The 68,744-nt window shown below is 54.3% G+C and overlaps 3 protein-coding genes across 9 annotated transcripts; 1 reads left to right on the forward strand and 2 right to left on the reverse strand.

Moving 5' to 3' along the window:
- Window positions 1-616: 616 nt before the first annotated feature.
- On the forward strand, window positions 617-22,977 carry TSKS (testis specific serine kinase substrate). The gene is made up of 11 exons (XM_075537270.1): window positions 617-786; window positions 1,129-1,357; window positions 14,215-14,310; window positions 14,505-14,588; window positions 15,122-15,205; window positions 15,636-15,922; window positions 16,698-16,892; window positions 20,771-20,944; window positions 21,420-21,555; window positions 22,535-22,659; window positions 22,802-22,977. The coding sequence occupies exons 1-11, from the start codon at window positions 617-619 to the stop codon at window positions 22,953-22,955; spliced, it is 1,734 nt and encodes a 577-aa protein (XP_075393385.1). The 3' UTR covers window positions 22,956-22,977.
- Window positions 22,978-30,614: 7,637 nt separating this feature from the next.
- CPT1C (carnitine palmitoyltransferase 1C) lies at window positions 30,615-51,627 on the reverse strand. Of its 5 annotated transcripts, none has more exons than XM_075537008.1 (19): window positions 51,406-51,627; window positions 48,899-49,045; window positions 47,181-47,320; window positions 44,430-44,601; window positions 43,895-43,996; window positions 43,677-43,814; window positions 42,130-42,207; window positions 41,866-41,940; window positions 41,693-41,777; window positions 39,588-39,783; window positions 39,296-39,478; window positions 38,374-38,479; window positions 34,955-35,071; window positions 33,229-33,393; window positions 32,837-32,971; window positions 31,928-32,080; window positions 31,437-31,550; window positions 31,072-31,164; window positions 30,615-30,925 (listed from the first exon to the last, which is right to left on the reverse strand). In XM_075537008.1, exons 2-19 carry the CDS (start codon window positions 49,037-49,039, stop codon window positions 30,740-30,742), a joined length of 2,379 nt encoding a protein of 792 aa, XP_075393123.1. In that variant the 5' UTR covers window positions 49,040-49,045; window positions 51,406-51,627; the 3' UTR covers window positions 30,615-30,739. The 5 variants fall into 5 exon arrangements, with proteins under 5 accessions (XP_075393123.1, XP_075393122.1, XP_075393121.1 ...); XM_075537007.1 differs by having other exon boundaries at window positions 34,955-35,044; window positions 41,866-41,973; XM_075537006.1 differs by having other exon boundaries at window positions 41,866-41,973.
- A 1,118-nt stretch (window positions 51,628-52,745) lies between these two features.
- PRMT1 (protein arginine methyltransferase 1) lies at window positions 52,746-60,482 on the reverse strand. 3 transcript variants are annotated; one of them, XM_075536919.1, is made up of 11 exons: window positions 60,342-60,469; window positions 58,391-58,444; window positions 57,724-57,825; window positions 57,180-57,335; window positions 57,024-57,087; window positions 55,562-55,704; window positions 54,793-54,880; window positions 54,597-54,712; window positions 53,992-54,142; window positions 53,553-53,674; window positions 52,746-53,295 (listed from the first exon to the last, which is right to left on the reverse strand). In XM_075536919.1, the coding sequence occupies exons 1-11, from the start codon at window positions 60,375-60,377 to the stop codon at window positions 53,212-53,214; spliced, it is 1,116 nt and encodes a 371-aa protein (XP_075393034.1). In that variant the 5' UTR covers window positions 60,378-60,469; the 3' UTR covers window positions 52,746-53,211. The 3 variants fall into 3 exon arrangements, with proteins under 3 accessions (XP_075393034.1, XP_075393035.1, XP_075393036.1); XM_075536920.1 differs by lacking the exon at window positions 58,391-58,444 and having other exon boundaries at window positions 60,342-60,482; XM_075536921.1 differs by lacking the exons at window positions 58,391-58,444; window positions 60,342-60,469 and adding an exon at window positions 58,081-58,204.
- Between the last annotated feature and the right edge of the window lie 8,262 nt (window positions 60,483-68,744).

The raw sequence follows: 68,744 nt of genomic DNA on the forward strand, positions 1-68,744 counted from the left end.
CATGGGCATGGGGAACCCTGGTAGCATAGTGGTTAAGCACTGACTACCAGGTCAACAGTTCAAAACCACCAGCTGCTCCACAGGAGAAAGATGAAACTTTCTAGTCTGTAAGGAGCAACAGTGTCAGAAAACCACAGGGGCAGCTCTACCCTGTCCTCTAGGGTCGCTGTGAGTCCACATCGACTCAATGGCAATGAGTTTGTTGGTTGGTTGGTTTTGGGGAGCAGTGGAGACATAATCCCCAAGGGGGCCGAGTCACCCCATCACTATTCTTAGGAAGGTGGCTGGACCCCTCCTGCTGGTGGGCTGACCTGTTTTAAGTTCTGAGATAAAATGCTGAAACCTAGGTGCCTTCAGATGAGAGGGAGCCTTTCTTGGCGGGGGTACTGGACTCCTTGACCCCTCAAAAGTTCACTGAGGTTCCCCCTTGGGGAGGAGCAGCAGCTAGGGCCCCTCCCCATCCTGAGCCCACCCCCCCTCAGTGGGACGCAATGGTCCAGTCCTTTGTGAGGTAGGTTCAGGGGGGTCAGGGGCCTCCCAAGGCTTGTGGGCAGAGTAGACGGTGGGTCTCAGAGGACGCAGCACCACCCGGGGAGCAGGCCCCCCACCGCGCGCCATGGCGAGCGTGGTGGTCAAAACGATCTGGCAGTCCAAAGAGATCCACGAGGCCGGGGACCCCCCCGCAGGGGTCGAGAGCCGCTCCCAGCTGATCCCGGAGGCCCCTGGGGGGGTGATCAACCCGGCCAAGGGGATCGCGAAGAAAAAGAAGGCGGTGTCATTCCACGGGTGGGTTGTGGAACTGCTGTCGGGGGAGGGTCCCAGCGCCCAGAACTGTCTCCAGTGGGAGCTGGAGGTAGGGGAGGGGATGGCAGGGAGGGGGGGCAGTGGGAGATTTGGGGGGAAAGAAATCGGGCAGCAGGGATGGAGAAGCGAGAAGAAAGAAGGCGGCGAGGATCAGAAAAGAGAGTGGGCGGGGCGGCAGGCTAGGTGGCAGGGAAGCAGAGGAAGGTACATGGAGGGTGGAGGCTGGAGATGGAGGGCGCTGGTGGTGCAGGGGCAGAGGCCCGAAGGCCCGAAGGACCGTGCCCTGGGCTGCGTCCCAACCGCCTGCCGGTCTCTCCCGCCCAGGGTGGAGCCTCGGATGTCGCATGAGCCCATGCACTGGTGCCTGAACCTCAAACGGTCCTCAGCCTGCACTAACGTGTCCCTGCTCAACCTGGCCGCCATGGAGACCACGGACTCTTCCGGCACAGACTCCACCGCGGACGACAGCAGCGGCCCCCCAGCACTGCCTGGGCCTCCCGCCTCCCCCACCCTGCCCTGGGCTCAGGATGACCCAGACATCACGGAAATACTGGTGAGGGGACCCCCGGGCGGGCTGGGGATGCGAGGGTCTTCACACTGGTGGTAGGCAACAATGGAGGATGGGCGTGGGAGGGTGTCGAGTAAGAACGAGGAGGGTCTGGTCCACATTCAAGGCCATCCACCCTCCAATGGCCACCACGTATCCGAGGTGCATTGTGCCTGCCCTGGGCGCTTGTGTGGACTCCATTATGCCCAGTCTCCCAAGGGAAGCTGAGGTCACAGATGGGACCCCCCGCAGAGTACCCAGCCTGGTACAGAGGGTGGCCGACTGAGCCTGATACATCTTGATCCATGGCCATGAAGGGGACACTGGGGCTCCTGCAGAAGGACCCCCTCCAAGAGGAAGACTTCCTGGAGGAGGCCCTGTAGAACTGGGCTTTGAAGCATGATGGGGAGTTCTCTGGGCACACCTGGAAGGTCAAGAAATGCTAGGGGTGGGATAGGATTTCCTCATCAGAGCAGGCAGCTCTTCCGCCTGGTCCCTGAACTGCTCCTCTGTCAGGGTAAACCAGCCCCTGACCAATATCACGGGCTCGAAGGCGCAATTGTATGGCTATGATACATGAAGATGATAGTAAAGTCGTAGAGAATAAGAGAGATAGAAGAGAGAGTAAAAGAAAGGAGTGAGACACATTTCATGGTCGCATGCTCCCCTCAGCCCCTCTTGGTGGTCCACGTGGGGATGGGAGACAGAGGAGGAGAGAGGAAGGAGAGGGTAGGAAGGGAGCCCAGAGGAGAGGCGTCTTCATTGTGTTGGGGCTTTTATAAGTAGCCATTAGTCATGTATATTCAGGAGTTACATATGTCACAAGGTGGGTGGTAACCACAGGAAAGTCCCTGAGCTCACAGGTGAGGAAACCCAATACCTGCACTGGGGGAAGGCACCAGGGGGGAGGAGATCATCAGGGAAGGTCTGCCTCTCCAGGGAGACAGAATCAACCATGTGCTCACTTTAAGGCAGCAGAGCCCTTAGGGGAGAATCTGTGGGATTGACATTTAAAGCAGCATCATGGGCTTGGACTTTATCTCTAATTTAGCCTTCCAGATTGCCTCTGTTCTAAGTTAGGGAACATAGTCCTGGTCATATTTCCCTCCGTGTTAGTTTCCCACATCCTCGCTTCTCCCTCCCCTGACTCCAACCCCACAAGGTGTCCCCGGGGGCTGGCCCCTGAATGGGACGCAGAGAATCACTAACAAGAACCGGGAGCGCGTGAAGCTAACTAGGCCCGCTACCCCTTAGCGAGCACATCCTCAGCTTCCACGAGCTTCAGTCTTCTCAACTGTAAAACGGACAGGCAGCCTCACGTGTGTACTGCCAACAAGTATTCCCAGGCACTGGCCCCCAAAACCAAACCAAACCAAAGCAAGCTCACCTCAATTTCAACTCAGGTCGACCCTATAGGTAGAGTAGAGCTGCTGCTATGGGTTTATGAAGCTGTAACTCCTTTTATAAAAAAAATTAATAAACCTATTTATTGAGGGTTCTTACAGATAGCAGTCCATACATCCATGATATTAAGCAGATATGCACAAATATTGCCATCAACCATTTCAAAACATTCTCTTCTCTTTTTTTAAGGGAGTCATTTTATTTATTTAAATCATTTAAAAGAAACATTTTGAATAAGAAAAAAAATCATTTTGTTGGGGACTCCTACAGCTCTCATCACAATCCATACATCCATCCACGGTGTCAAGCACATTTGTACAGATGCTGCCGTCAGCATTTTCAAAACCTTTTCTTTCTACTCGAGCCCTTAAGATCAGCTCATTTTTAGCTTTCTTCTTGAGCTCCTTGATATCAGTTCCTCTTCTTTCCCCTCCCTCCCCCGCCCTGCCACTTCAAAGAACCCTCAGTGTATTATTCATTGTTATTTTTAAGAAGTCATTTTATTGGGGGCTCATACAACTCTTATCACCATCCATCCGTTGTCTCAAGCACATTGGTACATATGTTGCCATCATCGTTTTCAAAGCATTTTCTTTCTACCTGAGCCCTTGGAATCGGCTCCTCATTTTCCCCTCCCTCCCCCTCCCTAATGACCCTTGATACTTTAAATATTATTATTTTTCATGCCTTGCACTGTCCGATGTCTCTCCCCACCCCCTTGTCCGTTGTCCATCCCCCTTGGGAAGGGGTTATAGATGGGCATTGTTATTGATCCTGCTGTAACCCTTTATGGGAGTAGCAAGCCTCCTCTTGCTCCCGCAGAGGGGCTACTGGCTTCAAACTGCTGGCTTTGTAATTAGCAGTCCAATCCACAACCCATGACACCACAAGGGTTCCTTACAGCACTGGCCTGGGAACAGGCAATATGACCGTGAACCACAGAGAAATCGTCCCATGAACGACTGACGCCATTTATTTTTTTTTTCCAATTGATGCCTTCGGTTGGTATGACTGCTCCCCATTGTATCGACGAAAGAGAGTTGAGGACCGGAAACATTAAGTTACATACCTTAGGCTACACAGCGTGTCCGTGGGGGCAATTCACTGCGGGGGTGGGGTGGGAGACACCCTGCAGCAGAGGACTCTGTGGGAGCCCTGAAGATCAAGATCTCGGCCCCGCCTGCAGAGTGGGGGCCCTGCAGAGCGCAGACAGGGTCTTGAGGAGAATGCGTTCTCCAGACTGAAGACCAAGTAGGGTATCCTATTTATAGGGGACCTTGAGGGTAAATGGACGGGGGGGGGGGGTTTGGCATGAAAGGAGAGAGAGAGGAGGAGTCAGGGGGACGCAGATCCCATGGGCTGAAACCAGGAGGGTCTTGAAAGAGTGATGGTGAGTCGCAGTGAGTTCATAGGAAGACAAGGAGTAACTCGGGCTTCTGCCTCCGGCACTGGTTTTGAAATAGAGCAAGAGCCTGCAGGACGTGGGCTCACACGTAACCACGGTGCTGGGGCTGCTGCAGGACCAGGCTGCATTTCCTTCTGAGGTCTGGAGGGCCGACTTTGAATCGGAACCAACTGGACAGCACTAAATGACGTTGATTGCTTTCCCCTGCTTTGGTCCTGTGATCGAGGGCCCAGTCCCTGGAAGAGAACATCAGGCTTGGAAAAGTAAGCTCGCTCCCTCTCATGGTCCTGGAGGTGATGCCGACTCAGAGCGAGCGGACGGGACAGGGTAGAACTGCCCCCCCGCCCCCGCCCCGTGAGTGTGCCAGACGCCAAGGCTTTACGGGACTCGGGACTCGAAAGCCCCGTCATTTTCCTACAGACGGCTGGTGGTTTCAAACTTGCCACCCTTGAGGCTCTCCGCCCCACGCAGAACCACAGCATCGGAGGGCTCCCCTGAGGAAGCCGGAGGGTCAGCAGAAAAAGGAGGAAGCCCCTTCCCAAGATGGACTGACACCGCGATTGCAAAGAGGGGGCCACGCTTGTGAGGATGGGGCAGGACCGGGCAGAGCTGTGTTCTGTGGGGCATGGGGTCGCTATGGGCCAGAACGGACGCGACGGCACCTGACAACACTCGTTTCTTAGGCCCGCCATTAGGAAAGAAGAGGAGCCCCCATGATGGCGTGGATGAGGCTTTTCTGAGCGAGGGTCTCAGGAACCCACAGGGGCCAGGTCTCCCCGCCCACTGTCCTCCAAGGTCGCCGTGAGTCAGAATCGACGTGAGGGCAGTGATTTTTTGAGTTTTCCCTCACAAAATACCCCACCTGGGTGGCTTCTATGAACAGACAGGCACGGGTCCGAGTTCCGGAGGCTAGCACGTCCAAACTTAAGCCATCAGCGAGTCCATCTTCTCTCTGCCGGAAGGTCCCGATCTCGCTCAGCTTCTGGCAAACCCCAGGTGTTGGTGGTAAGAAGCAGTTCCAAGGGGCCCTGTCTTCCTCCTTTATAAAGACACCGCCCCTGGGCGAGGTGGAGGGACACGGGCCTGCCACCCTGGGCTCAGGCATAGGGACCGTTGTGAGGATGGGGCAGGGACGGCCAGTGTGTCCTGCTCTTGGGCACTGACAGGGTCACTACGGGTCGGAACCTAACAGCCACCGCCACCGCCACCAATTGGATCAGGGACCACTTTACCTCATTGGAGCGGATGACTATCTTTTCAAAAAAATTATTCATCACTTTATGGGGCGCTCTTGCAGATATTACAACCCATCATTCAATTAGCTCACGCATAATGGAACGATTGCTGCCACCACCCGTCTCAAGACATTCTCTTGATCTCTTTGATATCAGCCCCCCTTAATCCCTTCTCTCCCTCCATCTGTCTACTTCCCCGGAACCCCTATTATTCTTGGGATCTTGGCATTGACCTCCATGGGCTTCACAGAGCCTCACTAACCTCAGCTAACACACTCATGACCTTGAGGTTGTTGGCCGGCGTCTTCCTTGGCTTTCCTGGGTGTGCTTTGGGCGAAACAAAGCTGCCACCTTTGCCAAAGTCGATGGTCCTGTGTTGCTCCCAGTTCAAACCAACCACTGGCCTTTTCGTTGGCAGCCTTGCCCTTCACCCACGGTGTCTCCAGGCCTCCTCCCTACGGTCAGCAGAGACACGAACTGGGACCCCACCAACGTATGCCCTGCAATGGCTGGGTTCAAGGTCTGGAAAGGTCGGCGGTTCGAACCCACCAGCCTTTCTAAGAACCTCCCAGAAAGATTCAAACCAAACTACACCCACCAAAATGACGGGCTTGGACACTGTAGGGGTAGGGACAGTTCTACTCTGTCCTTATAGGGTTGATATAAATTCAAGGGCAGTGAGTTTATTTTGAAACATGATTACAGTCATGGGGAACGGGGGGGGTTAGGGTTTTGGGGGGACACGATTGACACCCCTGCCCCCCCAACCTCTCCCTCCCTGTCTCTTGAGCACCTGGTGGGTGCCAAGCACAATGCTACGTTCCTCTTCTCATTTTCTTGGAAAGCCTGTGTCCTGGGAAGTGGCAGAGACCCAGTGCCAACGCTACACGGACAAACAAAAGCCTAACCACATTGGGCTAGGGTGGCAAGGGAACTTGATGCTAAAGCAAAGATTTTTTTTTCTTCTTCTATGTCGGCTTATGGGGACACGTGGAAGTGGGACTAGGGTAGGAGGGCAGGATCCAGCCAGGTGGGAGAGAAAGAAGGTAGGGTAGGGAGGGTGGGGGTGGCGGCACCCCAGCAAGCTCCGCCCCACAGGGCAACCCCGCCCAGCGCCCTTCCACGTGTCACTCCTGCCCCACGTGCTGGAATTCACCTCCCACTGGAGCTATTTCTGTTTGCTTGGATCGTGGTGCCCCAGAAAGCGCCCCGGGCAGCGGGGAGCAAGGCCTGACTCAGGCAGCTCGGTTTTTCTGGGGTGCGGGGGAGGAGGAACCGCCTCAGGCGGCTTCAGGTTCCTTCTCCTTGGCAAGGAAAAGGCACAAGCCTTCGGGGCATGGGCAGGAGGTGGAAGGAGGTGGGCCACAGGGCTAGCCACTGGCTTGGCACCCACAATGTGTAAAAGGAGACCTGGAGGCAGGCAGAGAGGGACAGAGACCCAGAGATGGGGGCACTCAAAAAAAGGGGGACAGACCCAGCGAGGGGTATAGAAACCCAGAGACAGAGTGATACAGACACCCAACGTGAGGGGACAGGAGACTCAGACAGAGAGAAGGAGACAGACATTCCAAGAGAGATGGGGACAGACAGAGAGAGGGGAAGAGAAAGGAAGGCAGAGGGACGGAGGCCTGGTGGTGATGGAAATGAGAGGTGACAGTTCCCTGATAACAGAAGGGAGAGAGGTGGAGGGGCATGTCTGTGGCTGCCTTGAAACTCTGACTGGTTTGAGGTCAAATTAGGCAACAGAGGTCAGCGAAAGTAGCCTCCCTGCCTGTCCACAGAGCCAGACAATGATGGATCATGGACAGGGTTCATCTTCAGACCCCCACCTGGGGTTCTTCCTGCTGCCTGCGAATTTCTGTGAGGGTCCCCGTTGCTAAAGCTCCTCTGGGTGGACCATGTCCCGTTATTTTTGAAGAGTCTAACACTCATCCCTGGCTCGTGAGAGAAACACCTATTGAAATCCTTGATATCTATCTTTCTTTGAAAGACGGGAGAGGAGACGAGTCCTTGGGCATGTCCTATTACACTCAGCCACAACTGAGACCCGGACTCGTTCAGAATGCCATGGGTTTGAAGCAAGGCGGGAATCTCAGGAGCGTTGGCGGCCATCAAATGGAGGTGGAAGTCTGAGGTACACAGAGAGAAAGGTTCTAGGCAGCCAACCCCGTGGACCAGCATCCTCAGGCTCTGTTGTGATAGATTCCAGATTTGGGGTGCTGTGGATGCACCTGCTAGGAGTTGCACTTGGACTTGGGCCTGTCTCCCCTTTGTGCTTCAGCCCGGGTGTTCACGTTGATCCTGCTCTTGGTTCTAGAGCAGTGGTTCCCCACCTTCCTCCTGCCGCGACCCTTTCTTACAGTTCCACATGTGGTGGTGACCCCCCCCCAATCATAAAATTATTTTCGTTGCTACTTTGTCACTGTCATTTTGCTACTGTGATGAATCCTCATGGAACATCCAGTGAAATATTTACTTCCAGTGCCAAACCAATGAAATGTTGCCTTGAAGCATGGAGTAGCATGGGTCACTGTCTTAAAATAACAACAGTAAACTACACTGCTACATTTTTGCAACATTATGTGTAAAAAGCCAAGGTCAGGGGGAAGGTTGAGAAAGCTTCTCACTCACCAGATCAGAAATTCTCGGGCAGTCTTTGCAAAAACACAACGAAGATCATCTTGCACAGCAAGTCTGCTTCTGTATTTAGACTTGATAAACCAACAAGCTGGAAGACCCTGTTTCACAAAGATATATTGTTGGAAACGGAAGAAGACTCCACACAGTCTCAGACAGAGCAGGACAGGACTGCAAACACTTGATCCAGAATTTTGTAACTGGCCTTGTAGAGAAATCCGTTCTCACTGTATTGCTGTTAATGAGTTCAACGAACTCCGCTTGTGCTGCCTCAGGAACATCTTCAACGTTGTGAATGGGCTCCTGGCAAGGGCAGATGGGGTGTCAGGTAGATTTGGAAAGTACGATGAAATTTCATCTCTAAGTGCAATAAGCTAGTGTTCTTTCACAGAAAGCACCATGGTCATCCCTGTCTGGTTCAGTGCCATGTTCCCCAAAGAAAGCAGATAAAGTAGGCAACATATAAAGTTTATTTTCCGATGGCCTTAAGTGACCCCTGTGAAAGGGTCGTTCGACGCCCCCAAAGGGGTCACGACCCACAGGTTGAGAACCATTGCTCTAGAGTTTCTACGGCCAAGAGAGCTACTTTGCCTATTGGGTTGTTTTGTGTCTCTTTCTTAATTGCCGAGTTATGACAGCTCCTTACAACTTCTGGATGCGGTTGTGGTTATGTCCTGTCGAATCGGTTCTGACGCTTAGCAACCCTATGTACAATAGCACGAAACACCGCCCGGTCCTGCACCATCCTCCCAATTCTTAGGTTTGAGCCCACTGTTGCAGCCGCTGTGTCCCTCCATCTCATTGAGGGTGTGTCCTCTTTGTCACCGCCCCTCTACGTTACTGTGGGAGTCACATACTCTGGCGTCAACTTGAGACTACTAAGAGAAGGGGTGGCATGTAGCCTGTCAACCAGGTCGCAGATGGTGACCTCATTTGGAGGCACTACGGAGATACATGGCTCACTGGCGGTGGGACACAGACTCTCTTTCTGTAAGACACTCCTGCTGACAAGCCCCATGGAGCTATGTGGATGGAGCCAGAGCCCTGGAGCATCAGGAGCCACATGGAGAAGACCCACGCCAGCGTCATCGCATATATTGCATCAATCTGAAGAGGAATTTGTAAATTGCTATAGGATGTATGGGCTACTATCGGGCTTATGGACTTGAACTGGACTGGGCTGGGATGTTTTCTTAATATACAATTACTCTTGGATAGAAAGTTCTCTATGACACACAGCTGAACGCGTCTGGATTTGTTCCTCTAGTCAACCTGGACAACACATTTACCAAACATGATGTCCTTCTCCAGGGACTGGTCTCTCTTGATAACATGTCCAAAGTAGGAGAGATGAAATCTCACCATTCTTGAGTCTCAGGAGCATTGAGACTGTCCTTCTTCCAAGACAATCTGTTCGTTTTTTGGCAGTCCATGATACTTTGAATATTCTTGGACTCCGCCATAATTCAAATGCATCCATGTTTCTCCAGTCTTCCTTAGTCAGTGTCCAGTTTCACGTACATATGAGGTGATTGGAAACACCAGGGCTTGAGGTGCACCCGCCTCAAAGTAGCATCTTTGCTTTTCAACGCTTTAAAGAGGGCTTGTGCAGCCAATTCACCCAATAGGATTGTGATAGTCTGGGTTGACTAGAGAAACAAATTCATAGACACTCATGTGTTGATAAGAAAAAGCTTTATAGCAAAGAGAAACTGTATATTAAGAAAACATCCCAGCCCAATCCTGTTGAAGCCCATAAGTCCGACTTTAGTCTATATGTCCGATACCAGTGTATAAATTCCTCTTCAGACTCATGCACCACATGCAATGACGCCGAATGCAGGAAGATCACAGGGCAGTGGGTGGACAGTCTTGTGCATCCAGTTGTGGTGTAAGCATCTCAGCGCTGGCAGGGATCTCCACGTGGCTCCTCCAGCTCCAGGTCTCTATCAGCTCAGTTCCATGTGACTTGTCGACAGGAATGTCTTGCAGGGCATGAGTGAGTCTCTGGCCTCCAGGGAGCTATTTATCTCCCTAGTAACTCCAAATGAGGTCATCAAGCTGCAACGTGATCGACAGGCTAAACTCCACCCTTTTGCTCTTAAGTCTCAAGGTGACAACAGATTATGCAAGTACCACAAGGATAGATGCTTTTTAATGATTTTCTTGCATTCCTTGGGGGTCTTTTCATTTTCTTGTACTGTTGTTTGCCCAAAAGTTTAAACAATTTTGATGAAATCTTATTCCCACCTCTTTCCACCCACCCTGACTTTGGACACTTTTGCTTTGGTTCATATTGAAGAGAAACTGTCAGCAACAGCAGCAAAGTGATCATGATTTTTAAGCCCATTCTGCCAATTTTTGCTTATTAATTGGAGAGTAGAATCCATCTACATGTATGTAACACAGTTCCTGATAAGGTATAATTTGACGTCTATCGTTTGGCTATTTGTCTTATATGGTTTTGTTGGTGTTGTTATTATTCAGTTTGTCCATTACTGTCTCCTCTTTCTCCTCCTCCTTCTTCATTGCTGTCTTTTGTGTTAAACGTTTTACATCTTCCTAATGTCCCCATTTAATTCACTTATCCTTTCCTTCACTGTACATATGTGAGTGATTTTCTGACTGGTTGCTCTGAGGACTGACAATGCATCTGATCAAAATCCCTTGCATGAAATAATCCACTTTCATCTAGCTCCCCTTCAGATTCTGCTTTGTCTTTATCTTTGGACAGTTTATGATGAATCAAGGTAACGGATCTTTCTGGGTTTATCCTACTTGGCATTTGTGGTACCTCTCGGATGTGTTGCTTTCAGAAAGATGGATTTGGGGAGGTTTGCAACCACTCTTTCTTCCAATAGTCTTTGTCTTCTTACACCTCCTTCTCCTCTGGAATCCCATGATGTGCATGTTGGTATGCTCAATGGTGTCCACGAGTCTTCAGACAGCGTCCATTTTCCAGTATGTGTTTCTTTAATTTCTCAACGTGCTCTACTACTGGCTCCTTTCAGTGCATCTCTCCTCAAGTTCACCGTTCTTCTAGGGAGCTTGCCCCTCTAGGGAACTTATTATTAAACTGGGGGTGCATTTCACAAAGTCCTGTCTGGCTCCTTCCCATAGTTTCTCATGTTGATGTTCGCCATTTGCTGAGACCATCCTCCTACTTTTCCTCCGTTCTTGTGCTTGATTTCCCTTATCTCTAGGGATAGATTTTAAAATAGCCGAGTGAACGTCTTTCCCTAGTTAGTCCAAGTCTAGGGCTTCCTCAGGGGAAATGTGATCCATTCACCCACCCCTCCCCCCATTGTCTGGGCCATACTTCCTTATTTCTTGTGTTCCTCAATGTTTCGTTTGTGACCACAAAAGATGAGCATCTCAAATCAGACCTAAAATGTCCTCTTTTTCATAAAATCCTTCCAGTGTAGGTGCTGGAAATTGATCATGTGTGGTCCAAGGTGTTGGGCATTCAACCTCCTCCTCTCTAGTTGGGAGGAAGACGGCCCTTTCTGCTCCCGCAAAAGAGTTAGTCTTAGAAACCCACAGGGGCAGTTCTGTCCTGTTTGACAGGGTTCCCATGAATCGGAATAGGCTCAGTGGCAGTGAGTTGGTCCATCTAGTTGCGTTCACTAGCTTGTGGTCCAAGATGGCCATGCTGGAGTTAAGCCACCAATTCTGAGTTCCAGACACTGGGGAAGCCAAAGGGGGGAAGGGCCACTCTTTATAGTTTTATTTTTCAAGACCACGCTTGGAAATTGCCAGCGTCTTTTCTTTCTTCCTTCCTTCCTTCCTTCCTTCCTTCCTTCCTTCCTTCCTTCCTTCCTTCCTTCCTCTCTCTCTCTCTCTCTCTCTCTCTCTCTCTCTCTCTCTCTCTCTCTCTCTCTCTCTCTCTCTCTCTCTCTCATCTCTCTCTCTCTCTTTCTTTCTTTTTCTTCCTACATCTTTTCTACTCGCCTTCCTTTGACCAGGACTTAGTCACGTGGCCTACGCCTAGCTGCAAGGGAGTCTGGGAAATGTAGTCCGTGGTTGCACCATCCTGTACCACTCTTCCATAACAATGTAAGAGGGGGAAAGGGGTCCAGGGGGAACAAGTAGCCATGTCCATCGCATGCACTATCTCCTGAGGCCAGATTAGCAGGAGCCACAGTAGTGATGATCGGAGGCCATGTAGTGTCATGGTTGAGAACAATGACTCTGGGTCTAAGTTCTGGCAAAGATAGGAGTCCTCTGGGTTTCCACAGTGTGCATCTCTTCCTGTCTTTCAGAACATGTATACTAGTATGTATTAAGTTTAATTTGGTGTCCACGATCTAGCCATACTAAGAAATGGGCATTTGGGTGTTTCGATAAGATACTATAACTATTAGAAAGACATACCCTCTCCTGTCTTGGAGTAGAGGGACATCTGTCTCCTCCCATCACCACCCCCCAAAAAAATCTGACATCACTACCTAATGTGCTGCATATTTGGGAGCGCAAGGGACTTCCACTTTCTGAACTTCATGTACCTCACCCACAAAAATGGAAACATAATTAATTTTATATTATGTTTATTAAATAAATAATAAGTGCTTCTCGGACAAATACCACGCCTGGGTGGCTTTAACAAACAAATCGCTTCATCGTTTATGAAGCTAGAAGTCCAAGTTCATGGCATCAACTTCAGGGGAAGGCTGTTTCTCATTGTCAGGTCTGGAGAAAGGGGCTTGACATCCGTTTTCCTCTGGGTCTACGACAGCGGTTCTCAACCTGTGGGTCGCGTCCCCTTTAGGGGTCAAGCGACCCTTTCACAGGGGTTTCCCATTCCTAACAATAGCAATTTACAGTTATGAGGTCAAAATGAAAGTAATTTTATGGTTGGGAGGTCACCATAACAGGAGGAACTGGATTAAAGGGTTGCGGCATTAGGAAGGTTGAGAACCACTGGTCTAGGAGTTTCTCAGCACAGTGGCCCACACTCAAAGAAGTGCTCTGCTCCCACCTCTTCTTTCTCAGTGGTAGTGGGTCCCGTTAACTCTGCTTGCTTGTTGAATCTCTCTCACACCTCAAAAGAAATGGACTCAGAGCACAATCTAAATCTATAAATGGCATCATGCCTCATTGACACACTTGCCCCTGCTGCTGCCTCAGTCACGTTACAGAAGTGATGATTTACAACAGAGAGGATGATTACATCAGATCACAAAATGGAAGACTCACAGCCCACGTTGATGCATGTCTGGGGAGGGCACGATTCATGACACTTTTAACTGCAAGCAGTGAGCTTGGCTCAGAGTGAATGCTCATATCTGGAAAGCCGGTTCTCTCCCGTGCCTGAAGGGAAAGAGCATGTGTTTTCAGGTTTGGCATTAGATCCGTGTGCAGACCACCGTGGAGACCTTCCCTTTGACTCCTAAGTGTCTGAGCACTCCTCTCCTCCATGGAATGCCACAGAATTGATTTTGACTCAGAGAGACCTCGTGTGTAGAACTGCCCGAGAGGGGTAATTTTTACTAGGCTCTAACCCAGTGGTTAACCTTCCTCATGCCGCCACCCTTTAATACAGTTCCTCATGTTGTGGTGACCCCCAACCATGACATTCTTTTCGTTGCTACTTCGTTACTGTCATGTTGCTACTGCTATGAATCGGGTGACTCTGTGAAAGGGTCTTTAAGTCCCCCCCCCAAGGGGTCGCAACCCACAGGTTGAGAACGGCTGCTCCACTCTTTTCTTTCTTCCAAACTGGAACAGTTTTATTTACACATAACTGGCAAATCATACAATTTGATCGTTTAAGCCTATTAAAAAGTTGTGCATTAGTTATAATCCTATAGAAGCACACAGCCTGGTCTTCTGCCGAGCCATTGGGTGGACTCAAACTGCCAGCCTTTCCATTTAGCAGCTGAGTTCTTAGCTGTCAGGCGACCAGGACTCCTATCCCCTCTGCCCCATTAGATTCTCCTTTGCCTCAGTGCTCACCACGCAGAAATTGGGTGCATCCCCTGGCTTCACAGAAGGGAAACACCAAGAGCCAAAGAAGCACAACTCTTGCCCAAATGCACACAGCCTTTCTTGGGCAATGCGCAAAGTGTAAACCCAGCCTCCCAGGTCTGGATTTTGTTTTGTTTTTAATCTCAGAGTTGGGGCAAGCCCCAACTACACACACAGAGATAGACCAACGCACCCTCTCTCCCATCCTTCCCCAGAGCGGAGTCAACAATGGTTTGGTCCGAGCCAAGGACTCCATCACCAGCTTAAAGGAGAAGACCACCCGGGTGAACCAGCACGTGCAGTCGCTGCAGGTGTGAAGCCCCTCCTCCCCGGCACTCCGCCCCCTCTTAGAACCTGCCTCCGACCAGGTGCACCCACACCCGAGTTGGGGAGATGGAGGCTGCAGAAGGGCAGCTATCCCTCACCCCAGGCCGAGTTCCTCTGCCCCTTGGAGCACCCCTTTGTGGCCTGGTCTAACCCCCCTTGCACCCCCACGCCGTTCCAGAGCGAGTGCTCCGTGCTGAGTGAGAATTTAGAGAGAAGGCGGCAAGAGGCAGAAGAACTAGAAGGTTACTGCAGTCAGCTCAAGGTGGGCCGCTGAGAGGCAGGAATGGGGGGGGGGGGGTCGGGGAACAGAGTGGGGTGGTAGGAACAGCCTGTGTGTGAGGGGTGTGCTGTGGAAGGGCAGATTGGGTGGGCATGGGAGAGGTGGGAACAAGAACAGGGCTACCTGTAAGGGGGGGCTAAGGGAAAAAACGAAGGAAGGGTTCCAGGCCAGCAAGGAGAAGGCAGAGCTTGGGGAGGAAGTGGGTGTGGTGTGTGCTTAGGGGTGGGGCCGATAGGGTGGAAGTGGGTGTGGCTTGTCATAGGGTGGAGCCAATGGGGAGTGGGCGTGGCCTTGTTTAAGGGCGGTGCTCATGGGGGAGGAAGTGGGTGTGGCTTGTATTCGGGTGGGGCCAGCAGGGAGTGGGCGTGGCCTTGTTTAAGGGTGGAGCCCATGGGGGAGGAAGTGGGTGTGGCTTGTGCTTAGGGGTGGAGCCCATAGGGAAGGAAGGAAACTAGGGGTCTGGAGGCAGAACTGGAATGGAAAGGCAGGGCCCCCACCCTGGTGTCCTGACGCAGGAAAACTGCCGGAAGGTGACCCGGTCAGTGGAAGACGCTGAAATCAAAACCAACGTCCTGAAACAGAACTCCGCTTTGCTGGAGGTAAAAGGGAGGTGGGGGTTTGATCCCAGGACTGGGGAGGGGGATGGGGTCAGAGGCCTGAAGGATTTGAGGGAGACTTCTGGTGGGACCTTCCACATGGGAAGTTGCATGTTTACAACCACAGTGAGAATCCATGAGGAAGGATTCAAGCTAGGTTTCCAATGGACCGCTCCCAACAAAGCTGGGAAACGCTTCGATTCTGGTTTCCAAGGGAGAAGCTGGGGCCGGAGGTCCAGTGGGAAAGCCGCCCCTGCCCACTTGCCTCAGTTGCCCTCCTACACGGGAGGGACTAGGGTTTGCCAGCTTGGAGGACTGAGGTGGGGGGTGGAGACATGGAGGCAAGTAACTTCCCCGCCTTAGGGACTGACGGCCGATTTGGGGGTGGCGGGGGGTGCTGGGCGCTGTGACTGGGTCCTCTCCCCACGCCCAGGAGAAGCTGCGCTATCTCCAACAGCAGCTCCAAGACGAGACGCCGCGCAGGCAGGAGGCCGAGCTGCAGGAGTTAGAGCAGAAGCTGGAGGCCGGCCTCTCCCGGCACGGCCTGGGCCCGGGCGCTGTGCCCCAGGGCTGCTCAGGCCCCCCGGGGAGCCCCGACGAGCCCCCTCGGTCCCGCAGCGTGACCCCTGGCGGATGGGGAGTGGGGCCCAGGGCGGGAGAATGCCCCCTCTCCAGCGAGCTGGAGCTGCAGAAAGTGTCCACGGGCCTCGAGGAATTAAGGTGGGTGGAGCCCGGGGGTGGGTGGAGCCTCAGGGAGCTGTGGTGGGCGGGGCTCAAGAGGTGGGTCTGAGTGGGTGGGGCCCAAGTATGCAGATCGGTTTGGAGAGGGGGTGCTACAAGGTCTTGAGGTGCTGGAGCCCAATGAGCCTGTAGAAGAGTCAGGAGTGAGGTCCAGGGGCGGAGCTTATAGAAGGTGAGGGGGGCGGGGCCGGGAGAGAAGGTGTGAAACCTCAAAGATCTAAAATGATGGGATTCAGTGACTGAAGGGCGGACCCCTGGGGAGTGAAGGGCGTTTTCTCAGAGAGGGTGCCCAGGCGTGGAAGAATTGATCTTTGAATGAGGTCAAAGGATGGTGAAACTGAGGTGGGCGGGGCTTACGGAGAGGGCAAGTCCTAGAGGTGTTAAAGGTGAGCGAGATAAATTGGGGGCAGAGTACTCCTGGGGGGGCGGCGTGCCGGTACCTGGAGGGGCTGGGCTGGAACAGGAAAGGATTGATCAGCCTAGCCGAGCGGAAAAAGAGACCAGTTCTGGAAGACGCGGGCACAGTTTAGGAAACTGGATCCGAACTCGGAGCGACCCTATGTGGAAGCACATACCCTCACCTTGACGTCTGAGCCGCTCGCCGTGTGGTCAGGTTCAATGCTTACCTCGCAGGGCTCATTCTGAGAGCTCAGGGACTAGAGAATTTGGGGCCCGGGTGGGTAAGGAACTGCGGGCGTGGTTTTGCCCGGGGCATGTCCAAACTTACCCCGCTTCTCCCCCACGTGTCCTGCAGGAGGGATGTGTCCTCGCTGACAGCCCGGTGGCATCAGGAGGAGGGCGCTGTGCAGGAGGCTCTGCGGCTGCTCGGCGGCCTCGGTGGGAGGCTGGACGGCTTCTTGGGCCAATGGGAGAGGGCACAGCGGGAGCAGGCGCAGACAGCACGAGGGCTGCAGGAGCTGCGGGGCAGGGCCGAGGAGCTGTGCACCTTGTAAGGAGGGGGACAGACGGGGGAGGACCAGAAGGGAGACTGGAAGTCTACGGTGGGGGCGGGGACCCTGGAGGACCAAGGTGGACCCTGGAGGGGAATGGGTGGTGTACTACTGATGGAGGAGAGGTCAATCAGAAGGGGTGTCTATATGTAATAGGAGAGAGGACCTGGGAAAATTAGCCTTGTTGGTGGGTGCTATCAATTCACTTCTGACCCATAGCGACCCTGTGCACGACAGAAGGAAACACTGCCCGGTCCTCACCATGGTTCCTGTGCCTGAGCCCATCATTGCGGCCACAGTGTCCGTCCAGCTCCTTGAGAGCCTTCTTTTCACACTGACCCTCGACTTTTCCAAACGCGATGCCCTTCTCTCTCGACAACACATCCAACGTCTGAGACGAGGTCTTGCGATCCTTGCTTCTAAGGAGGCCTCTGCCTTCCTTCTTCCCAGACAGATGGGCGCGTCCTTTAGCAGTCTACGGTGCTTTGAATATTCCTCTCCAACATCACGATGGAAATGCATCGATTCTTCGTCAGTCTTCTTTATTCCGTGCCCACACCATTGAAAACACCATAGCTGGGGTCCGACTCACCTTCGTCCTCAAAAGTAACGCCTCTGCTTTTCAACACTCTAAAGAGGTCGCGTGCAGCAGATTGACCTCGGGCAACTCACCTTTTGATTTCTTCTTTTTTGATTTTTATATCCTTTTGATTTAAAAAATCATTTTATTGGGAGCTCATCCAGCTCTTATCACAATCCATCCATCCATCCACTGTGTCAAGCACATTGGTACATTTGTTGCCCTCATCATTCTCAAAACATTTGCTTTCTACTTGAGCCCTTGGGATCAGCTCCTCCTTCCCCCGCCCCTCCTTTTGATTTCTTGACTGCTCATGGAAGCGGTCTGAGCAAGATCTGAGCAAGACAAACCCCTTCACCACGTCGACCGTTTCTCCATTTATCTTGAACTTACCTGTTGGTCCAGTGAGAGGATCTGGGTTTTCTTGACATGGAGTTTGTGTAACGCATACGTAAGGCTGCAGTCATTGACCTTCATCAGCAAGTGCTTCAAGTCCTCCCCCTCCTTTTCGGCAAGTAAAGATGGGTCATCTGCATATCGCGGGTGGTTAATAAGCCTTCCTCCGATCCTGATGCCACACTCTTCTTCGTGTACTCCGGCTTCTCGCGTGATATGCTCAGCTCACAGACTGAATAAGGATGGGTGAGAGGAGCCCACCTCGACACACACACGCACCTTTCCTGATTTTAAACCACGCAGTGCGCCTCTGTTCTGTTTGCACAACTGCCTCTTGGTCCACGTGTAAGTTCTGCACGGGCACAACGACGTGTTCTGGGATTCCCATCCTACTCAAGGTTATCCATCGCTTGCTATGATCCACACGGTCCAGTGCCTTGGGACAGTCACTAAAGCACAGGTCACCATCTTTCTGGTCTTCTCTGCTTTCGGCCAAGATCCATCTGACCTCAGCAATGCTATCCCGCGTTCCATGTTGTTAGTCCGGGCACATTAGAGAAACAAATCCACAGGAACTCATATGTATAAGAGAGAGTTTTATAGAAAGGGTAAGTGTACATTCAGAAAGCATCCCAACCCAGTGCTGCCCAAGCCCATAGGTCCCGACATTAGCCCATATGTCCAACACCGATCTACAAAGTCCTCCTCCATCTCACAAAACACACGCAATGATGCTGACTGCAGGAGGAAAACCGAATCAGTGAGCATGTAAGCATCTCAGCGCTGGCAGGGGTCTCCACGCGGCTGCTTCAGCACCCAGGGCTGCATCGGGGTAGATCCATGTGGCTTCTCGGGAATGTCCTGCAGGAAATGAGCCTTGCCAGCAGAAGCAGGGAACTGGCTAAGGCAGCTGCACCCTGGTCCGACCATCAGAGAGCAAGAGACCTGAGAACTAGAAAGGCTAGGCTCACCAATCCATTTATCCCTCCGCCCTTCAATTAACCCCACATGTGTTCATGGACCAGGTTGGCACAATAAACATAACTCGCTCACATGTCCTCTTTGGAGTCCAGCCTCAGCCTCTGGCAGCTTCCTGTCAAGGGACTCTCAATGTCACTGTATGGCTGCAGCTGCTGGTGGATGGACTGAAGTAACATTTTACTTGCGTGTGATAGCAATGATTATCGTTCTAGAATTAGAACATTCTCTTGCATCGTCATCTTTTGTTTTATTTTATCTTTTTAATTTAATTTTTTAAAAACATTTTGCTGGGGGCTCGTACAGCTCTGATCACAATCCATCCATTGAGTCAAGCACCTGTGCACATTTGTTGCCATCATCCTTCTCAAACCCTTTGCTTTCAACTTGGGGGTCATCTTTCTTTGGAATGGAATGGATACAAAACTGGATTCTAGTCTAGTCAGTCCAAGCAGCTGTCTGTTTCCTGGCAGAGACCAGTGAGAGCTTCCAGTTCTTCACCCCCTGGTTGAAACACTTCAGTAGGTGGAACCCTCCATTCCCAGAGCCTTCTTTTTGGTGAACACCTGCAGAGCAGCTCAAACTGCTTCCTTCTTTCGGCACCACTGGCTCTTGCTCACACGCTGTCAGCTCCTTCTTTTCTGTGACTCTGCGTCTTCTGTAGATGCTTCCGCCCGATGCTTTCAAGATCTCAACTTCTTTCTCTCCGTTTAAGGTCTGTTGAGCATGCCCCTTCCTTTGGGTTGTCTAACTACAGGTCTTTGCCCATTGTGGGCTAGCACGTGGCTCCGTACCCTCAAGCTGCCGTCCCACCTGGTCTCTCGGGCTCTTTGCCTCCCTCGTGTCTTCCAGGTGCGTGGGCCACTGGATAATGGAGAGCAAGCTGCAGAGTCTCTTCTGCCCTCCACTTGGATCTTTTCTTTCTTTCCTTTGTTAAATGATCGTTTGCTCTCTTCACGATCGATGGCCTTGCTGTCTTCCCACAGCTCCTCGGATCTTTCTTCATCAGCGTTCGGTGTGTCACATCTGCTCCTGAGCCCTATGGGAGGGAGCAGGATGCCTCACTGCCCGGCAGAGTGGCTGGTCCTCTCTAACGGCTAACCTTGAGGTTAGCAACCCAGGACGCCACGAGGACTCCAGCTCACTGCCTCAAGTCGATCCCAACTCCTAGCAACCCTATAGGACAGACAAGAGCTGCTCCTGTGGGTTTCTGACACGGAAACTCTTTCTGGGGGGAGAAAAGCCGCTGGTCCTTTTGCAGGGAGTAGCCCAACGCGGAACCATGGATGGGCGGGGCCAATCAGAAGCAGAAGGGGATGGCCAGAGAGGAGCCCAGTAGACCAATAGGGACTTAGGGATGGGGCTCATAACGGGTAGGTGGATCCTGACCCATAGCGATCCTAAGAAACTGCCCCTGTGGGTTTCTGAGACTGTTATATAAATATAATTATATATAATTTTATTATATAAAATATATAATATATAAATATATCATTTTACTAGGGGCTCGTTCAACTCTTATCACCATCCATCCATCCATCCATTGGGTCAAGGACACCTGTACATAGGTTGCCCTCATCATTCTCAAAACATTTTTCTTTCTACTTGAGCCCTTGGGATCAGCTCCTCATTTTTCCCCTCCCTCTCTCATGAACCCTTGATAATTTATCAATTATTATTATTTTTCCATGTCTTGCACTGTCCGATGTCTCCCTTTACTCGCTCTATCTGTTGTCCATCCCCCTGGGAGGGGCTTATAGGTAGGTGAGACGGTAACCCTTTCACGGGTGTCGAAAGCCAAGTGTTTCTCCTCTGGAAAGGCTGGTAGGTCCCAGCTGCTGAGCCTGTGATTAGCGCCCCACCTGAAACCACCAGGGCTCCTTGGACGGGGTCTTTGAATGACTTTGCCCTCCCATACCTCAGGGTGGAGCGGTCCGCCGTGTCCGTGGCATCCCTGAGGAGTGAACTGGAGGGGCTGGGCCCCGTGAAGCCGATTCTGGAGGAACTGGGGAGGCAGCTGCAGAGCTCGCGGCGAGGGTTGGACTTCTCCCTGAGCCTGGATCGGCCCCCGCAAGGCACCTGCGCCCGCTGTGCCAGGTAAGAAGGCAGGGTCCGGCTCTCGGGTCATTCTGGGAATCCCATCCCGCTGCAGGGTGGGAGCACGTTCCTCCCTTCCCACGGTGGCTCGTGGCACTCAGAGCAGACGCGGTGCTTTTTGGAGCAGCTAGCCTTTCCCGTGTGTGGTGGGGAGGTGGGGGAGGGAGGCAGATTGTGGTGTCCTGGGGCAGCCGTGAGTTAGGGTGCTTGGTTCAGTACAGCAAGGGGAGCATTCCCAGCACGCCTTGGCATAGGGAATCACTAGGAAATAAGACTGTCTGGTCGCCTTGGGGAACTGACGGAGTGGGAAGCCCCAGGTCCTTGCGGGAATGGCTGACCCGCGGTGGGAAGATTGAGCCCATCGGATGCGTGGATCTCCGAGGGGCCTGGGTGGAGGCTGGGCAGTGAGAACGGAGCATCTTGGGAATGGGGTTGGTTCTGAGCCGCTGCTAACCTGTGCCCACCCCTTCCCCAGCCAGGGGCAGCAGCTGTCCACAGAGTCCCTGCAGCAGCTGCTGGAACGAGCCCTTACTCCACTAATGGAGGAGGTGAAGCAGAGGGGCCTGGCTCCCGCTTGCCCCAGTTGTCAGCGGCTACACAAGAAGATTCTGGTACCAGGGACCGTGGGTCACCGGGCCCTATGCTGTTCTTCTGCAGGCAGAGGGGATGGGGAGGCCCGGGGCACAAGGGAACTGGGAGGATGTGAATGAGAGGAAAGGCTTCTCATTGTGGACAGGCCCTGCATGGAAGCACTGTCTCTAGTGCATGATGGGACATGCAGTTGGGCAGGGTGTCACAGCCGGGCATTATAGAAGCTGGCAGTGATGGACTCCAGGCCAATGTCTGCTGGGAGAACAGAAGCGGGTGCCTTGTGGGACCCAGGAGACAGACCGTAGCTGAAAGCATCCATGGAAGATGGGCCCCATTTCCTGTAGACTTGAAGAGGGTCAAGTGCATTCCATGGGCTCTTGGGCGTCAGCCAGGGGACCCAGTGGCTCTGGGACCTAATGGCTTGGACAGTGGAATCCCAGCCCCTGACGGGACATCACACACTGGCTCAAGCTCAGCTACAGATGGGATGGGAGGCCTATTGCACTGTGGAATGTGGAGATGAAGGCATATGACAGGATATGAGAGGGTAGTGGGTGAGCCATGGACGTGTGATGGGGCTTCGGCCTTCCTATGAAATATTTTCCCAGAGGGCAGGCAGCGTGACAGAAGGGGGGCCCCAGACCAGCGGGAGACAGTTCTCATGACAGAGACGCTGGTCTCATACAGAAGGTCACCACGTGACAGGCTGGCTGAGCCCGGATACCTGTCCAATCGAAAGGTGGCTCATGGGCCCTGCTACACGTGGGCCTTAGGGGACAATATGACCAAAACACAGATCAGTGTGCCACGGGGCAGAGAAAGCCAGTGCACTGTGGGCCACAGGGGTCCGTCTCAGACAGGAGGCCTGGCGGGGACAAAATACTTGGGAGAGGAACACGGGCCCCAAGGGACCCTGCCCCCTGCCCTCCGCGATCCAGCTCCCCCTCCACCCTCAGCCCAGTCCGGCAAGCCCAGCTGCGCCCACGCTCCTCTCCCCAGGAGCTGGAGCGCCAGGCCTTGGCCAAACATGTCAGGGCAGAGGCCCTGAGCTCCACCCTTCGGCTGGCCCAAGACGAAGCGCTACGGGCCAAGAACTTGCTGCTGACGGACAAGATGAAGCCGGAGTGAGGAAGGAGGCTGAGGGCATGGGAGGAGGGTGAGGTCCCTGGGGAAAGGGTCCGGGGCCACCCGCCTCCCTTCCACTCCCAACCCCCAGACCCCCAGCCTCCCGGGCAGGCACCAACTCCCAGCCCCCTGTCCTTCCAGGGAGAAGGTGGCCGCTCTGGATTACCTGCACCTGAAGATGTGCTCCTTCCATGACCAACTCAGCAACCTGCCGCTGGAGGGGTCCACGGGGGCGATGGGAGGAAGTAGTGGGGGAACACCCCCAAAACGAGGGGGCTCAGCCCCTGAACAATAAATGTGCCCCCCCCCTATGCTGGCATGGACTCTGTCCTTTCTGGCAGCAAATGATAGCCAGCAAGCGATGTGAATTGAACCCACCCCAAGTGCCAGTCTAGGTGCACACGCCCCACAGGTCAACCCTTGACATCATGGTTAAGCGTTTGGCCTGCTAACCTAAGGGTTGGCGGTTCTAACCTGCCCAATGGCTCTCTGGGAGAGAGGCCTGCCAATCTGCTCCTCCAGAGGCCACAGCCCGTGACTGTGGGAAGCAGGGGTGGAGAGTGTCTACGGATGAATCCTGTGGTCTCCTCTATTAAGGAGGCTGGCAGGCTGGGTCTCTGGGGTGGAGGGAGGCCTTCACCCTTGTGAGTTGGAGGTGAGTCCCAATCACATTCTCATCATTGATCTTGCTCCCCATCAAACCCTCCCATCATAGTCTTACTTTACCCCTGACAAGCACAGGGCTGATTGCTATCTGGCCGGAAACTTAAACCATAAGAGCAGACACGTGCTATGGTGAGGGCTGGTACCCCATTCCATGGTGAGGGCTGGTACCCCACATGTGACACTCCATAGAGGACAGTTCTGCCCTGTCGCATGGGGCCACCATGAATTGAAACTGACTTGATAACACCTAACAGGACCACCACGTCGCCTGGATTTCCAGAGAGGTCTTCAGCAGTGGTATAGTTCTTGGCAAGAAAGAGGTAGAAATGAGGTGCAGTTTGGGGCTGCCAGGCATATATTCTTGAAGCGGGATTATGACCAGATATTTGCAAATTGGCCAAAGGAATGTTGCAAGTTTTCTCGGGAATTTCAGTTTGGAATATTACTCAGAAACACAGCACCACCCCCACTCGACGTAAGTAAACAACAGAACTGTATGTGAATGGACTAATTGGACGGTGTGAGATATGGCACATGAATGAATAATTAATGTTCCTGGGGAGTAGGGAGGGGATAAAGGGGAGCTGATATCAAGTTAGCGCAAGAAGAAAGAAAATGTTTTGAAATGGATTGTGGTAGCAATTGTATAATCCTGCGGAGGTGCTTGACCTGTGGAATGTGGTGATATCTGTAAGAGCTCCCAAGAAAATGATTAAAAAACAAACAAACAAAACACATCGCACCTTAGGATGCCGGGCATGCATCATTTCCCGTAAGTGGTGAAGATCAGGAATCTGGGAGCGTCTTAGCGGGGTGGTTCCGGCCCAGGGCGCCCATGAATTTGAAGCCAAGATGTAGGCCGTGGCTTCATCCAGAGGCCTGATCGAGGTTGAAGGAGGCCTCCAAGCTAGTTGACTGGAGTGGCTGTTGGCTGGGAGCCTCCGTTCCTCCATTTTCCTCGGCAGGGGACTTCCTACGGTTGGTTGTGACGTGGGAGTTGGCTCGGTCAGAAGAAGGAGTCTAATAAATTATAAGCAAGAAGCCAAGCCAGACGGCCTTTTATGATCTCTCCATAAAATGTTCCAAGACTTTAATCCTCCCAAACGTTACATATCATTTATTCTCCCTCCCTCTAGTCATTAGATGTGAGTCACTGGGTCACCCTGGGAGGTAGTGTAAAGGATTTTTGAACATTTTTTACAGATGATGCCCAATGCAGAGACAAGCAGGCGTTGGTAGCTAACAAGAGGGTGGGGGAAGCAGGGTGGAAGGGACTGCTGAAGGGGCACTGAGCTTCTGTTTGGGGGGTGATGATGCATTGGAAGTAGACGGTCGTGTTGGTTGCACAATGTACGACATTAAGGCCACAGAATTGCGTCTCCCCAATAGGACGGGTACACACGAAAGAGGGTGGGACGGCCAAGGTTTTATTATCTACTTTTTATTAATCATTTTATTAGGAGGCTCTGGCAACACTTATAAGCAATCCATCATTCCGTTGTATTAAGCACACTGGTACCTATGTTGCCATCAATATTCTCAAAACATTTTCTTTCTACTTGAGCCCTTGCTATCAGCTCCCACCCAAGGGAATCCTTGATCAATGATATATTATTATTTTTTCAATGATATATTATTATTTCATATCCTACATGGTCTGTTGTCTCCCTTCACCCACATTTCTATGATTCATCCCCCTAGGGGTAGACTAGGGGTTAGTCTGGGTAGACTAGAGAAACAAATCCATGGACACACATATGTGTATAAGAAAGAGGTTTATATACAAGAGCAAGTAACCTTGAGAAAACATCCCAGCCCAGTCCAGATCAAGTCCATAAGTCCGATATTAGCCCATTTGTCCGATACCTATCTATAAAGTCCTCTTTAGACTCAGGAAACACATGCAATGAAGCCAAATGCAGGACGATCACAAGCCAGTGGGTAGAAAGTCTTTGGGTCCAGTGGCGTTGTAAGCATCTCAGAGCTGGCAGGGGTCTCTCTGTGGCTTCTCTGGCTTTTGAGGTCTGGTTGCATCCCTGTTGCTTGTCTTCTGCAATGTCCCCCAGGGAGCAGCAGAGAGAGAGAGAGAGGTGTCTTCTACCTCCAGGGAGGAAGTACCAGATTTCCCAGAATCCTCAGGAGAAGGCCATGCCCACACAGAAGTCTCATTGGCTATCTCCAGATTGACAGCCTAGACTCCACCCCTACAAGCTTCATCCTTCCATGGACACCAGATTAGGGGACTACCCCAGGGTGTAATACTTTTTAACTATTTTGGTGTAGAAGGTAATTGACAGCTGGGGCCAGGGGATAGGTTCTTCTTTCCTTGTTGGCTGCCCTCAAGTTGATCCAGCTTCGTGGAACTCCATGTGTGGAACGTAGAACTGGACTGCAGAGGGTTTGGAAGCACTGGCGTTCCAGAAGAAACTTACCCAGACCAGCCTTCCGAGGGGCTTCTGGGTGGGCACCAAGTAGTCACCCCTGGCTAGTGGTCAAGCGTTTAACCCTTGGCGTCACCCAAGGTACCATGTCTATCACCAAAAGATGATCAACTGCAGTTGGTGAATGATCGGATGCCCCGTTGGGAAAATGGGACAACTGAGGCTCAGAGAGGAGATATCACCGTCCTGAGGTCACATGGGTAGGAATGAGGAGTCAGATACCAGCTGTGATAGGTAGGCTTATTGTGCCAACCTGGCCAATAGGAATGTGGGATTAATTAATCAGGTCACAGTTTGATTGGAGGGCAAAGAGATAAATGGCTCTGCAAGGCCCACCCCCTTCTCTCTCGCTCTCTGGTGATCAGAGCGTGCTGGAGCTTGCGTGCATGCTGCTGTTGTTGCTAATTCTCTGCCTCAACCTGTGAGCTACACTATCTGTGGGCCAGGCCAACACGTGGATCATGTTGCTAGAGCTTGAGGCACCTTCGAGACCTGCTTCTCCACGCCGCTGGTGAGTACATAGCTTGAACCTGAGGCTGGTGGATCCTGTCGCCTTGCATTTCTTGCTTAGATTTCCCATCCAGGCCTGCTTTGCTAAGCTCCCAAGCTACTGACTGTTGGTGACCCACCCTGTTGCTTGCTGCCTGAAGGCAGACTCTGCTTGCCTTGCCCCAGGGAGGACTCCGCTGTCTGCTTCCTTGACCTTGGACTCAGCAACTCCAGTCTATAAACTGTTCCATGGAAGTGAATTGAACTGAACCGTCTGTGCTGCTGTGTGGACTAATTAGCTGTTATGTTCCTTCTTGCTGTATAAACTTTATATATATACAATCATAAGTGTCCTGGTTTCATTTCTCTAGAGAACCCTGCTTGACACACAAGCTCCCATCCCCAACGCCATGACCCTAAGCATTGCACTCCCAGTCTGTCTGAGCCACACCAGGATGCCTCAGGAGTCCCCATGCTGAAAACCTGCTAGACCCAGGAGACAGTGCGAGCTGTAACACCAGAGATGTCGAGAGACAACAGAGACATTGTTGTAATTTTACCCAGATTGATGAACAGGGGATTCCCATAAAAGTGTGGGCACCAGGGGTGGGAGATGGTTGGATGACTATGGAAGGTCTTTGTGTCTCGGGAATGGATTTGAACATGAAATAGAGTGAGGGATCTAGAATTGAATCTGGGGTTGTTTAGCATATTATCTATCTCAGTGTTAAAAACAAACAAACCAAAAGTTAGCTTAAAACAAAAGGTATTCGTTTTTTTGTTGTTTTGCTTTTTTAATCACACAATTTCTAGAGTCTGGAATCCAGGAGTAGTGCAGTTGGATGGTCTTGGCTCAGAATTCCATGAGTTTGCAGTCAGTCTATCAGCCAGGCCACAGTTATCTGAAGGCTTGACCGGGGCTGGTGGTATCTACGTCCAAGATGTCTTCCTGACATGAGCACCAGATTTCCCCAGAGCAAGGGGTTGAGAGAGAGAGCAAGATGAAAGCCACCCTGTCTTCTAGGACCTAGTCACTTTCCCCCTGTTCTAACATGTTTAAAAGTCTTGAAATGCAGCCTATTGCCAAGGGGAGGGAAAATGAACTTCACCTTATGGGGCAGGTGTATCAAAGCACTTGTAGACTCTTAACTGCTGTGCCGTTGGTGGTTTGGGCTGGGTGAAGGAGGTTGGGCTTGGGCTGCAGTGAATTACTGAATGCGGCCCTTAGATTCAGTTGATTCCAACTCATAACGACCCCATAGAACACAGTCTAACCACCACAGGATTTGAGACTGTCAATCTTGACAGAAGCCAACTGTGTCATTTCCCACCTGAGAAGTGGCTGGTGGGTTTGAACCACTGGCCTTGTGAGCAGCCCAACACAACCCAGAGTGCCCCCAGGGTGTGTCTTCTTAGTTATCGCCTGTGTAAATCCCACCTAATGACCCCGTGAGGTATACAAATGAGGCCCGAGGGGATTGGATAGCTTGCTACTTACACCTGTCCCCCCATGCTGTTGGGGTGGAACCATGCAAATAAGCTGTGTGACACCCTAAAGAGGGGGCTTGGTCAGTCTTGCTATTCCACTAAGCTTTGAATGAGCCCACCTAGAGGGACCTTGGGACCACCAAAAAGAGATGAAAGTGAAGTGCCTTTGCACCTGAGGGCCCTGTGCTGAGAACCTCCTAGACCCAGGAGCCAAGAGAGTTGTGACACCAGAGGCGGTGAGAGCTATCGAGAGCCACAGTAGGGAAATAGCAGCAGCAGAACCCGGAGATGGCGCAGGGGGCTTCCCGGCCCACAGGGTGATCTAGACAGTTGAGTGCCTTTGGGCAAGAGACGTGGTGGAGGGAGGTACGGCTGGGAACTCATGGACAGGACTAAAGAGCTTTGTTATAGCTATGCCAGGCCAAGAGGCTCAAGGACCCAAAGGCCCAAGAGAGACCTGCCTGGGGGCATTGCAGAGAAGCTGCCAGGATGCAAGAACTGCCCCCACCCCCGAGTCATTTCCGAGCCTGCCTTGTAACCTGTGACTTCCCTGACAAACCCCATCACCGTGAGCATGGCCCGTGGGCTCTGTGTGGGCTACTCCGAAGAATAACAGAACCCAACAGAAGAGTAGAGTGCTGTGGGAGGTGGGATGGCTCGTGGGAGGCTTGGTTAAAGGAAACAAAGTGTGGAGAGAGGCTTAGGCTGATGCTGACGGTGATTCTCCAGCCCCCTCGTGAAGTTAGAGGTCAGATGCTCCCGCCACGCCATTTCCACAAACTGGTGGACATTGAGCTCATGAGGATTTGGGTTTTCATGGTTGGATTGGCGTCATTACACTCAACTGGGTGGAAGTCATGGACTGTGGAGGGTTGGTATGGCAGTGACATCATCATCTGTCAACTTGAGTGATGGGGTGGAGTCTAGCCTGTCAATCAGGTCATAGCCAATGAGACCTCTGTGTGGGCATGGCCTTCTCCAGAGGATTCCGGGAACTCTTGTCTTCCTCCCCGGAGGTGGGACACACGCTCTGCTTGACATTCCTGTTGACAAGCCACCTGGAGACACACTGATGGAGCCAGAGCCCTGAGGCTGGAAGAGACACGGGGAGACCTGTGCTAGTGTTGAGATGCTTCCAGTGCCACTGGATCCACAAGATCTTCTACCCACTGCTGGCCTGTGATCGTCCTGCATTCAGTACTATTGCACGTGCCACATGAGTCTGAAGAGGAATTTATGGACTAGTAGCAGACATGTGGGCTAATATCGGACTTGATCTGGACTGGGCTGGTATGTTTTCTCAATATACAATCGCTCTTTTACAGAAAGCTCTTTCTTAAACACTTATGAGTGTCTATGAATTTGTTTCTCTAGTCAACCTGGACTAACACCATTGGAGTCCTGGAATTCGGGAATCATAGCATCAGTGGGTTCTATGTTTGGGATTTAGGAGTGGTTAGGAGGTGACGATGGTGTGTATTAGTGGTGGGCTGGGGGATCTAGGGTTGGGCAGGTGTGTGGTTGGGGAGTGTGATGTCAGAGGAAATCAGCCTACAACAACCAAAGAGCCAGTAAGCATAAATGTACAGCGATCATACATAAAGATTATAGTGAAGTCATAGAGGATAGGAAAAATAGGAGAGAGAGTAAAATAAAGGAGTCAGACACATTGTATGGTAGGATGCTCACCTCAGCTCCTCTTGATGGACCACGTGGAACTGGGAGAAGCGAGAGAGAAGAGACTCTCTACTATCTTGGGACATTTATAGGTCGCCTTAAGACGTGTATTCAGTAGTTACATGTGTCACAAGGTGGGTGGTGACTACATTAAGGTCCTTGAGCACATAGGTGAAGAAACCTAATTCTGCATTGGGGGGAGGTTTGAGGGGGGTCTGGGTCTCATGGAAGGAAGAGACAGGAACAGGAGGTCTGTTTCTGTAGGGACATAGAATCCACCATGTGCTCACTTTAAGGAATGATATTTAAAACAGGGTCATGTACTTGGACTTTCTAACTTACCAAAGCAGAGGCTTTCCTATGGTGGAATACTAGCTTTTCCCGATTCCCTCTGTGATGAGTTAGGGAATAGGGTCCTTGGCGTATTTCCCTCATTGTTCGTTTCCCATGGTGTGGTGCTTGAAGGTCTTTAAGGGTCACGTAAAGATGGAACTGTGATGCAGATAAGAAGCCTGCATGGTGTAACAATTCAGCACTCACTGGCTAACTGAAAAGTTGGTTAAACCGCTGAGAGGTTGGTGGTTCGTACCCAACCCCAAGGACCCATGGGAGAAAGCCTAAGTCATCGATGGGTCATCGGACTCCGTAAGGACTCCCACCTGCAGACATCTGGGAAGTTCTACTCGGCCACACGAGGTCACGATGGCTCCCCAAATCAGCTCGACAGCAGCTAACACCCAACAGGGTGGTGACTGGTGGGTTGGAAGGTTTCACATTGGTTGTATGGTTCTACCCGAAGTGGAGTTGTTTGGTGGACACGGGGTGTACCATCCTAGTAATTGTCATTGCTGGGATCATTAGAAGTTGGTGGAGTCAATAGAAGTTGGGCTCGTCAAACATCCAGCACTGAGGCAAAGGTTGAAGTGACTAGGATTAGGGCTGGGTAATCAGGACCCAAGTGAATTCACTTGCGGGTTTGACAGCAGCTGTTGGATGTTTCCATTTGGAGATGGGTCGGGGACGGACCACTGGTCAAGGGCAGCGGGGATTGAGCTTGTGGAGTTGTTTGGTTGGGCATGGTCTTGGCCGGGTTGCGTTTGGTGTCACTGGAGTTGGGGAATTCCGCCAACCGGATGGCCCCCTCACTGCCCCCAGCCCGAGGTCGCAGCAAACATCACACACACCCAGCTCCCACGTCTTTAATGGGCCAGCGGTGGGGATTTCCAAGTAGGCCGCCCTGGTCCTGCACCAGTCCACCTGTAGACCCTCACCCCCCAGGAGGGGTTCTTCAGGGAGGCCAGCTCCCAGGTGGGAGGGCTCAGAGATCCGTGGGCTTGGTGGGGGCCCTGGAGCTCTGCGTCTGGCTAGAGAGGGCTCCAGTCTCGGGCCCTGAGTCTTTCTCCCCTAGCCCTCTGCGTCGGCCCCCGAGTCCCTGGCCAGCCTGGAACAGGGAGGCCACATCCAACAACGCATTCTCAATGTGCTGCCCCAGCCGGTGGGAGTCCTGGAAAAAGAAACGGATCAGGCCTGGGTGGGATACCGGGAGAGGGAGCCCCATGGGCTGGGAAGCCAGAGAGTAGGTGTGGGGGGGACCCTGACTCCTGGGTCTGAGGGAGGGAGGCGGGGAGCTTATGCCCAAGTTCATCTCACCGTTTTTGAGCTTGATTTTTTGCTGGAGATGTGGAAGGTGATCGCGTCGGCCCCCATGAAGATGTAAGAGACCCCGTAGCCATGGTCGTCAGCCTACAGTGGGCAAGGGGGAAGGAGCCAAAAGACCCCTCAGCCGCCACCCCACTGCTTGGACCCAGGGGGTATCAACCCAGCCCCTTCCTCTCTCAGACCCAGGAATTGAGGCCCCCAGACCCCTCCTCCATCAGACCTAGGACTCCCCAGCTTCTCTCAGACCCCAAAGTCAAGTTCCCCCAACACCCCACTTCCTCAGAGCCAGGAATCCAGACCCCCAGTCCCCTCCTCCCTCCGACCCATGACGGTTCTGGGGTCCCAACTCTACTCACAGGCCCAAATCCGCCCCCGGAGGAAACATAGTCTGGGTAATTGTGTGTGTCAAACAGGTGCCTTTGCTGAACAGGGATCTGGCTGGTGGCCAGATGCCACTGCTCCGAGTGAACCTGAGGGACAGTGTCACAGGTGCATAAAGGAGAAGTGGTCCGGCAGGTAGGCCCTCAACTGACACAACTCCACACCGGGCCGCCTAGCCTTAGCTGAGCTTCTCCAAGGCAGTTCTCTCTAAATCTGCCCCATTCTGCCCTTCTCCCCTAAGCCTGCCTGACCACATCCCCTTTTTTCCATAGCCACGCCCACCTCTGCTTCAACCTGCCCCACCACATCCCTGGCCCGTTCCTCCTTTGCCCCACCCCTTTCTCGCCAAGCCACGCCCCAGGTCCCTCCCTAACCACGCCCATTCATCTGACCACGCCTCTCCCCTTTCCATTGACCCAAAACCCCACCTCTCTCCAGGGACTCCTCCCTTTCCTGAAATCCTCACCTGGGCCAGAAATGGCGACTGCAGGTGGAGGAACCGGGACACAATGTAGAGGGCGAAGAGGTGCCGGTCGACGCCCTGCCCGCTCATCGCCGCCTTCAGCAGGGCCTGGTGCTTGTCCACGGCCAGGCGGAACAGGGCGAGGCGCTGCGGGCCCTGGGGTCCACCGGGAGGGCACGGGTCATGGGGAGACCGACAGGGGCCCGTTGGGGCCTGTCTCACACCTGACCTCAACCCAGCCGCCTGCCACACCCTTGGGAAGGCTGTCAAGGCCCGTTGGGCAGAGGGGGGAAACTGAGGCTCAGAGAAGAGAGTCACACGGTCAGACAGACGTGGGGATGAGGCCCCAAGTCTGCGTGACCACAGAGCCGGAGGTTCTTACACTGAGTCCACCATATCTTGCAGGTAGGGTGGGGGGACCTGAGGCACTGGGCCAAAGGAGGTCGCCCAGAAGGTTAGTGATCAAGGAACGTTGCATTGTGGGAGAGACTTCGACTTCTGTCCCCCCCCCACGACCACCCCCAGCCCCCGCCATCGGAAGCCGGTTGCAATGGAATCGACCAGACTCCCATCAACCCCTTGGGCGCTGGAGCAGAACTGCGCTCCACTGGGTTCTCAGCGGCTGGTTTGCTGGAAGATCGCCAGGCCTTTCTTCCGAGGCACCTCTAGGCGACCTCCAACTTCGTGAGCGGCTGAGTGTGCTAACCTATTTCCCCATCCTGGGATTCCCTGCCCTATGCCACCCGCATGGACCCCGGATCACCCGGCTAGTGAGCAATCTCCCTGAGGTTCATCCCCCACCCCACCCTGCCCCCTCCCCTGGGCGTCGCGGGCCTTGAGCTCAGCAAGGGACCCCTGAATGTGTGGGTGCATCATGGCAAAGGGCGGACGCCCGCATGAGCCCACACCCACCGTCTTCCCGCCGTCCTCCATGGCTCTCACAAAGTCGCAGGCCTCCCTGGTGCACGGCCTCACGGTCTCCGTCCGGCCTTCCAGGAACAAGCGGGTCATGACCGACTCGTAGGTCAGGCAGAATCGACCCCTGTCCTGGGGAACGAGGAGGAGAGAAGAAGCATGTCAGGGAGACTCCAGGAGTCTTCACCGACAGACACATGGACACCCCATGGGCACCCCTTCTCCTGGGAACTCAGGTCTGCCCCACCAGGGAGTGGAGGGTGGGGAAGAGAGAGGATCCAGTCAGAAACCTCGTGGAAATGACATCCTGGGGAGCTGAGCAAGGCGAGCCTTGGGGGTTCAGGGTGGGGGCTGAGGATCCCAAGAGGGGACCAGGGCGCCGCACTGACCCGGAAGTGGGCCAGTTGCAGGGCCATCTGGAGGAAGCTGTCCGGGGACAGATGGCAACGTTTGATGAAGCTTTTGCCGAAACGGGAGAATGGGAGGACGTGGCAATCGATGTTTGCAGATAAGGCCCGGGCTCCTCTCAGGGCTAGAGAGACGGATGGATGGATCTGCCAGGGGAGAAGGGAGAAAGGGATGGTGCGTTCGGAGGATTAGGGAACGGGGGTGGAAGTGGAGGCTGGCATGGAGGGGAGGGTTACGGCGAGATTCGGATGTGGACACCTTAGGAGATGGGATGGGAGGGCTTGGCCAAAGGTGGGAGCGGTGATAAGGGATGACAATGGGATCCGAATGGGATGGGGCTGGGCTATAGCTCAAGTGAGACTGGGTATGGGTGGGAAGATGGGATGGAGATTGGCTAGAAATGGGGCTAGGAAAAAAATATATATATATATATAAATTATTGAGATAGTTTATTGTGCCAGCCTGGCCAATAAACACAAGTGGGATTAATTGAAGGGCGGAGAGATAAATGGCTCGCTCTTTAATGATTGGCCTTGCTTGTGCTGTGCCTCAGTTTAGAGGGCACACGACCTGTGGGACGCCTGGCCTGTGGCCTGTGTCACTGTAAGTTGAGGTCCTTTTAAGACCACACGATTGGAATTTACATCTCCGGAGCTGAGGACTGACAGTTGGTGACCTGGCTGATGGTTGGTGACCTGCCTTGCTGTTTGCTGCCGGTGCTGGGACAGCCCAGCTCTCTCTCTCTACAGAGGACGACCGGATGGCCCTCAAGACTTGAAGGACTGCCAGTGTCTCACAACTCTCTCACGGGAGTGAGTCGCACTGAGCTATTGGTACTGCTGTATAATTTAACTGTTCATTTCTTGTATTATCTATCTATCTATCTATCTATCTATCTATCTGTTTATAACTTAACTGTTCATTTCTTGTATTATGTATCTATTTATCTGTATATAATTTAACAGTTCATTTCTTGTGTTATGTATCTATCTTTATAAATATATATATATATAACTATCAGCAATCTGGTTTTATCTCTCTAGAGAACCCTGTCTAACACAATTATCAAGGGTTCATGAGGGAGGGAGGAAAATGAGCCAATACCAAGGGCTCAAGTAGAAAGAAAACTTTTGGAAAAAAAAAGTTTTAAAAATGATGATGGCCAGTGGTGCAACTGGTTAGCGCACGGTACTTATACGAAAATGATGATGGCAACATATGTACGAATGTGCTCGACACAATGGATGTATGGATTGTGATAAGAGCTGTCAGAGCCCCCAATAAAATGATTTTTTTTAAAAAAGAAGAAATTGGACGAGGGATGGAACAGAGGATATGCTTTGGCACAGAGATGAAGGGGCATTTAGGGGTTGGCTGAGGTTGGCATTGCAGATGGGACAGAATCTGGGCTTGATTGTGTTGGGGACAGGACTTGGGATGGAGAGGAGTTTGGGGTGTGGATGGAGTTGGGAGTTGGGAGAGGGCTGGGGGTGGGTTGGGAGCAGAGTTTAGGATGAGACTAAAGGTGAGGGTCAGGGTTGGGGGATGGCACTGGGTGTGAGGATGAAGTTGGATCGGGGTTGGATCTGGGCTGGAAGGGAGATGGGTTTGGGGTTCATTAAAATTGGAGATGGGGGTAGGGATGAGTTTGAAGTAGGGCTAAGAGTCCATGAGACATGGAAGGGAGGCCTAGAGCCCTGGCCTCACCTCGTCTGGAAGGTCCCAGTACAGCCGCTGGGGCTGGGGCAGGGTGGGGTCCGGATGTCCCTTGCAGTGGCCATCGGCTGAGTAGCCCAACTGAAAGCATTCGGTGGCCAGAGTGAACTGTGCACAGATGGACGCAATCAGAGTCCCTCCCTCCCTCTGGCCCTGAGGACATCTGGCTAGGGCTGTTTTTCTGAAGGGAGTGGACACGAGAATCCCAAAGCCCTGGTATTCACAACACGGGCTCTCTGCTTCAGGGCCACACCGCACGCAAGCCTCACACACCACTGGTGTCCACTTACCCAGGGACATCACCAGGTTCCCTGCCCCTCTAACTGGTAGAGAAAGACCCACCCCTCCCGGGGATTCCCTGCTCCCATAGCCCCTAGAAGCCAACCACGGGGAGCCACCCCGTCCATTCTGATGGGCTGGCACCTGGGCCCTCCTACAGGGTCACTCTGAGTCAGCACCAACCAGATGCCCCCGGGAGGTGGCAAGGAACCCTGTTGATGGTGAAATTTTTGGAAAATCCACCCCAATCCTTGTCAGCACTCTATTCCCCTCACTCACTTCATCCTCACTACATCCCTAGGGAAGGAAACAGCGTAATGAACTCACAGGGGGAGGAAACAGACCCACGACCATGACAGCGGGATTCACTACCCGAGGGTGCTGGGAGAAGTCACCCGTGCGCACACACAAAACAATAGAAAAAGAAGAGATTAAAAAAAAAAAAGTGTTGATGAGGCTGTGGAGACGCTCGCCACTGCTAGTCGGAATGCGAAGACTGGGCTGAAGGGCGCCTCAACTCAGTCAACAGAATTACCCCCGGATCCAGCCAAAGATTTGAACGCAGCACCACCAACGGGCACAATCAGAGCCCCTCCCTCCACCAAACTAGCCCCCAAAAGTGAGGACAACCCAAAGAAAGGCCCATCAACCGGCAAACAGAGCAACACCCTACGGGACAGCCCCACAAGGGACAACACCCATGCGGTGGTTTCGAACTGCTGACATCGCGGTTAGCAGTCCAATGCAGAATCACTGCGTCACCAGGGCTCCTCTGCTTAAAGAAGGCAGGGACTCCTCCTTTGTTGTTGGTGGTGGTGGTTCTCCAGTCGATGCCAATTCATCCTAAGCACACGTGCACCCGGTAGAAGCCCTGCATAGGCTGTGACCTTTCGGTGCCTCCGGCTGGGTTTGAACTGCCAACCTTTTAACTGGTAGCTGAGGCTAGAACCATGTGTGCTACACAGGGACTCCGTCCGAGTCACTGTTGAGACTGATGAGCAATCCTGGAGCTGACAGCACGAAGGGTCCCACCCCATGCCGAAGGTCGTTAATGGTACTAAAGGGTACACCCAACGTGGGAGGTGTTGTGATGTAACGTGGCTGCTGCGAGATGCCTTCCAGTTGGTTTCGACTCACGGCGGCGTCCCTGTGCACAACCGAACAAAACCGCCCAGTCCTGTGCCGTCCTTACAATGATGGCTGGGTCCATCCATCCTGTCGAGGGGGGTCTTCCTGCTCTTCTCTGCCCCTCCGCTTTCCCCAGACAGGGTGTCCTGCTCCAGGGATTGCTCTCTCCTGACAGCGTGTCCAAAGCCCAGGAGATGCAAGTCTCCTCATCCTGGCCTCTGAGGAGCATGCTGGCTGTACGCCCTCAACACAGGTCTGTCTGTTCTCTTGGCGATTCCCGGCGCGTTCCGGATTCATCGCCAGCACCACCATCCAAATGCACCGATTCTCCTTCTTCTCCGGACTTCCTAACTCTGGGTCTTAACTGTCAGGTTCATGTGAAAAGCGACTGAAAATGCCCTGGCTTGGCTCAGGGGCACCTTTGTCTTCCAAGTGATGTCTTGGGCATTCTCCAGCACTTTGAAGAAATCTTGAGCAGATTTACCCAGTGCAATGTGCCGTGTCGTGCCGTGTGATAGATACCTATGTACACACACACACATACACACACACACACACGCATTTTAAGCAGTTCCAAACTAAAGGAGGGCACTCGGCAGACTGGCACTTGCCCACATAGAAAGTTCGATGTAGAAGGAACAAGTAGAAAGCAATTGGAGAGAGAGCTAACACAGGGTGGAAAACCTAACGGATGCAATCCACCTGTGTCAGTCTGGGTGGCCCAGAGAAACAAATTCATGGAGACTCATACGTGAATGAATGGGAAAGAGCTTGATATACAAGAGCAGTTGAATATTGAGAAAACATCCCAGCCCAGTCCAGATCGAATCCACATGTCCAATATTAGCCCATATGTCCAATATCAGTTTATAAAGTCCTCTTCAGATTCACAAAACACATGCAGTGACTCCAAATGCAGGAAGATCATAAGCCAGTCAGTAGGAAGTCTTATGGATCCAGTGGCGTTGTAAGCATCTCAGCGCTGACAGGGGTCTCCACATGGCTGCTCCAGTTCCCAGGGCAGCGGGTCTGTCAGCATCGTGCCAAGTGTCTTGTCAGTAGAGGGTCTCTCAGGGAGTGAGCAGAGAGAGAGAAGTCTCTCCTGCCTCCAAGGAGGAAATACCGGAGTTCCCAGACTTCTCAGGAGATGGCCATGCCCACACGGAGGCCTCATTGGCTATATTTTGATTGACAGGCCAGACTCCACCCCTTCACTCATCATCCTCTCAAATTGACACCAGGTTATGTAACTACCACACCACCACACAGCAGTTTGTCTTGTTCCCCTGGCAACTTAATTTACTTATTAATCACCCCCCCCCAAGAGTAATAAAAATAAATAAAAAACAAACATAATAAAGCGTGAATCCCAGAGAGGGACCTATGGAGGAGTATCGGACTTACGGACTTGAGTTGAACTAGGCTGGGATGTTTCAGTGATATATAATTACTTCTTGATATAAAGTTATCTCTGACACATAAAAATACCCCAAAACAATCAAACATTAAAAAAAAATAAGTAACTTGTTGGGGTGACTAAGCAAACCACTTCCCTTCACTGAGCCCCAATTTTCCCCATTGTCAAAGGAAGGCTTTTAGCTCAGACCCTCTGCTAGTCTCCCTCCGGGCTGCCCTCCCTATTTTCCCTCTCCCTCTCCGCCTCCGATTCTTCTCCAATCTGGAGGCCCAAGAGAGGGAGGTCTGGGATAGAATAACAGGCATGTGGGTGCAGGGAGACAACTGACAGTGTAAGGCACAAAATAATAACAACCATATATAATTGACCAAGGATTCATGAGGGTGGAAGGGTGGGGGGCAAATAAAGAGCTGATACCAAGGGCTCAAGTAGAAAATGTTTTGTAAATGATAATGGCAACCTATGTACAAATAGGCTTGATTCAATTGATGTATGGAATGTTGTAAGAGCCCCCAATAAAGTTATTTTTTTTTAAAAAAGGAGAAAGAGAAAGGAAGGTCTTTGGGGATGGGGATGGGGTCCCTACCTCCCACATGTGTCCTGAGATGGGGCAGTCGGCCCAGGAATGCTCCACACTGAGACCCAGCTTCCCATTGGAGAAGACGATTAAGGTGAAGGATTTGTCAAACCAGCTGTGGGTGGGGGCAGAGGGGTGCACAGAAGGGTTACCAGGGAGTAGGGGTCTGATGGGCACAATCCAGGGCATTTTGGGGTGGTGAGACTGAGGTCATCTCTGAGGACCTGTAGCAGAACTGGCTGGGGGAGGGGGGCGGGTGTCTAGGGGGTGGTTCTAGGATATGTCTGAGATCTGTCTCAGATTTGGGGGCTGTTTGGAGTTTTGCTGAAGAAGGATCAAAGGTTGCTTTGGGTTCCTGGAGGATTCTGGGAAGTTCGGGGCTGGCTGCGGAAGTCCGGTGAGCACAGGGGGCCTGGTGGGCATGTAGGAAGTTACTGAAGGACCTCTAGGCCTGGGGTCAGTTTTGGGGTGACAGGGTCTAGAGCCCCGGGGTCCTAGATCTGGGGTTTGTGCTCTTCACATCTGGACAAGGCCCTCTTGTTGGGTCCAGGTCATGGGTCTAGAGGCCCTGGAGGGTGGTTCTCACAGCAGGGGTTCTTGGGTCTGGGCTATGGGTCTAGGATCCCAGATCTGGAGTTAGGTGGTCCTCACACTTGGGCTCCCTGGGCTTAGGGTCCCAGATCTAGGATCCCTCTGGGTCTGAGGCCCCAGGTGTGTTATCAGGAGTCAGGTGACTTCCACCTGGAGGCTCTGGGTTTCAGACAGGCCTGCGAGCTCAGGTGAAAGAAGGGTTGGCAGGGCAGAAAATCTAATTTTCTGGAGTCTGGCGCCCCCACGTGTCAAGTCCATGTATTACCTGTCCTAGATTTGAATCCCAGGCCCTGCTGATTCAAGTCCTGAGCCGGGTCCAGGTGGGGAGGCGGGGACTCACCGGTCATGACCCTGGCCAGCCAGCAGGGCGTGAGCGTAGGCGTCCAGCGAAGCGGCGGGGTCGTCCTTGGTGAGCCCTGTAGGCTCAGAGTCCAGGGACACAAAGAAAGCCGCCCCTTCTACCGCTTCCAGGGCCTCCGCCGCCCTTGTCTTCACCAACCTCCGCAGCTGGGCCCAGGTGCCCCTGCCAGGGGACCTGCCTGAGCCCAGCCTGACCATCGACCCCCATCCCCCATCCCATACTGCCCATCCACGCCTCCCCACCCCCCAGGCCTAAGGCTAAGCTCACTCACCTGGGCGCCGTGGTCAGGGCGGCCAGGTGCTCCTCATGCGGACAGGCAGGGGAGGGGTCGTCCAGGATCCGCTGGAACTGCTGCTCGAGGGCCCGCGAGGAGAGCAGACCACTTGGGGCGTGGGTCTCCACGCGGAAGAATCGGCCGCGGTGGAAGACGGCTACATGCCGGCTGTCACAGAGGTGGTGGATGTGGTCTGGGTGATGGGTGGGGGAGATCAGGAGATGCGGGCCCAAGCGTGGAGACAGGACACACAACACGAGTCAGGAGAGAAGTCTTACATGCGAGAACCGGTTAAGACCTGGACTGCTAACCACAAGGTGATGAGTTCAAATCCACCAGCCGCTCTTAGGGAGAAAGATGAGGCAGGCCGCTTGGGGCAGTTCTCCTCTGCCCTGTAGACTCGCTAGGAGTCCGAATCGGCCTCCCTGCCGTGGGTCATGTGTGTCATCTAATCCTCACTGCTCCATGTGCCCTCATCCGAGCCCGAGCCCGAGACCGAGCCAGCCAGCCTCATCTGTCTCCCTTGGAGCAGCTAATGGGTTTGAACCACCAACCATCCTTGTGGTGAGCAGCACAATACCAAACCCAACAACAACACCAGGTCCTCTGGTGGATCGTTACTTCTCTAGACACCCGCCCCTTTCTTAAAACACATAGTCTTAGGTAAAGGGACGAGGTCAGAGCGGAACAGTCATCCGCAGAGGCAGGAGAGGGGAAAGGAGACTCATTTTGCTCAGCAAGCATGGGGGTCCTGCTTAGGGGGCTGGGAAAGAAGGCAGTGTCATGGGTGGTCCCGGCAGTGGCGGCGGCATGACACAACTGATGGCATTGGTGCTGCCGAATTGCACAAGTGACAAATGGGGAATTGGCAAACACTGTCATGATGAATCCGTTTCCACCACCCTGAGACCAGAAGAGCTAGATGGTGCCCAGCTACCACCCAAGCGCTCTGAACGGGACCCCTCGCCACCCCATCAGAAGGCCCTGGAGGAAATATAGAACAGAACCTCGCCATCATAACAAAAATAAACACATAAACATGGATAGGCTCCCCCCAGCCCCCCAAGACTAGGCTTAGTTCCCCACCCTTCAGGTCTGTAACTGAAATGAGCCCTGTGGGAGAAACTCCACCACTGAAGTTTTTTTTAAAAAGGGCAGCCCTGATCCAAAGAGAAAGTTCAGAGAGCTAAGAACGGAGGGATGGAAACAGGAAACGCGGGAGGGAGCGGCTAAGTGACAGCACTTTGGGGGTGGGGGGGTTGGCATTGATGGAGATGAAGCAAAACGTGACGTGTTGAATGTTCTGGTCGTGACATCGTTTCATGTCAACTTGATCTATGAGAGGGCAGGGGTGGAGTCTAGCCTGTCAATTATCAGGTTACAGCCTGATGGCCCCTCCCTGTGGGCGTGGCCTTCTCATAAGGAGGGCCCTGGGAACCTCCCTAGCTCCTGCCTTCACTTTCTCGCAGGAGGATGCTGATTGCTGCCAGAACCACCGCCATGGGATCCATATGACTTTGCACCCACCAGCCTGTGACCTTCCTGCATTCTGCATCATTGTCTGTGGGTCCGTGAGTCTGAAATGGGACTTACTGGACTAGTATCGGACTTATGGACTTGATCTGGACTGGGCTGGGATGTTTGCTTGATAGATAATTACCTCTTGATATAAAGCATTCTCTTAACACATAGAGGAGGCTCACTCGATTTATTTCTCTAGCCCACCCGGCCTAACACAAATGTGATCCATTGGCCTGTTCTGTAAACCTCCACTTCAAATAAAGTCAGTTTGCTTTTTGTAACGGCGTGTTAACTCTTATTTTTACAGCGATAATACATATTTTTTAATGGGCCTTGGGTTGGTTCTGATTCCCGGCAAGCCCAAGTGTCAAAGAGTAGAACTGTGTTCCATGGTGTTTGCAAGGACTGATTTTTCAGACGATCACCAGGCCTTTCTTCCGTGGGGCCTCTGGATAGATTCGAGCTGCCAACCTGCTCCATTTGGGGGTAATGACTTAGCCAATGTCACACGGCTAGGAAGGATGTGTGTCATGATATCCCCCCTCCACGGGGATGCAGGGCCAGAGCGGGGAGGGGCTCACCTTTATGGACCCCTGGAACGCGAGTGGTGTTAAAGATCTTCTCATACTGGGCAGAGCACAGAGGCCGCGTCTCCATGAGCAAAGTCTGTGGGAGGCAGGGCCTGGTGAGCCGCCCCCAAAGTCCCCCCGCCCCGGCTCCACCCCCACCCACTGCACCCATTGCACCTGCTTACCGGAGGGAACTCCTGGCGCGACAGTCGGTGCTGGTACAGGAGCAGCGCGTGCACTGCGTTGCCCGCTCGAGCGGCCTGCAGCGGAGTGGGCGTGACGTACAGGAAGTCCTGGGGGGTGCGAGGAGGAGGGCAAGGGAGGACCATCTCCCATGCAGATCACCCACCATACACGCCAGACCCCTGACCTCAGGCCTGGGGCACTGACGCTGACTCTTAAACCCACTTTCCCGTCCCCCCATTCCAGCCCCGACTTCCAGGTCTCACCATCAAGTAGTAGTTGCTGTTCACCATCAGCGAGTTCCGGGCGCGCAGGTACACGAATTCCTCCCACCAGTCGCTCACCTGGGGTCGGGTTTGAGGGCGGGAAACAGGAGGCACAGGGCTGGGGGAGGCGCTCCACCTGGCGGTGGGAGAGGGGTAGTGCAACGGGCCAGCCCAAGAAGGACGCCCTGATGGGTCATTGGCCTGTGTGTGTGTGTGTGTGTGTGTGTTTTAAGCTTGAGCTAAACTCTAATTGCCCCTGTGGGTTTCCAAGTCTGTAACTCTTTATGGGATTGGAAAGCCTCACCTTCTTCTCCCAGAGGGGCTGGCGGATTCCAACTCCTGCCCTTGCGGTTAACAGCCCCACGCATTACTCACAACCTCTCCAGGGTTCCTGGGCTCCACACGGTGGGGGGGCGGGGCAGAATGTGGCAGAGCTGCTAAAGACAGCCGGGGACCTCCGAGTTCATCTGAAATCACAGTGGCCTCACAGAATTGCCCGCTAGGGTTGTCTAGCTGTGGCGGTGCCGTGGTTAAGGGCTCAGCTGCAAACCAGAAGGCTGGTGGTTCAAACCCACCAGCCTCTCTCCTTGGAGATGGACTAGTAATGGATGTCTGTGAAGATTGTGTCTCAGGCGCCTGCAGGGACGGTTCTGCCCTGTCCAACAAGGTCACTAGGAGTCAGCATGGACTCGAGGGCAGCGGGCAGTCTCTACAGGGAACAGACCGTGGGTCTTTGCCACAGAGTCGCTGGGTGGGTGAAATCCACCAGCTTCATGGTCAGCAGACTCACTGGGTGGATCTATTCAGAGGGAAGGAGCAACAGGACAGGACACTGGGTGGGGAGGGAGGAAGGGAGGGGTGGTGCTGGGGGGTACTCCAGGTGTAGGGAAGACTGAGCAGTTGTTAAAGGTGATGAGAGTAAGAATGTCCCCAAACCATACAGGTGAAGATTGTTCCTGTCATTATGTACTGGCCACCACGGAGGAGGTTAGGCACCCTACGAAACGTGCAGCTCGATCCCATTCGAGATTTAAAACGACACATTGCACTGTCTGTCCGGCTGCCTGGGGAGCCCTGGTGGCCTAGCGGGTTACAGGTTGGGCTGCTGATCGCAAGGTCAGCAGTTCGAGACCACCAGCTTCTCAGAGGGAGAAAGACGAGATTTTCCGCTGCTGGAAACGCACAGGGCAGCTCTACCCTGCCCTATGTGTCCTCCCTGTCAGTTGGAATTGACTGTCTGGCAGTGGATTGTTTTAATTTAAAAGATTATTTTATTGGGGGCTCTCACAGCTCTTATCACAATCCATCGGTCCATTGTATCAAGCATATTTGTACCTAGGTTGCCAGCTTCGTTTTCTAGGCATTTAATTTCTAGGGAGTTCTTGGTAACAGCTCCTCTTCTCCCACCCCTGAATTTGTTTTTATTTGTTTGTTTGGGGGGCACTGTTTGTGGTCTCTTTAGGGAGTGGTCGGAGCTCAGCATGTTGGGCTGGGGTGGGCTGTCTCAGGCCCATGGGGCCCGGGGCCCTGGCGGGTGGCGCACTCACGTAGTTGGAGGCCCACCAGGACTTGAGCTGCAGGTAGCCCTGCGGCAGCGCAGCCTGCAGCTCCAGGAACTCCTGTGCCTGGCGGGCTGCGAGGCTGAAGTCCTCCGCGGAGAGGAGGGGCCACAGCGACTCCAGGTACTGAGGGGCCGGCAGGGAAGGCAGGTCAGGCCAGCCACCCCCGGCCCCCGCCCGCCCCCACCGGGTGTCAGCAGCCCCACCTTGAGCACGGTCTCCTGCACCGGGGGCACGGGCTGGCGCGGCAGGGAGGGCTGGTAACTGAAGAGCATGGGGTGGCGGCCGGAGAAGATGCGGACCAGTGCCTGCAGGGACAGGGCTGAGGCCTCAGCCTAGAGGGCTGGATCCGACCCACTCAAGGTCCCTCCGCTAAGGCCCAGAGACTGGGGAGGAAGCCGGAGAGGGATTGCCAGCGGGGTGAGAGATTGGGGGGGGGGGGGGGGATGACAGACCGAGATCCAGGCAGAGATGGGCAAGGACCAGGAAAGGGGGACAGACCCAGAGAGGGGGAGGGGGACAGAGACCCAAAGAAAGAGGGACACAGAGACCCAGAGAGACAGGGACAGAGAGACACACAGAGAGGGGGGGACAGAGACCCAGAGAGAGAAGGACACAGAGATCCAGAGAGAGAGAGGAGACAGAGACCTAGAGGGGGGAACAGAGACCCAGAGAGACGAGGGGGGACAGAGACCCAGAACGGAGGGCTAAGGAGGCCCCCAGAGAGCCTGCCCCACATACCAGCCAGGTCTTGGTGGGGGAGGACATAGTGCCGTGAGGCTCCAGCAGCCAGCCGTGGTAGGACAGGAGCAGCCTCAGGGCCACGTGGAGCGTGAAGACTAGGGCTCCCCACAGACAGGAGGCGAAGAGAGCGGTGGCCAGGACACCCCGAAGCCGGTGGTGCTGCCCGCCCCTGGGGGGCAAGGAGAGAAGCGAAGTGGGGACTGGGTCTCCTCTCTCCCGCAGGCCCTTCCATGCCTGGCCGCTGCGACCCACCAGGCCCCTCAGTCTTTCTTCCTTTTGGTGGAGGCAGAGCTCACTGTGGCCTTGAACTCCCACCGCCTAGAATCACGGGGCTTTGGTAGGTGCTCCAGGAGGAGAGCCATCGATCTTCCTGCAGGACCCTGGGTGGAGCCAATTGCTTGTGCCAGACAACTCACCCAGGGGTACTGTGGAAGAAAGGCCTGGCCACCGACTATTTCTGTTAAGCTCACAGGCCAGAACCCACCCACCCCTCGAGCAGCACTGCGGCACAATACCCGGGGAGTCGGAATCGAGTGAATATGGTAGGGAGTCATTATGAGGGGTCCCCTTTGCTCTGCCAGGAATCCGAGGAGCCAGGAATTCCCATCACCTGGGAATTTGTTGGGAATTGTGCATTCCTCTCTCCCCGGCCCAGCCCAGACCCGCTGAGCCAGCATCTCCTGGCATGGGGCCAGGCAATGGGTTCAATGAGCTCCTGGTCAATGCATGCCAAACCTGATGCGTCAAGTCAATTCCAGACAGAGGAGAACTGCCCCGAGGGATTTCCAGGACAGACACACCTTGCGCCTTCCAACAGGCGGGTGGATTCAAACCACCAACCTTACGGTGAACAGCCAACGCTTTATCACTATGTCACACGGGGTCCTGGTCCTCAAACTCTCACTGCTATCGAGTCAATTCTGACTCAAAGAACCCTATTGGACAGGGTAGAACGGGCCCTTGTAGGTTTCCAAGACTGTAACTCTTTACCCGAGTAGAAAATCTTATCTTTCTCCCACGGAGCAGCTGATGGTTTCAAACTGCCAATCTTGTGATTGTTACCTAACCTGTAACCACTACACCACCAGGGCTCCTTAACCCACTGCCTCGGGAAGCAATTTTGGATTCTCAATTGACAGTAGAAGCTGATGACTCCGAACGTGTTGAACTCTCTTACCTAAACCACAAAACAAACACACTCTAGGCGGCCTGGTAGAGCTTGATCAACAACAATGTAACCGAAAAGAATTAGTGAAACCCAAATGACACCTGAGCATGATAGAGGGACAAGAGGAAAGTAAAAGGAAATAGAGGAAAGAACTAGGAGGCAAAGGGCATTAATGGAGGTCTAAATACAGGCATGTACATATGTAAGAATATTTATATATGATGATGGGGAAATAGATCTATGTGCATATATTTATAGGTTTAGTATGAAGGAAGCAGATGGACATTGGGCCTCTACTCAAGTACTCCCTCAATACAAGAACACTTTGTTCTAATAATCTGGCATCCTGAGTGGCTCACCTTCCCGACATGATTGCTGAAGACAAATGGGTGCATAAGTAAATGCGGTGAAGAAAGCTGATGGTGCCCGGCTATCAAAAGAGATAGCATCTGGGGTCTTAAAGGCTTGATGATAAAAAAGCATCCATCTAGCTGAGAAGCAACAAAGCCCACATGGAAGAAGCACACCAGCCTGTGCGATCATGAGGTGTCGATGGGATCAGGTGTCAGGCGTCAAAGACCCAGAACAAAAAATCATGTCAATGTGGATATGGGGGAGTGCAGAGTGGAGACCCAAAGCCCATCTGTAGACAACTAGACAGCCACTTACAGAGGGTCGCGGGGAGAAGACAGGTCAGTCAGGGTACTGTATAGCATGATGAAAGCTTTCCTGTATTTCTTTAATGCTTCCTCCCCGCCACTTTCAGGACCCTAATTCTACATTACAAATCCTGCTAGACCAGAGCATGTACACGGGTACAGATAAGAGCTGGAGACACAGGGAATCCAGGACAGATACACCCCTCAGGACCAATATTGAGAGTAGCAATACCAGGAGGGTTCGGGGAAGGTGGGGGAAGCAAGTGGGAACCGATCACAATGATGTACCTATAGCCCTCTCCCCAGGGGGATGGATAACAGAAAAGTGGGTAAAGGGAAACATCAGTCAGTGCAAGACATGAAAAAAATGTATAAATTATCAAAGGTTCATGAGGGAGAGAGGGAGGGGGAGGGAGGGGGAAAATGAGGAGCTGATCCCCAAGGGCTTAAGTAGAAAGAAAATGTTTTGAAAATGATGATGGCACCAAATGTACAAATGCACTTGCCACAATAGATGTCTGTATGCATTGTGATGAGTTGTACGAGCCCCCAGTACATGATTTACTTAAAAACACACAACAAACACCATCAACAAGTCAATGCTGACTCATAGCGACCTTATAGGACAGGGCAGAACTGTCGCTGTGGGTTTCTGAGGCTGTAACTCTTCATGGGATCAGACAGCCTCATCTTTTTCCCAAGGAGTGACTGATGGTTTCAAACTGCTGGCTTTGTGGGAATCACCTCCTTTTGATTAGCACTCTACCTTCATTAATCTGACCCAGTCTTTTTTCAAAAATTATTTCTTAATATTTTTTAAAGCAAAGATGCCTTTTGTTTCACAGGCCCATCTACCACACTGACTGAGAAATGGACTAGGGGTGGAGGGAGGGGGGCTCCCGGAGGTGGGAGAGACCTCACCAGTCTGGCAGCACCTCTTTGATCTTCTCCATGAGTCCCAGAGAAGGATCCAGCTGGAGGAAGCAGGCGAGCTGGATTGCACCAAAGAGGAAGAGCCAGCTGAAGGGGCTGGCGGGGTACACACCTGTGAGGATGTCCTTCTGCGGGGAGGAAAGGCAGTCTGTCAGACAGACAGACAGACAGACACACACACACACACACACACACACACGCGCGCCACAAGCATTTGTCCTGTGTCGGGCTCACATACACTTCTGGAGCTTGCTGTGGGCAGTAGACAGAGCCGAGCCCTGCCTTCAGGGAGTCCAGTCCTGAGAGGATGGAGGAGGAGCAGTCTAGAGAGGATGAAGGGGAGCAGTCTAAAGAGGATGGGGGGAGCAGTCTAGAGAGGATGGGGGTTGGAGCAGTCTAGAGAGGATGGAGGGGGAGCAGTGTAGAGAGGATGGAGGGGGAGCAGTCTAGAGAGGATAGAGGGGAAGCAGTCTATAGGATGGAGGGGGAGTCCAGTCCTGAGAGGATGGAGGAGGAGCAGTCTAAAGAGGATGGAGGGGGGGCAGTCTAGAGAGGATGAAGGGGGAGCAGTCTAGAGAGAATGGAGGGGGAGCAGTCTAGAGAGGATGGAGGGGGAGCAGTCTAGAAAGGATGGAGGGGGAGCAGTCTAAAGAGGATGGAGGGCAAGCAGTCTAGAGAAGATGGAGGGGGAGCAGTCTAGAGAGGATAGGGGGGCAGTCTAGAGAGGATGGAGGGGAAATGATCCAGAAAGGGAGGGTCCAGTACATATAGGCCTGGGAGGGAGGGAGGGGATCAGGAAGGGCTCAATGGAGGTAGTGGCTCTAGGGCCTTGCAGGTCAAAGTGCCCGAAAGGCAGTTGATCCCCTTACAGAGCAGGGCCTGGAAAGATCTACTAGATAGACACACTTCCAAAACTTAGTTGGTCCCCCTATCCCCTTTTCAGAAGAAATGGACACACAGCACCGCACTCCACCCCCCACTCCTCCCTGCAATGAAAAACTGTTGAACTATCACCCATAGCCGGAGCCCTGGGGGTGTCGTGGTTCTGTGTTGGGCTGCTAACTGCAAGGTTAGCAGTTCAAAACCACCAGTAGCCCTGAGAGGGAAAGACGAGGCCTTTTACTCCCAAGGCCACACGGCTAGAGTGTAGGGGAGCTCACTTGCATCTCGGTTCACAGGGCGCTAGCCATCATCTGTTCGGTTTGTGGGCAGGGGGGAGCCCCTAGATATCGATGACACTGTTTCCGGAGCTGGGACAGCGAGGGTTGTCGGACAGGATGGTGGGTGCAGGGCTCAGACATCTGGGAACCAGAGGGTGGGACCAGGGCATCCTGAGGTTCAGGAGCAGCAGGAAAGGGCTCTCAGGCTCCGGGAAAGTTCTGGGGCAAGGAGAGATCTGTAGGATTGGGGTGTGGGCCACCAGAAAGCTAGGGATACCCCTGATGGGGGTGGGGGGCCCAGCAATGATTTCTGGGATGTGAAGCATCTTCTAGAAGTTGGAATTAAAAGGGGAAGGGGAGTGTTCCCCCACGGGAACTGTGGGGCAACCACAACATGGCTCGAAGGCTCTTAAAACTGGACATTACGATCCCCAGAGGGGGCTAACAGGAGCCCAGAAACAGAACCTCCCAAGCTGGGAGACCTCAGGGACCCGGAAACAGGTAGCAGGGTTTCCGGAAGGAAACCAGCCTGCTGACCCTCCTCACCCGGAAACGGGAGAGCCGCCTTTTCCAAGAGCGCAGTCCCGAGAGGTAGATCTCCTGCAGCACGGGCGCGCTGAGGTCCACTTCTGCCCCGTCCGAGGTCAGCGAGAGGCGGAAGCCCACGGCCTGATGCGCTTCAGCCATGGTGTCCTGGAGCCCAGGGGGTGGGCAAAGGGTCATTCTCCAGGCTCAGGTCCCCCTCCCTCAGACCCAGGAGCCTGGGGCCCAAGTTTCTTCCTCCATCAAACCCAGGAGTCCAGAATCCCTCCTCCATCAGACCCAGGAGTCCAGGATCCCTCCTCCATCACACCCAAGGGTCCAGGATCCCAGCTCCTCCTCCATCAGACCCTGGAGCCTAAGTTTCTTCCTCCATCAGACACTAGTCCAGCCCCCTCCTCCCTCAGACCAGGGGTCCTGACCCCCAACCCTCCTCCCTCAGACCAGGAGTCCTGACCCCCAGTCCTGCTCCTCCCTCAGACCAGGAGTCCTGACCCCTAGTCCCTCCTCCCTCAGACCAGGAGTCCTGACCCCCAGCCCTCCTCCTCCCTCCGACCAGGAGTCCTGACCCCCAACCCTCCTCCCTCAGACCAGGAGTCCTGACCCCCAGCCCTCCTCCTCCCTCAGACCAGGAGTCCTGACCCCCAACCCCTCCTCCCTCAGACCAAGAGTCCTGACCCCCAGCCCTCCTCCTCCCTCCGACCAGGAGTCCTGACCCCCAACCCTCCTCCCTCAGACCAAGAGTCCTGACCCCCAGCCCTCCTCCTCCCTCCGACCAGGAGTCCTGACCCCCAACCCTCCTCCCTCAGACCAGGAGTCCTGACCCCCAGCCCTCCTCCTCCCTCAGACCAGGAGTCCTGACCCCCAACCCCTCCTCCCTCAGACCAGGAGTCCTGACCCCCAGCCCTCCTCCTCCCTCAGACCAGGAGTCCTGACCCCCAGCCCTCCTCCTCCCTCAGACCAGGAGTCCTGACCCCCAACCCCTCCTCCCTCAGACCAAGAGTCCTGACCCCCAGCCCTCCTCCTCCCTCCGACCAGGAGTCCTGACCCCCAACCCTCCTCCCTCAGACCAAGAGTCCTGACCCCCAGCCCTCCTCCTCCCTCCGACCAGGAGTCCTGACCCCCAACCCTCCTCCCTCAGACCAGGAGTCCTGACCCCCAGCCCTCCTCCTCCCTCAGACCAGGAGTCCTGACCCCAGCCCTCCTCCTCCCTCAGACCAGGAGTCCTGACCCCCAGCCCTCCTCCTCCCTCAGACCAGGAGTCCTGACCCCCAGCCCTCCTCCTCCCTCAGACCAGGAGTCCTGAACCCCAGCCCTCCTCCTCCCTCAGACCAGGAGTCCTGACCCCCAGCCCTCCTCCTCCCTCAGACCAGGAGTCCTGACCCCCAGCCCTCCTCCTCCCTCAGACCAGGAGTCCTGACCCCAGCCCTCCTCCTCCCTCCGACCAGGAGTCCTGACCCCCAGCCCTCCTCCTCCCTCAGACCAGGAGTCCTGACCCCCAGCCCTCCTCCTCCCTCAGACCAGGAGTCCTGACCCCAGCCCTCCTCCTCCCTCAGACCAGGAGTCCTGACCCCCAGCCCTCCTCCTCCCTCAGACCAGGAGTCCTGACCCTCAGCCCTCCTCCTCCCTCAGACCAGGGGTCCTGACCCCCAGCCCTCCTCCCTCAGACCAGGAGTCCTGACCCCCAGCCCTCCTCCTCCCTCCGACCAGGAGTCCTGACCCCCAGCCCTCCTCCCTCAGACCAGGAGTCCTGACCCCCAGCCCTCCTCCCTCAGACCAGGAGTCCTGACCCCAGCCCTCCTCCTCCCTCAGACCAGGAGTCCTGACCCCCAGCCCTCCTCCTCCCTCAGACCAGGAGTCCTGACCCTCAGCCCTCCTCCTCCCTCAGACCAGGGGTCCTGACCCCCAGCCCTCCTCCCTCAGACCAGGAGTCCTGACCCCCAGCCCTCCTCCTCCCTCAGACCAGGGGTCCTGACCCCCAGCCCTCCTCCCTCAGACCAGGGGTCCAGGCCCTCCTCCCTCAGATGCTGCAACCAGCACCCGCTCAGGTGCTGGGTTCCGGAGGGTCCTGGCTGGAGATGTCAGTTTCAGGCACCTGTGAACGCAGAGGGGTTTGTGCCACACTCCTGAGAAAAAGGTGCGGGAGTAGGGCCTCTCCCCGCCCCACAAAGGACTCTCAGAATTGGGGGCTGGGGGAGGGGGGGCGGCAAGCTCTTCCTGGGTTTCTTCTGGTCTCAAAAAAAAAAAAAAAGCAGCCCGTCAAAGAAACACCTGCCTGAGGCTGGCTCCGTCCGCTCCATTTCCCTTTCCCAGGATCAGGCGCGGTGGAGGGAGGCTGGCCCAGCGTCCCTTCCCCCGCCCTGGACAGGAGGGGGATGGAGGGGAGAGCACCCTACTGCGCATGCTTCGCCGAGGGGAGATGCTGAGGCTGCGAGCGGCGGAGGCGAGCGTTGGGGGACAGGTAATGGGAGAGGCTGGGTCCAGGCCGCAGCCCCCGGAGGGAGGCGACTTACCACGCTGAGTCAGGGGGCCCACCGATGGTGACCTTCCCCCCAGGAGCCCGATTTAAGGCGCTGCTCCCAAACCCACTTGCATGTCCAGTCTTCGTGCGAAGCCCACCATCTGGCCCCCGAGGCCTCTTGGCCACCTCCAGGCTTCCCAGGCACCCCGATTTCTGTCTCGCGGGTGCTGCGAACTCAAGCCCCCGGCTGCACGGCTTCGCAAGCGGGCGTCCTCTCCCCGCCCCCTCCCAGTCCCTGCCCTCTGTCCCCGCCCCCTCCCAATTCCAGCGGCCAATCCCCGCCCGCCGCCAGACTCCCAGCCCTCAGCCTCTGGGGGACCCGTCTCCCCGGTCAAGGCAGCAGCCGTTCCGGTGAACCCCGCATTCTTGGGCGCTCCCATTATTCTTGAGGGCTCGGTGGCCCCCGCGGGGCACGTGACCTCACGGAACTGAGGTGTGTAGATGGGGACCAAGAGGGCTTATTAGGGGGTGTGGGTTGAGACCTATCACTTCCTACTCTGAACCTAAGGGATTGTCTGCCCTGCGCCCTGGTTCCGGGCATTCTGGAAGCGGATGGGAAAATCTTACTTAAAACACGGGGCATGGGGCATGCTGATGGGGGTGGGAAAGGGGGGCTTCGGATCATCAGTTCTCTGCTGCACCTAGTGCAGTTAGAGGCCCAGATGGCAATGCCGGGCCTGGGGGTGCTAGACCGGCTGGGCCAGTGGGACCCCGTTCCCACTCCACACAGCACACTTCTGGCCCCCTCGGTGCCCTGCCTTCCTCAGCCAGCCTGGGATGCCCCAAGGCCATGTGGGTCAGAGGGCGGGCCCCTCCTCCTTCCCTGAGAACCCAGATCCCAACATTCCACAATGCTTCCGGTCAACTGGTGATCCAGGTGTGGCACTGAGGGAAGCAGGTCCCTGTAGGTACAGCAGGTTCCCAACCAAGTGTCTGCAACCCAGGCCTCAACCCACCCACCCCCACCCCCAGCACAGACCCAGAGTCCCAAGGGCCATTAGTTCCTATCAGGGGAGCTGGGCAGTTGAGTCAAGGGGTGTGACTTCCATGTGTGGGCAGGTGTGAGGGGCTCCTGTCTTGAGACCCCAGGGGAGGGCTGAGGGCAAGGCTGGTGGGGCCTTGTTTCCATCTTGGCCCAGAGAGCCAGTTCCCCCAAGTTGAGACCCCCGCCAAAAAAAAGTCCTCTAGAGGGAAGTTGGAGGCACCAGCCCAGCCTCCAGGCAGGCAGTGAGTGGCAGAGTTCCCCTTTCCCCACACATGGATCCTATGTGGGTACTCCCCCCCACACACAGAAATCCTATGTCCCCGACACACGCACACACGGACACAAGCACCTATTTCCCAGCTGCAGCCTGGCCAGCCCCAGAAGGGGAGGAGGAGATTCCTTCTGGAACACTCGGGGCCCCTGCAGTGCAGCTGGAGGCTGAGCCCAGGCCGGTGGGTGGGGGCAGCAGGGCCCTCGGAGGGGAGAAGGGGTGGGTGGGTGATGAGCAGAGACCACTGGGACAGGGGAGACAGAACCAGGGGAGAGGGGGCCAGAGACCTGCGTGGGCCAGCCCCCTTCAGCACCTGCACAGGAGCCCCACCCCCTTGGAAGCTGAGCCAAGTCCCAGCTGAGGATTTATTGGCGTTAAATGCAACCATATAAAAACATAAGTTATGAAAAACACAGTCACGATGTGGCCCCCACCCTGGCCCCAGCCCCCTTAGACCTCCCCCAACTTCAGCAAGGGGGGAGAATAAGGGCGGGGGGGGGGGCCTCAGAACCCGCCAAAGCAGCCGGTGGCCGCAGGCGCCCTCAGCGCATCCGGTAGTCGGTGGAGCAGGACAGTTCACACAGCTGGCCCTTGAAGTCGAGGTCAATGGTGAAGTCCAGGTCGCGCTGCAGGAGAGGTGGGGTCAGGGCAGGTCACCAGGCGGGGCCACCCCCAGCCCCAACAGCTCGCTCCCTCTCAGCCCTCAGTCCACCGAGAACGGGACTCTGCTTGTAGGCAACCAGGCCCCTTCTTCCCGCCCCAGCAGCACCCTGAGTTCGACTTCCCGTGGACACCCCTCGGACCCACGTCTCGCGGTGGCCTCAAGTGGCCCACAGCTGTTCCATGTCTCCATACAACAGGGCACCCCCCACAGGGCACTCACGTTGTTCTTGGCGTTGGGCCGCATGCCGATGGTGCCAAAGATCTCCTCGCCAGTCTTCACAGTCAGGTAGTCCTCCATGTAGAACACCGTCTGCTTCCAGTGTGTGTAGGGCGACTCAGGGCCTGCGGGCGAGGCTGGGGTCAGCAGTGCCTGCCAGCCCAGCACCAGCACCTCCCAAGAGCCCCCTAACCAGAGGCACCTCTGGCATGCTCCTCCTGGGTGATCTCCCCGCCCCCAGCTGGTGGCCAGGCCTCTCTTCTGAGGTGCTTTGCGCATCATCCTCGTGGCTTGCGCCACCCAGGAACCGAGCTCAGCCTCCAAACACGCTATGGGCCTGGGACTCGGGCGCTATCACCCACAGTGTTGGCTGAGGCCCAGGGTGGGGAGAAAGCCCCGGCCCCCCTCAGGGCACAGGCCCCGCCCCAGTGCCCCGGCTCACTGGTAGAGAAGCCAGTCCGCTTGTGGCAGCGTGTGAACTCGATGTTGAAGTAGGCCACCAGCGCATGCACGTAGTCATTCCGCTTCACTTGCAGGCAGAACGGGGAGGTGAAGGTCAGGTCCTCCACCTTGACTGTGTAGATGTCCACTTCCTGTGGGGCAGGCCCATCAGCACCTGTGTCAGGCCCCCACCCACACCTCCTACCCCAGACCCACTGTTCTACCACTAGCACAGGCCTCAGAGCTCCATTCTTTGGCATCCCTACCTCACACCCTTTGCCAGACACCCAGCATCGCCCACTCTCTGCCTGCACCCGTCCACGGGGCTCCTGCCGCTGAACCTTTCTTTGGACGGCTACTCTTTCAGAAATGAGGAAACCCACCTGTCCAAAATGGACCCCCCCCACCCCGCCTGGGCCACAGCAGTGGGTGACTCACTCCTCAGTGACCTCTGAACATACACTTGGCTCTGAGCCTCCTGCCTGGGGGACAGGCTGGTCTAGAATCCGGCTCCTTGGCATGGGGCTGGGCCTGGGTCTCCCTCACCCCTCAGAAGAAACCTCTCTCTGGGGCCAGGCGGTGGTCGCTATATCCGGCCCCCCTCACCTTGATGAGGCAGGCGTTAGTGACCAGCTGCTTGGGGTCCACTACGTCCACCAGGGGCTCCTTGATGGCCACGTCTTTGATGCAGGACATGTCGAAGCCGTACACGTTCTCCCACCCTGAGGAGGTAGAGGGGGGCTGAGCCCAAGCCCGAGCTGGCTCCCACCCCTCAATCCCCTCAGGAGCCGGGGACACTCACAGTGGATCTTGTAGTCCTTGTACTGCCGGTCCTCGATGGCAGTCACGTACAGCGTGGCTCGGTCGGGGAAGATGAGCCCGTCAGGCGCCTGTGCAGGGACAGGTCAGGGGATGAGGGTGGGCACCTTGGCAAGGGACCCACCTGAACCTCTCATGGACTAGAGGCTCTGGCAGTCTCCTGCGGGGGCTCTTCACCCCAGGCCGATGCCCCTTCACGGCCCTTAGGGGGCACCTGGGAACACGGCCCATCTCTCCACACTCTGAAAACCAAACTCACTGCCATGGAGGCTGTACTGCCTGGGGCAGGGCAGATCTGTCCCTGTGGGTTCCCGAGACTGGAACTCTACGGAGCAGACAGCCTCGTCTCTCTCCCAGAGCAGCTGGTGGCTTTGAACTGCTGGCCTTGCGGTGAACAGCCAGACATGTACTACGTGTAACCTTCTCTCCTCTGACAGCACAGCCCAGACCGCCCCCCCCACCCCAAACTCAACTCTGATACTGGCTGCTCTTCCCTCACATCTCACGTGCCCCCCACCCCACTGTCCCACTGCTGGCTCGGGGAGTTAAACCGAAGCTGCTTACCCCGCACCCCCCCCAGGCTGCCAGCCCCCAAGTGACAGGTTCCCGGGCCTGCCAGGCCTGCCGCCTCTTTGCCAGACAAAAACTTCTTGGCACACTCTCTACCCCCTTAAACATTGTCTGTGTCCACGATCCAGCCTTAGTATCACAGGATCGGTCTCCACTGCACCTCCCCCCCGCCCCCCGCTCACCAGCCACTTGTCGCGGGCGTAGAGCACGGTGTTGAGCATGGACTCGTAGAAGAGGCAGTAGCCCATCCACTCGCTGATGATGATGTCCACCTTCTCCACCGGCAGCTCCACCTCCTCCACCTTGCCCTTGATGATGGTCACCACTGTGGGGGCCGGGGCAATCAGTCCGCTTGGGCCCCCTCACCCTGGAGGGGCTGCCCTTTGAGCACTGGGGAGTTCTACCTGTCCCCTAAGGGGCACCACGACTTGGAATATTTCAGTGGCTGGCTGAACGTATGGATTTGTTGGGGAGAAACAAGTGGGTGTTGTGTTGAGTTAAAAAAAATTTTTTTTACTTTAAATGTCAGGCTGTTTCTAAGAAAGTTCAATAAAACAAGACCCCACTGGACAATGTCTAGACAGTGTGTACAGTGCCCGTAGCCACACTTCCCAGCATGCCTCGGTGCAGAATGGATCAGAACTGGGAGCTGAGCGTCAGTCCCGGGAGAGGACACTGACCCTGAACAGCAGACCGCACCACTCCTTTCCTCAGCACCTCGAGGACGCTCCTTGCCCTGAAGTCTAAGAGGGGGGTGCAACTTCCCAGTGGCCTTTTCCCACCCGGAGGGAACTCAAAAACCACATCTCTCCCCCTCAGGGGATGCTGGGACTCACGGCGACCCTGCAGAACAGGGTACAACTGTCCCCCTGTGCATTCCCAAGACTGTCAGTCTTTACAGGAATAGAAAGCCCTGTCTGTCTCCCTGGGATCAGTGGGTGGCTTCAAACCGCTGACCTTGTGGATTTCAGCTAGACTCTGAACCTACTAAGTCGTGGGGGTGGGGCTCCACATCTACCAGGAGACCAGAAGAACTAGATGGTGTCCAACCCCCACTCCCAACTGCTCTGGAAAGACCACATCCGTAGGTCCTGGACCCAGTGCGAGAAAAAGGTGGACTAACAACTCATTAAAGTCACCAGAGAGACAAGAATTACTACTCAGGTGGACACTAGTGGGACTCCGAGCTTCTGGCCCTCAGCTCCCACCCTCCAAATGAATGCGTTCCCACAGCCTGATTTTCATCCACAAAGTAGACAGACACCGCCCCCCTCGAGGGCACAAGAGCACTGGAAAGGTCCACTCGCCTTAGGACCATCAACCATTTGACGGCCAGAGGGCAGCAGCGTCCCAAAGTCAGGGTCCAGAGGACCCAGAGAGGACAAGCAGACGCAAGCAGCCCAGGGAGGAAGCAAGCTGTGCACGGAGTGGCCAGTGGCTGACCTGGTCAGTCACCCGTCACCTCATTCTCAGGAAGACAAAGTTCAAGAGGAACAACCCGACCAGATCACATGCCAAACCACTGCTACCACCAGAGTCTGAGAGCACCCAGAGCCTGAGAGCAGCCCCCACAGCTGGTCCCCCCCGGCGGGTTCCGAGGACAGGGGAGCGGCAGCTTCCTTCCACCCTGGCCGCCTGGCTCACCGTGGTCTAACTTGTTGGCTTTGACGATCTTCACAGCGTAGTCAGAGATGCTGGAACACTCGATCTGGGGGGCGGGAAAAAGGTAGGGTGAGATACCCCCACCTCCATTCTGCCAGCATCCCTTCCCTCCAAGCCACCCCGGCCGTGCAGACTCACCCCGATGACCTTGCGCGCGCCGGCCTTGGCGGCGAACATGCAGAGGATGCCAGTGCCGGAACCCACGTCCAGCACCACCTTGTCCTTGAAGAGGTGCCGGTTGTGGAACATGGAGTTCCGGTAGGTGAGGGTGCGGACCTCGTCCTTCAGCATCTCCTGGGGGTGGGGGAGCAAACAATGACCAGACTGTCGGGCAAGCAAAGATGAGACTGCCATGCCCTAAAACCCAGGCAAAACTTCCTCCAGTCCCAAAACCTAAAATTCCCCAGCCCTGGGCTGGCCGCCAGCACCCCTCAAGCTGGCCACGAGAGGGCGGCAGAGACCAGCACTCCAGGCCCTGAGGTGGGACCTCAAGCTGCTCTTCCAGGGGCCTCCTGCCAGAGCACAGGGCCAGCTCTGTCTCCAAGGCAACGGCTGGGAGAGGCCACAGCTCTGGGTGTGAGACCTCACCCCGGGATGCACAAGTGTGGTAGAGGTGGGGAGGGACACACACACACACACACACACACACACACACGGCCTCCCAAGGTACAGTCCCACTCACCTCGTGGATGCCAAAGTGGGCGTAGGAGTCGAAGTAGTAATCCTTGGACGTCATGTCCTCAGCGTTGGGCTTCTCGCTGCTCTCCGCCTGGCCACAGGAGACCTGGGAGGGGGCGAGGAGGCAGGGGGGTCACATCCAGGGTCTCTCCGCAGCCCCACAACCTCCAGCTCCCTACTTCTCCCCAGAGTCTGGGGGCTCTCAGAAGACGTGGCAGGGCAGCCTCACGGCCCCCGCTCTGCCATCTCACAGCCCCAGCGCCGAGAACCCCAAGCCATGTAAGAGCAGCCCGCTGTCCTCTGCCACCACCACCCCCAGAGCACCATCTAAGGGGCCCGTCGATACCTCCGCCATGCCTACCATCTCTCCAGTCTCTGCCCCGTCTAGCTCAGCCTACAGCTGGGGAGGGGGGGGAAGGGGACGGCAAAGCAGATACAGGGCAGGAGGGGCCAAGGAAACAGGGGTGGGGGGCTGGAAACGGAGTTAAGGAATTAGCCACAATGTTGGTGAGGAGGGCAGGGGTGTCAGGGGAAGGCTACACTCCTGGAGGGAGCTGTTCTAGGTGTTTTGGGGGCAGACTGGTTTGCAGTACTAAGGATGGCCTGGTGGGGGTGAGGGGGCAAGCTGACTAAGGTGGGGGCAGGGAGGGGTCTCACAAAAGGATATTTACTTCTTCAAGAGGCGGCTGGAGGCTCATCCCATTAGCCAAGGTGGCTACAAAATTCTAGGAGAAAGTACAGGGAGAAAGGGTTAGAGAGACTGGGGGGGAAGGGTGGGGGCTGGGGGGGGCAGACACTCCCTGCCACCTCCTATTTCTTGGGGGGGGACTGTGTGAAGGGCTGTTTCAGAAAGGAGGCAGAAAAAGGGAAGAGGGGAAGGGGTTCTCCTATCCCAGTAGAGGCTGGAGAGATGGCGGCCCACCCCTATGCCACCTAGGCCCACCCTCGGGCCAGGCTGCCTGCACACTCGCGAGCTCGCACGCACACAGGAAGAGGAGCCAGGCCCCACGGGGCACACAGGCACCGCCAGCTGTCACCCTCCCCACTCTAATCCCCCCCAGATCAGGTAACCACTTCCGGTCACACATTCCCGTGCTGGGGTGCCAGGAATAGCAAGGGGCGGGATGGAGGGAGGCTGGCAGGCAAGGTATGGCCCCTGGGCAACAGCCACCTTGGCACATGTTAACCGGCCTCGTGGCCCACAGGCCTCCCCACCAGAGCTGCCCCCCCCCAGTCCCTGGGAGTCGGCGGAGCAGCCCTTTTGACACCCATCCCTTTCCAGGGCTCTGAAGCGATAGGGGGGGGGGGAATTAGCTGGACCAGCCTCCAGGAGGAGCCAGACTCCAGGGCTCCTGGTCAGTCATCCACCCCAAGGCCCAGAGCCCGCCTCTCCCCCCACCCACTTCAAGGTGTGGGGCAAAGTGCCAGAGGGGGTGGGGCCGGTGGAGCTACGCCCAGTGGCAGGCATCTTGGAAAGCAGCCGTCCACTCCAGGGACCGCTACAAGGCCAGGGTCTGGCCACTCCATCGGATAGCAACGCTTCCAGATGGATGTGCGCCCCTCCCCCAGGCTGGCCAAGGGGCCATCAAGCCTGGGGGACAAGCCTGGCCTAGGCGATACCGGCGGTCTAGAACCTGGAAACCCAGAATCGCAGGGCTCTGCCCCACACCCGGGAGGGGGGGGGGGTTGTTTCAGTAAGGGGCACTGATGCCCCACCGTAGCTCCTCCCCTTTTTCGTGCCCACCCCTTCGGCCCACGGTGGCTTTGGGGCATGCCCCTCGAAACAGGCGGCCCTCCTACACACCCAGAGCTGGCCACAAGAGGGTGCCCGGCACCCTCTCCGAAGGACGGGCCTCCATCAAGATGCTCCCCAATGCAGCGGGAGGTCACGGGGGCATCCCCATTGTACCCCGCTCCGCCAGCCCCACGCGCCCGCTGAACTGAGGCGGGGCGGGCCGGAAACGGGGGACCGGGAAGCCGGGCTGACCCTTCCCCTTCCGAACATGCCAACCCCCAAAGGACGCAAAATCGGGAGCAGCGGACCCGTACGTGCCGTCCGCACTGGGGCTGGACAAACGAGGGCTGGTGGTCCGGCGGGGCACGCGCCGAGAGACCAACTAGGTGGGGGCCGGGGGGCGAGGCCCAGTTGGCCCCCACCCCCCGCCCCCGGGGTGGGTCCCGGTCCCCGGGGGCCAGGCCTACGAGCCCTTCGACGGCGGGTCAGAGCCAACTCCCCGCCCCCCCCGGCGCCCCTCCCCCGGCTGGAGGCGGGGCCTTTGTCCCGCACGTGGAGCCCGCGGGCATCCGGGCTCGGCACACCCCCTCCCCACCACGGGGCCGCGGCCACGTGGGGGCCCGGCCGGAAGCGCCCCCGGCCCGCCTGCACGGAGGGAGGGGCGGCGGCGCCCGGGGGGGGCGCGCTAGGGAACCCCCCGCCCCGCACCTCAGACGGTAGTCTCGGGCCTGGGGCGCGCGGCGCCCGCTCCACGCGGCTGGGGGGGCCCAGCCCCGGGGCGCCCACCCGGAGCCCCTTCCTCACAACGGAGACCCGCCACACGGGCCGCCCCGCGCCCACCCCCCGGGCTTCCTCCCGACCGCGGCGGCGGCGCTCCCGGCTCTCACCTCCATGATGCAGTTCGCGGCCTCGGCTGCCGCCATCTTCACCCGCAGCTAGTCCTCCTTCGGCCGCCGAGACCCCCCCTTTCTCCCCGCTCCCCCGGGACCGCCTTATACCGGAGGGTCGACGGCCCGCCCACCGCGACTCCGCCAGGAGATCTTATTGGCAACGGAGGCGGCCCGTCCGGCAGCGTCGTTGTGCCAATGGGCAAGGCGGACATCCATCAAAGCGTCGAGGCCCGCCCCAGGCTAGCGCGCAAGGCCCCGCCCCCTCAGGTCGAACGGGATGGGGACGGCGGCCCGTCGATCGCGGGAAGTACGGACGCTGATTGGGCAGAGCCCACCAAGAGGTCCCGCCCCTTCCCCGGGCCCAGCTCCGCCTCGAAGCTTCCCGGCGGGCCCCGCGCCTAGCGGACATCTTGTCACAGAGCTGCCCATCAACGGCTCGGCCCGCCCCCCTCCGCTGCCATTGGTCCGCCTGGAGGGTGACGCCACGAAGTCTTTCGCCAGCCTCGAGGCGAACGCAGCGATTGGTCGCCGAGGAGAAAGGGGGGCGGGACGATGGGCCCCAACGATTGGCTTAAAGGAACGGTCATTCATCTTGCCCACTGCGGAGTCTCCCTACCCTAGAGGGGGCATTTTGGAGGAACAAGGGAGCTTGTACCCATTTACGAGGGGGGGGACGGAAATAAAGCAGGGCCGGAGGCTTGTATGGGCTCTCGAATCCAGGCAGACGTCAAGTCGTCCATCGCCTTAACGGTTCTAAGTATTTGAAATCCAACCGCTCCTCTGAAACCCCTTTGGCCTCAACCCAAGTTCAACCCAAAGCTGGGGAACAGCCTTTGTCAGACTCCTATGCATCAGAACCAGATGCCCCTCGCTACTCTCCTCCATCCACGTTTCTCGCCCTTCTCTTGTCCAGTAGACTGTTGATTACTCTGGGCCTCTTGCCCAGGCCGTGCAGTGAGTTGGGCTGGTAACCCCAAGGACTGTAGTTCGAAACCACCAGTCACTCACAAGGGAGAGAGAGAGAGGCCTTCTAACGCCCCTAAAGATTTTCAGCCCTGGGAACTCAACAAAGCAGTTTATTCTGTCCTAAAGGATCGCTATGAGTCAGGATTGATTCCACAGCAGGACTGGCTGCCCAGCTGGTGGTCCCTGACATTCCTTCCTCGCTGCCTAACTTCTGGCTACCTGAGATTTCCAATACCACGTTTACTGATCCACATGATGACGACATGGGTTTAAAATCAGGAAAGCTAAACAAAAAAATAAATTCATACATAAAAATAAAATCAGGAACAAAAGAATAGTTATAAATTATCAAGGGTTTATGAGGGAGCAGAGAGGGAGGGGGGAAATGAGCTGATACCAAGGACTCAAGTAGAAAGCAAATGTTTTCTGAATGATGATAGTAACAAATGTACAGATGTGCTCAACACAATGGATGGATGGATAGATTATGATAAGAGTTGTATGAGCCCCCAATAAAATGTAAAAACTCCAGATGAAAGTTGGGGGGAAAAACACAACTCCAAAGTGGAGAGCAAATGCTTTGAAAATGATGAGGGCAAAGAATATACAGATGTGCTTTATACAATTGATGTATGGATTGTGATAAGACTTGTATGAGCCCCTAATAAAATGTTTTAAAAAAAAAGACAACCAGGAAAAAAAAAGAACTCCAGATGAAATAATGTGTGCAGCCGGTTTAGATTCCAATTGAAAGTAGACTGAAAGCACAGAGATGAGAAATCACAGACAGGTTGTGTACCATTCTCCAGAAAGCACTCACCCAAGAAATATTTCACTGAAAAATAAAATTAGGCAGGGGGAGCGGGGAGGGAGGGGAAAATGAGGAACTGATGCCAGGGGCTTAGGCGGAGAGCAAATGTTTTGAGAATGATGAGGGGAGCGAATGTACAAATGTGCTTTATACAACTGATGGATGGATGGGTTGTGATAAGCATTGCATGAGTCCTCAATAAAATGATTAAATATATCAATAAAATCAGGAAAACTGTGCATCAGGGTTGTAGCCACTCATCCGTATTCAATCTGTATGCCGAGCAAATCATCCGAGAAGCTGGAATCTATGGAAAGGGGTGTGGCATCCAGATTGGAGGAAGGTTTATCAACAGCCGTCGGTGTGCTGATGACACAGCCTTGCCTTCTGCCAGCGAGGAGGACTTGAAGCACTTGCTGATGAACAGCAAGGACTGCAGTTTTTCCCTGTGGATTATGACTCATTATTTAAAAGACCGAAACCTCTCACAGCTCTACCAATAGGTACAATCACCCTCGACGGAGACAAGGTTGAAGTTGTTAAGGATTTCCTCTTGCTCCACAATCAATGCTCATGGAAACAGCTGGCAAGACATGCGGTGAGGAACGGCATTAGTTGACTCTGCTGCAGGAGGACTTCTTGAAGGTACTGAAAACCAAGGATGTCCCTGTGAGGACTAAGGACCTGGCCTGTGCCAGGCCATGGTGTTTTTAATCACCTCAGATGCATGCGAACGTGGACCACTGAAGAAGAATTGATGCTGGCGAAGAAAACTGACAGCACCGTGGGCTGTCAAAAGAACCCACAGAATATATGAATGATGAAGGGTTCATGAGGTAGGGGGGAATGGGGAGGGAGGGGGAAAATGAGCAGCAGATATTAAGGGCTCAAGTAGAGGGCAAATGTTTTGAGAATGATGATGGCAACAAATGTACATATGTTAACACAAAGGATGGATGTGTGGATTGTGATAAGAATTGTATGAGCCCCCAATAAAATGATTTTAAAAAAAGAACCCACAGATTTGTTAGGTTTCTCGAATGGGAAATACCTCTGTTCTTGGCTTCGCATGAGAAAGCATTCACGCCGAAGCCTGGTTGGTGATCCAAGTGGGTTTTTATAAAGGACGGAAGAAACCTGGTGGGACTGCACGTGGTATATCTGGAATCCGGAGAGACCACGGCACAGCCGAATGGAAGGGCGAGGATGACAAAAAGGGCCAGAGGGTCGCCAGTTCCCAGTATTTGGGGCCTTTGGGTGGGCGGCATGGTCCAAGGTATTGGTTGACCCCATTGGCTGAATTAAGCCCATCTGGCTCAGGCTGGAATTGGCACATGCCCTTTAGACTTTATGGCTGGTTGAGCCTTGCCTGGTTCTTCAATCTCCTGTAGGAGGCATGGAGAGGGACACACACACACACACACACACAGTCCCTATTTCTAGCGATCTAACAAGCTTACCTTGGAAGAAGTACAGCCAGGGATGGTGAGACTTCGCCTCACGTACCTTGTCTGGATCGCCAAATTGGGACAGCCACCACCTAGTCTTGGCCAGGAAGAGGTCGAGACCCATAGGCTGAGAACCGCTCGTCTTTCTTTTTCTTTCTTTCTTTTTTTCCCTCTCAAATCATTTTACGGGGGCTCATACAACTCTTACCACCATCCATGGCACACACATGCCCATCCAGTCCCCAGAGCTGACCCCGCCCCTCCACTGCTCACAGACGTCCCCAGTCCCCCAAACCCTGATGTCACAGCCCCGCTCAGCAGGGTGATGGTGCTTGCCAACTACTCTTGATGTGGGGCCACTGAGTCACTCCTGGAAGCTGCAGGGGCTGACACTGAAGAAGCCAGAAGATGAAGCAGGAAGACCACAGGCTGGTGGATATGCCTGGAGCTGAATGGATCCGAGATCAGGCAAATGAGTCCCAGGTCGCAGGTTGGTGGGCCGTCCACCGGCTCCAAGGAAAGCAGCCAACATCTGCTAACTTCCGCAGAAGGTCCACTGATAAGAGAACTGCACACCCGCAGGGAAACCGTTCTCAAATCCATCCAGGTTGCGCCCAGTCAGAATCGACTCGAGGGCAGTGGGGTCTTTTACATTGGTTGGGGAGCTAGCTTAGGGTCAGGGGGTTGTCCCTCCCATGCCTGCAAAGTCTAGAAAGAAATCAGGCAACTGTTGGACACCTTTGAAGACCCCCCCAAACTGAGCATGCTTAGGCTCAAGCCCACTGCCACCTCAACCCCGAGCCAGGTGGGAGGTACACCTGGGCAGGCCAAATGAGGCCCAGGCTCATGACATCACCCAGGTGGGCCTAACTCAGCCGGTGGGGTCAACCAATACCATCAACCATGCCTTCCCCAGGCTAGGGAGGTGGGTTAGAATAAAGGCAGAGAACACAGAGCATGCACTGGGACCCTCTTTTACCCTGCTCCTGGTCAGAGGCAGGTAGCGGGGGAGGGTCTCCCTCCCCACACAGCGCACATGCACCTGCTCCGGGCCTACTTCGGGGCCCACGTGCCCTCAGCCTCTAAGGTTCTTGGGCTTCTGGCCTCCTGGGATTCCCCCCCACCCCAAGATCCGCACCCATGGGTGCTCTTTTCCACGTGGTTCTTGAGACCCTGTTGTGACCCCCTTTGAGACGGTAAAACCCGAAACCTGTCCCGTCCTTCCTCAAAACCCACTTGGAGGGCAAATTGGGCTTCGGCGTGACTTCTTTCTTCGTGCGACACCAAGTACGAGGTCGGACCGACTACAGAAACCCAACCCATTCTCCCTACCGGCTTTGAGCTGCAAATCGGGAGAGACCAGTCCCTAGAAAAGGGCCTCCTGCTGGGCAGACGGGCAGCAAAAAAGCGGGTGACCCTTGACAAGATGGATTAGTGTGGTGTTTCTAACAATGGGTTCAGCATTGTGAGGATGGTGGACGGAATGGAATATGCCGAAAAACTGCATCATTCTCCCACCACCGGTTGGCTGCTTCATAAAAGATCACATCATGAGTTGAACACACTACGTCACATCATGTCATGGGGGACGGGGGGGGGGGTAATGGCAGTTACATAATCTCCTGTCAACTTGTGAAAGGGTGAGGTCTGGCGTGTCAGTCAGGTCGCAGCTTGATGACTTCAATCAATAGATTGCTGGAAGCGAGACTCTCTCTCTCTCTCTCTCTCTCTCTCTCTCTCTCTCTCTCTCTCTCTCTCTCTCTCTCTCTCTTTCTCTGCTTGACATTCTTGCTGACAAGCCATAAGGAGCCACACTGATGGCAGCCAGAGCCCTGGAGCTGGAGGAACCATATGGAGACCCACGCCAGCGCTGAGATGCTTCTGCCACCACTGGATCCACAAGACTTTCCACCCACCGGCCTGTGATCTTCCTGCATTTGGCGTCATTGCTTGGCTGTGTGAGTCTGGAGAGGGGGTTATGGACTAGAATCAACATATGGGGTAATATCGCGACATAGGGGGTAATAGATCTGGTTTGCTTTTTTATATAAAGCTCTTTCTTCTGTACCAATGTCTCTTGGTCTGTTTCTCTAGTCTACCCGGGGGATCCTGGCCCATCCGAGTTGACATAAGGCTTAATGTGACAGTCCAATGGGGTCACTATGAATCAGAAGGGATCCCATGGCAGTTTGGAATTCACCAGGGGTTCCCCACCCTTCACCAAACGCTGTATTCTCTTCTGGTGGTTATTCCCTCTCCATGCCCCCCCTCATTGTAAAACATCCTTGTATTGGTATGTAATTAGCATTTCATACAATTTAATAGCTCAGTCCTATTAAGAAGAGTTCTGCCATCATTGCCACAATCCATTTACCTCCCCGTGTCCCCCCAACTTCTACTAATTGTTCATTCCTTTTGTTCAAAAAGAAAAGTATTATTGGCATAGAATCCACATGTCCTAACACTCAATCGTTCAGTGATATGTAGAAGAGTTGTACAATCCTCACCACAATCAACTTGGAAGCATTTTCTTCTTTAGTGAACTCATTAGCTCCCCGTTTTCCTCCGATCTCCCCTACCACAGCCCCCAGAAACCACGAGTCCAGTGACTGATGGATTTACCTATCCTGAAGGTCGTACAGAGAAAACATACCGTGTCAGTCTGGGTAGACTAGCTAAACAAGTCCAGGGAGACACTCACACATGTCTAAGAAATTAGAGTTCAGCCAATAAAATGATTTTTTTAAAAGATCAAAAAAAAAAAAAGAAATTAGAGTTTTTTTTAAAAAGAGGGCAACAAATGTACGAATGTACTTGACACAATGGATATATATGGGTTGTGATGAGACTTGTATGAGCCCCTAATAAAATGATTTTTTAATTTTAACTACCAAAAAAAAGCTTACTTACACTTTTGAAAACTAAGGAATATTTAGTACTATATTTGGGGGTTATTTTCAACAGTAAAATCACTAACAAAAACCCCAGAAAAAATAATAATAATAAATTTAAAAGCCCAGAAATACAAATAAGAAAATAGAGCCACTAAATATATTGTAAGAAGGATACTTGGTTAGTATGTGGGAAACAGAAGGATTTCTCTCAAGTTGTTTCCCCCACATATATGCCAAACCTAGCTGCTTGCGAATGACTATACACTTGGAGGTCATCAGGAGTAGATCAGGGGTCATTCTCCCTAAAAGCTGTCACCCATCTAGAGCAAGTAGGCACCACTGTTTATCCCACAAGTAGGACCCACTCCCTTCTGATAAGGATAGTAGTTGTCTGTTCCCTTGTAGAAGACCCCAGAGAGGTCAAATCTGCCCAAGGATGACCAAGGTTAGTCCGCCATCATGAATCTAGGGTCCGCCCATCTTGTCACATGTGTACCCCTAGACCTTCCCATTGCTATGTGCACACCCCTAGCTCATCCCCTTCCTGTCACGCTTATGCCTATCATACATCCCCTTCCTACGATGTGTCTGCCTATTGTCCTGCCCCTTCCTGTGACATGTGGTTACCTGTAATCATGTCCCCAAAGGAGATATAACCCTTGGTTAGCAATAAGCAGGGTGCTCCAGCCTTGCGCCCGGGGCTCCAGCCTCCAGCCCGGCTCTTCAATCTCCTGCCCGGTCCTCGAGCCTCCTGCCGGGTCTTCACCCCACCTACCCTCGGTCCACGTACAGCGTGGACCTGGCTAGTAAGATCATGGCCCTCCAGGAGGTGAGCATGCTACTATGAATTGGGTCTGACTCCATTATTTGCCTCTCTCTTCTATCTCTCATGCTCTCAATGACTTTAATATAATATCTATATATCTTAACCACACAATTGTGCTTATTGAGCCCATGATTAGTGGGGGGGAGCTGGCACCCAACTCATATCACAATGGATATATATGGGCTGTGATGAGACTTGTATGAGCCCCCAATAAAATGATTAAAAAAAATTTTTTTTTTAATTTTTTAACTACCAAAAAAAAAAGTCTACTTACACTTTTGAAAACTAAGCAATATTTAGTACTATGTTTGGGGGCTCTTTCCTTTTCTTTTTTTAAAACATTTTATTAGGGACTCATACAACTCTTATCACAATCCATACATATACATACATCAACTGTATATAGCGCATCTGTACATTCTTTGCCCTCATCATTTTCAAAGCATTTGCTCTCCACTTTGCATCAAGTCCTCTTTTTCCCCCCTCCCTCCCCATTTCCCCTCCCTCATGAGCCCTTGATAATTTATAAATTATTATTTTGTCATATCTTACCCTGTCCGGCGTCTCCCTTCACCCACTTTTCTGTTTTCCGTCCCCCAGGGAGGAGGTCACAAGTAGATCCTTGTAATCGGTTCCCTCTTTCCAACCCACTCATCCTCTACCCTCCCAGTATCGCCCCTCACATACCTAGTCCTGAAGGTATCATCCGCCCTGAATTCCCTGTGCCTCCAGCTCCTATCTGCACCAGTGTACATCCTCTGCTCTATCCAGACTTGCAAGGTAGAATTCGGATCATGATAGTGGCGGGGTGGGGGAGGAAGCATTTAGGAACAGGAGGAAAGCTGTATTCTTTCTTCATCAGTGCTACATCGCACCCTGAATGACTCATCTCCTCCCCCAGACCCCTCTGTGTTGGGGGCTATTTTCAACAGTAAAATCATTAACAAAAAGCCCAGAAATTCAAAAAAGAAAATAGAGCCACTAAATATATTGTAAGAAGGATGCTTGTTTAGTATACCAAACTGAAATAGAAAGAGCTATCTTAACCTAAAAAAAGAAACAGAAAATAAAAGAGCTTTAAACAAAGAGAAATTATGTATTAAGACAACATCCCAGCCCAGTCCACATCAAGTTCATAAGTCCAATATTAGCCCATATGTCTACCAGTTCATAAATTCCTCTATAAATTCCTCCAGCTCCAGAACTCTGGCTCCACGTGTGTAGCTCCATGTGGCTTGTTGTGTTAGACAGGGTTCTCTAGAGAAACAAATCCACAGAAACTCATGTAAAAGAGAGTTATATATAAAGGGTAAGTGCACATCAAGAAAACATCCCAACTCAGTGCTGCCCAAGCCCACAAGTCCAACATTAACCCATATGTCCGACAGCAATCCACAAAGTCCTCCTCCATCTCACAAAACAGACACAATGATGCCGACTGCAGGAGGACAGCCA

This window comes from Tenrec ecaudatus, chromosome 18, assembly GCF_050624435.1.
Source record: "Tenrec ecaudatus isolate mTenEca1 chromosome 18, mTenEca1.hap1, whole genome shotgun sequence".
NCBI classification, from domain to species: Eukaryota; Metazoa; Chordata; class Mammalia; order Afrosoricida; family Tenrecidae; genus Tenrec; species Tenrec ecaudatus.

Bases quoted from the DNA above. Each gene is read 5' to 3' on its own strand.
- CPT1C (XM_075537006.1), bottom strand. From the start codon at position 49,039: ATGGCTGAAGCGCATCAGGCCGTGGGCTTCCGCCTCTCGCTGACCTCG. The intron at 41,778-41,865 runs GTAAGCAGGTGC...TGCCTCCCACAG, and splicing joins CGCGCCAGGAGTTCCCTCCG to ACTTTGCTCATGGAGACGCG. The intron at 39,479-39,587 runs GTGAGTGAGCTT...GTCCCCTGGCAG, and splicing joins GCCCTGACCACGGCGCCCAG to GGGCACCTGGGCCCAGCTGC.
- PRMT1 (XM_075536919.1), bottom strand. From the start codon at position 60,377: ATGGCGGCAGCCGAGGCCGCGAACTGCATCATGGAG. The intron at 53,675-53,991 runs GTGAGCCGGGGC...CCTCGCCCGCAG, and splicing joins GCGGACTGGCTTCTCTACCA to GCCCTGAGTCGCCCTACACA. The intron at 53,296-53,552 runs GTGAGTGCCCTG...CCTCTCCTGCAG, and splicing joins GGCCCAACGCCAAGAACAAC to CGCGACCTGGACTTCACCAT.
- TSKS (XM_075537270.1), top strand. From the start codon at position 617: ATGGCGAGCGTGGTGGTCAAAACGATCTGGCAGTCCAAAGAGATCCAC. The intron at 1,358-14,214 runs GTGAGGGGACCC...ATCCTTCCCCAG, and splicing joins CAGACATCACGGAAATACTG to AGCGGAGTCAACAATGGTTT. The intron at 15,206-15,635 runs GTAAAAGGGAGG...CCCCACGCCCAG, and splicing joins AGAACTCCGCTTTGCTGGAG to GAGAAGCTGCGCTATCTCCA.